The following is a 72089-nucleotide window of genomic DNA, read 5'->3' on the forward strand; positions in this document are numbered from 1 at the left end:
AAAGGCTGATTTTTTGAAATGATAGCCTACAATAAATCAACCCTTTTCCATAGTGCCAGCACTGCAATTAGTTTTGTTTTATGTAGGTCCGTCCTTCATTGCAGTCTCTGTGGGAGGGAAAAGGATCACGGTTACGCCGGCGCCACCCATGATGTAACAACTGTTTAGCACGAAATGTAAAAATGACAAAGTAAAATAATTAATTTCACTTCATTTCAATTTCATTTTTCGCTGATGATACTCAATTGTACATATCCTTTTCACTCTTTGAGTCTTCTCCCTTACCAAAAAAACCAGCAGCTGTTTCACAAATGGGGTACACATTTTGTTCTGACATTGTTCGTAATAAAGTTTTCGTGAATTGGTGCAGTTCTCGCATGTTTTTCTTAATTGTATTTTAAGTGTCAGCAGGAGCCATTATCGGGGTAGGAGGCCGCAAGCGACGGAGTCCACGCAGTTCCATCACAAAAGCCAAATGTACCACTTCTCGAGAACAAATAGGTCAAAGTTCCGAGTTCCCCCAGGCCTCTTTTTCAAAACGAGGGTAGGTGCTCAGCCTTTGATATAGAAATCATTTTTGATTCTCATGCAAATAAAACTCATTTTCACAAGAAAAGTTGTGCACCTAGCCTCATTTTGGAAGTGAGGGTTTTTGGAACTCGGAAGTGGCCTATTGCGCCAATCTTCACGTCAGGCAGGCACACGTGCGACTTAACTTGAGTGCCGCTCTTTGACCTTTTCAAGTGCTTCATATCTCGATATACAATGCACAGCGGAAGAATGAGAAAATGAACTTCATAACAGCCTGCGTCGCAGATTTTCTAACACTGGTTAGTAAAACGTCTGGGAAGCAGCGATGATATCCTTGTTCTGGGCACCAGCGGACTCAATGAATTCAGTACAGGAGATGCGTTTCGAATTTCCCTCCAACCTAATTGGCCATGGCAAATCTACAATGGTTGTTGTTGTTGTTGTTGTTTTTTTTTAAAAAAAAAAAAAAACCGGCTCACGATAGCCCACGTGCAGATGTCTCTTATTTCCTTTGCTTTCCTTTTCCGCGGGTGCCAGAAAGGAAATAGCAGACGTCAGGTTATGGGCTCCTGGAGACGTCTACACGCAGGCTAGCCAATCATTTCAAGTATCCAAATCCTAGCCTGTGTAGCAAGCGTTTCCTCGCGAGTTCGTCGAGAAAGTTGGGACGAGAGCAAAAAAAAGGAATGACCTTTTTTTTTTTTTGCTCCCGCTCTATCTTTCGCGCAAAAACTCGATTGGAAACGCTTGCTAAACAGGCTATCCAAATCCTTGTACACAGGTAGGGTCCTACAACAAGGATTTTGGTGCTGTTTCGCAGGCGGACTTAAAAAGAAGTTTAATTCCGCCTGTGGCGCAGGCTACATTATAGACATAGCATTCAATTTTATGTAACAGTTTCAATGCGCCCCTTGATTTTGTTCGAGAAAACGGAATACTGATTCTATACGATTCAAATAGCCTGCGAGAGCATCCGTTTTTTTCGGCGACCGGAAATCTGTATGCGGTTCGCAGGCTACTATTCAACAATCTCCTCCCAGATTGGTCAAATAACTGACAGGTGAACTCGTGCGTAAAAAGCGACTTTTATTTTCTGATTAAATACAAAACTCTCTTATCTGCAAGAGAAAATGAGCTGTTTGTTTAGTTTATTTACAACCGGCCTCACTCTCGCTATTCTGGGGAGCTTGGGGACGAGATTGACCACCCGTCAGCGGTTCAAGAAAAGCCATCCTCCTTAATATTTCCTTTTCAGTTCAGATGTTTCTTGACGGTGCCACGCTGGATGACGCTGGATTGCTTTGAAAGGTCAAGAATGACCCTGCTTCTATGCTGACCAAAGGATCTGGGGCTCCTGACACGAGATTGGTACCCAGTACTCCCCAGAATACTGTTGCGAATGGGTGGAAAAACGAGACTGCAGCTACTGCCCCTTTGAGCACGGGCTCAAAGTTCACTGGTGATTTGAGCAGAGCTGAAAGACTATGGGTTTTCCACGAAAAACCTTCAAACACTTAACAGTATTTTCTCCGGAAACAGTAAACATTAAAAAATTGGCCGATTTAACAGAAAAAAAATGGGGGCGAATAACACTTAACCCCATTCAGACCCTCCAATCTGCATTTGTCCTAACTTTAGATTTTTGTCCACTGGCAGATACCCCCTTTCTTTAATTTATCAGTACTTCAGCGAATTGCTTCTTCTAGTTTGCACCTCTATTCTTTGTGCTTTTGTTGTTGTTGTTTATATTTATGAACTATCAGGGAGCTGCTGCGTTTTTCCTCAGTAGTTCTTCCTATGCTATGCTATACTTGTCTAGTTATTCATTTTATCTATATTTCAGTTATTTGGTTATTTCTTCCCTTATATTACCAGGGTAAATCTGAATATTCAGTTAGAATATCTCTAGACAGCAGAATCAAATATTGCATTCGCTTACTGTAAAGGCAAGTTAGATTTATTTAAAAAACGTCCAATTTGGAGTACCTTAATCTACAAAAATTCTTCCAAGCAAATCAAGACAGTAGAAAATCGCTTTCAGTTTCTAAAATTGGGATGATGAAGAGGAAGGCATACGCCTCCAGGCAGAGGTTCATCTGTGGAGAGTAATCTTCCCTTAAGCTTCAATTCTTTCACCACACTTGAGGACCATCCAAATAACATCGTGCTTCGCTCTCAAGTGTTTCCTTGGGCCCTTAATAAGTTCGTCTTCTACCACATCTAGCGCGACAACAATTGGACAGCAAAAACAGCCTCGATCATATTGTAGAATGATTTTAAATCCGAATAATCAGTAAATTCCAAATTGTAGACACGTCTCCTTGTAATAACAGAAGCGATTTGCCTCAGGTTTCCACTGCGATATGCTCCAACTCTTCTCTTTCGGCCGGCATACTTCCTAGCATTGGCCACTAACATCCCTGGTTGGACCATAAGGAGATCTTAAAAGAGAGGATCTTTGTAAGAGTTGGTGATCACAAATATAAGCTGAAAAACTTACTCGCTTAGTTTAAAAGTGCAATCGAACCAGCCATTCAATTGTCCAATTAATGGCACCGTCCCAAATACGCGCCGCTGGTCTAACGAGCGCGTAAGGCTTTCTCGGCTATAAAAAAGATTCCTGAAACGTGACAGACGACGGCAATGCCGATTAGAAACTCCCAAATCTTTAAATTACGTGTGTTTTTTGTAAATGTAGGTTACATTTGAATAGAAGCGCAGAAAAGACTACAAAAACTCCTTAAAAGGTTTTGTAACAATTTAAGAACATGAATCCACGCATTCTTCATTCAACGTTTGTCAAGTGTTTTATGTGAAGGATTCTGTACCATTCGATCTCCGTTCTGGCGTTGACAAATATAGGACAACGTACAAGCTGATATAAAAACCCTGATTTTGCCATGAGAGGACAATAACTCATAGCCTATGCTCTTTGGGTGCATCAATCTTGAATGGTGTCAATAACAGTTAGCTTGGCTTAACTAAGGTATCAAAAGGCCATATTGGTTCGCACAAAATTGAAAAAATAGTTATCTATAACGCTGATACCTTTCAAGTCAATGATCTTTTTGGTTTTATTTGTCTCCCGAGTCTCTCCTTCATCGGCTTGTGATGTTAATTCAAGTTTGTGAACATCCTCCTTGAAATGTAGTTCTCCAAAATGAGGCTTTTTGTGTCCTATATTTGAATAAAAGGTAGGTGAAATGTAAATTACTTAGTGAGATCCTGACGGCAATTACTCGAAAAGAACAGAACCAAGACGTATAATTATCATATAACACAAATGCTGGACCGGATTGACCATTGACAAAAAGTGTGATACCTACGTTTACTCCACTTCCCCCCAACACGCAAGTGAAGTAAAGTTAACACAAGGAGAAAGAACGATAGTGATTCTTGATCCTTGATTTTTTCTTATTTTCTTTTTCTTTCTTTTTATATATAGTCAGATAGAGTATGCCTTTGGCAAACCTGGGTTGCAGGGAAAATGGGGCCTTAACTGCTACAATGAGTTCTTTTCTTATCTATGAGGATTTTTAAAATCTTAATCTATAAATGCTCATCAAATGGACTTACATTAAATTCTTTCAACCGAGTTAATGACTTTTCAGTGCTGTTCCTTCGCCAGAATGCCGACACGCTCGACCTCGTTCCCGATCTCGCTCCGTAGGACGCGTAGGAGAGGACCCTGGGAACGAGGTACCGACACGCTCTGAGGCATATACGCCGATTTCACCTCCATTTGAATAACAAATTATACTGTGCTGGCATTGGACTAAAATTTGGTTACCTTTCTTTGAGTGGAGGAATACAACTACTCCACCTGAGAGTTTTTCTACAGCTCGCCTCTGACTGAACGTTCTCGTGGGCCTAGGGAATTCTGGAAACAGCAAACGGTACTTAAATGCTAGGGCCGTTGCTAAGATACTACCGGTAACAATGGCGTTAGGCGATTCACTCATGGAATAATGATTCCCAGGGCAAACTAACAGATTAATTCCATCATCAACCAACTGGCCCCAAATCTCTTCCACGTTATCTGATGATCTGGGCGAGAAGCAGGTATCTTGACATTTGAGGAATGCGAGTGGACCTCGGTAGCGGACCTATTTACAAATGAAACGGGAGAGAAATCATTAAAATGGTTGGAATTTTAACGTACAAGATCTTTGCGTAAATTACAGTAGACGGGCTGCACACTTTCAAAAAAGGCCTCTCTTACAGCGGGCGCTTTCCATTCAACAATCTTTCAAGTTCGTAATTTCCGAAATTTGCCACGTGCCCAAGGAACGGTATATTCCGGTTGCACAGACCAGACCCAAAGTCACCGCACGTTTAGTATTGCACTTGCAAACTACGAAACAGGATACAGATGAGCTGTACAGCTGGGGACAAAAATTTTTGGAAATGGAAAGGGACATTTCGGACCGACTAAAATGACAGGTCAAAGTGGATCACCTTCAAATGTGGTCCCAAATGTTTTGGTCGGACCTAACCGAAATGGTTTTTTCCAGGGTTGTCGTCTGAAGCACTTCTTGAAAACGAGAAATATTTAAAACTCTCCGCGACCAACCTTTCAACTGTTGCAGCAACTACTTTTGCTATTGGTTCAGTGTTTTAAGCATAATAAACGGAAAACAAACCCTTACCTCTGCGGGCTGCCACTCCAGATGTGTCCTACTGGCGATTATTTGATCCTTCAGGAGAGATTCTCTCAGTGTTCTCAAGTCGTAGATTGCTAGACCTCTTTCAAGTCCCCTTTTTTCAAGTTCATCAACGATCCATTCTTTAGTGTTCTCCTCTCTCATGTTTTGATATTCATCTGATGTCATCTTCAGTGAGTCTACTGCCAGTTTTCTCAGATAATTTTCAAATTGGAACTAAAAGATTACAAATTTTCTTTAGACTTTGTCATCAAGTAGTTTTAAAATTCTGCTGTTTTGACAGTAACATTAAAAAACAAGCAAGCCGGTAGACACAGTCTCATCGCATCGAACGATAAAAGACGGAGTTATATGCGCATCCCTAAAAGCAGCCGGTTCAAGAAAGCCTGAAAAATGCAGAAACCAAAAACAGTTTTATCACAACAGATAAATAGTTTTTAGCGCAGCTCCAAATTAACCAAGCAGGCCTCTAAAGCACAACGAAAAACATTGGAGACACCTCTGACTAGTTATTTAGAAACATCCCTTGCTTGACCTTGATAACTGCGGGCATCTCTCACTTGTAACACCTTTCTTCCCAATTAAAATGCCGTAATGATTCGATCTATAGCCCTCTTTCCAATAACTGCTGCAGTCCCCAGACTTTTTCTTTGTTAATAAGCGTCCCTCTTTACGAAAATGGCCCAAATCTTTGATATTGGTGAAAGCGATACTGAGGCCGAATCACCGTTGAATAGGCTTTTCTTAATAAAGAAAAAACGCCTTGTTTCGAATAAGCACTCTTCCCTGAGGTTCCATTGGCGCCTCGGTGGCTAAATCAAATCATGCAGGATATGAAATTTTTTATATATTCAAATTCAAAGAGAAGAGAATTAAGAAAACGAGGCATAGCAGAGAATTTTTTCAAACATTGTCATTTGCGATTAAAAACTGTATCCATTATCTACAATTAGCTCTCAAGCAAAACAGTATTATTTAAGGAAACGTTTTCTATTAGACATCAGGACACGCAATAACCGGAAAGATTTGTTTAGGCCTTTGAATTTTTAGTCAGTTTTTGAAGAGTCTGTCAAATACACTAGCGTTTATTTTTATATCACCAAGAAACATTAATTTTCGATGTAATAACAACTTTTAAATAGACTCTATCGACCGTAAGAAATTGACTAACCTCGACATGCCGACGCTGCAAATTTTCATACTCTTGCATTGAAGGTAGTCTACTGCTGACAGTCCGTGAGTGCAGAACCCAAGGAAAGGTATCAATCATCACCACAAACTCCACCCTCTGATTATGTTCTGTCAACAAGGAAGCCATTTCATAGGCGAGAAGACCTCCGTATGAATATCCACCCAAAAAGTAAGGGCCATGACGCTGTTCCTTGCTTATTAACTGAACGTAATGTGCTGCAAGTTCACGCACTCCACCCCAATTCTCACTCACTGCTGCTGGATCTGTGTAACCCAGTGCGTAGAAGGAAACTAAGTCCTAGCAATGAAGATGAGGCCGTGAAAATGAATAAACTCGGCTGAAGTATAAAGTGTCCTATCGAGCTGAGAACTTTTTCACAAAGGTAATATAATAGGTCTGTTAATGCTAATATAGCTTTGTTTGGACTTACGATTTATTTGAATTCTATACTTTGTCCAAATATTTATCAGCATCTTAGTTTACCTGTCCTTGAAATCCTGTTGCTATCGGCACCAAACTCATCGCGTAACGGTGCGACGGATGGACACAAAAAAACTTTATGGCTGAGCCCTCTGGAGTGTACAGCGGTACAACTTGTATTTGGCTTTTAGATACGTCATTTACAGTAGATGCTTCAACGTCATTTATAGGTGATACTTCATCATGTTCAGCGTCTTGTCCGTTACTATTTTGAGGCTGTTTCTTGGATGGAAGGGTTCCTTGACTTCGTTCATTCATCTTTTCAGTTATGTCCCTTGCCAATTTTAGGGGGGTTGTGTCTGGCTGCATGAAGTAGAAGACCTGCAACGGAAGTTCTCTTTTTTGAACTTTTCAAATAAAACGGCAAAGACTACCCTTAGCTGTAGGGTTCCCATCCACATTACATTGTACTTTCAGACCAAAACACCATGCATTATCACACCCTTCCAACGCTCTGCAAACCAGACCAGGAGGAATGACTCACAGTTGTATGCTGGTTTGCAGAGCTCAACTAATAAATTATCTTAAAAACGAAGAGTAAAAGTGTACCTCAAACGAAACGTGCAGATTTATTTCAAGCTGCATCTTCAAAGTCAAGGCTGCGGTGGAGTCAACTCCATAGCTATACAAGCTGGTATTGAGATCAGTCTCTGAGGTCGAAGAATTTCCAGTCCATTCAGCCATTGAAACGCTGATGTATTCTTTGATAAGCTCTGCCCTCTTCTCGCCATCCTTTTCTAAAACAATCCTTTGTGCCAAAGACTCAGCTGAGTTCGTTCCACTGTTGGATGCATTTACTGATGATCTGATAATGGAAAGTCGCGGAGTTTTCCTCAGCCCTTCATTGCTCTTTAAGAATCGAGGCCAGTCTACATCAAGTAATGTGATCTGACAGCGACCTGGCTCCTCAGTTAACACTTTGAACATGTGTTTAACACCTTGGAAAATAATACATCCAAAAATTAAAGCTACAGTATAAAGAAGTATAATAAACACTTTGCCTCTAATGTTTTTAAAGAAGTAACTCCAAATACTGGTATTTTATTTATTCAATTTTCTTTTCGTACAGCAAATTCGGCCTTAACATCTGTCTTCTGATCAAACAGTCAACCTATGCCGAGGAGTCAGTTGACCATTCCTGAATGAAGCCCTACTGTAATTAAGAAGACATGCAATTATGACTGATTATGAATGCCAGGTCATGATAATTTAAAACGTTTGCAGTAGTTAATCATTGCGCTTTTTCAATAACACGCGAACTCTGAAGTTTAGAAACTAAGTTAAAAATTGCGTTTTATACTGTCTTCAAAGATAATTACGGTCACAAGCAATAAACTTTAAGACACACAAAACTGATCAAAATCCAAGTGAAAATTATTTAAAACCGTAGTTATGTTTTTTTATTCAAAAACCTTAACAATGTTTTTGCTGAAAGACTATATACACTTCCAGAAAGTTTCAACCTACCTTCCTTGGCGTCAACAAAGCCCAAGCCTGCCAACGTAAGCAATCTAGCGACCCCTGCTTCTCTTTCCATTACACCAGCTCCACTGATTGGTCCCCAGTTTATTGCTAGCCCGGGAAGACCGAGAAAATGTCTGCGGTATTGAGCAAGAGAATCTTGGAAAGCATTGCAGGCCGAGTATGAGGATTGTCCCATGTTACCCACAATCGACGCCATGGACGAAAACATCACGAAAAAATCCAGATCCATCTCAAGGCTCATTTGGTGTAGCAAGAAAGAACCTAAAAATCAAATTCTCACATTAAGTAAGTAAAAACTGCACCGAACTGAAAAAATGTCGTTTGTGCCCGAAGAACCTTTCTAACATCCAAAACGATTTAAAATTTTGAAGAGCTGCTTCTGTTGTCTTGGACATATCCTAACTGAAACTAAACATCTTGCTGTAGTCGACAATTACTCAATCAATCAACGTTTATTTACTATTATATGAATATAATATACATTACAATTATTAAAGAAAAAAAAAAAAGGTAAATCTAAGAGTAACTCATCAGAACCATGAGGCTAACGGAAACGCGAGGTTTTCTTGTTGGCCCCTTTTTTTAGTTTGAAAGGTCCTGGAAAATTAATATGTAGTTCAGTACGTTGTAGTTAATAACAAAACTTCTGTTTAGATTTCTTGAAATTTTGTTCTGAAAGCAAATAACATTTTTGCGAATAATTCGGTGAAAGGTAAGACCTATAGGCCGATTTAGTTTGAAGTCTTACCTTTGATCTTTGGGCCCATAACTTCATTAAAACTCTGTGATGTCAAGTCTTTGAGGAATTCGTCTCTAAGAACCATAGCAGTGTGTACAATGCCTGCGACATCTGGAAGAGACTGAAGGCGGTCTTTCAAAGACGACATTTGTGTTTGATTGGATATATCCACCTGCAAAAAGGTCATCGTCATAGTAAACATGAAATGCGGAGTGATAGCAGAAACCTAAACAACAAACCCTGGGGATACTCAATGTAATGGCCTATACGGAGAAGCTCCGCCCGAAAGAGGTATCATTTTCAGCCTTCAGGAATATGAAAGGGTAGAGATTTTTCTTGTTGAAGTATATGGAACGTTAAGGGAATTTGTCATTTAGGCCCATCAGGAGAGGATTACGGGACTGTAAAAGGACCCAAAATGCATTTTATCGCTTAAAGAAAGTCAATAAACTTTGAATTTAATAATTCCTAGTCAGGTGATTTGTTAATATTAAAAGGACAGTGGATTTACAGCGGTTAAAAGGGATAGTTAGGTTTAAGGCACGAGGTTAAACGGAAGGAGTAACGTTTCTGTCCAAAATGGTGTGTAAAAGAGTAAGGGGTCGGACCTCGGGGCAGAACCTCCCCGAATAAAACTCAGTCGAGTGCCTCCGCACCCGGGCTTGTGGGTGGCAGTACGTGACCGTTGTAAGGAGGTGGCCTTTGTAGATCGGTTTTTTAGGGTGAATGTAGCCACCAGAATGAAAAAAAAAAATGAAAATGGACTAGAAAGTTTACATTCCTTAATTGAAATAATGCCTAACATCAGAGTATGTGATGAATTCTAACAATCACCTCAATCGAAGCCAAAAAAATTCATTTGTTTATCTCAAACTTGTTTAGCTACGATTACAACCAAACGGAAGTATTTGTCTCTGGGGGTTATGTTACCACAAGCAAGGAGGGTTAATTTGGCAATAGACGTTCTTAAGTTGAAAGTATCACATTGTTATTTTTTTTTTCTTAAGTCTGAGAGAAATTTACGGAAATACGGAAATTTTCTTTAAAACGTTTCTGAACAAAAGGTTAGGATGCTGCATGTACAAACACAATGTAAAACAAAAACCAAAAAACGTCCGATATGAATGGATTTCTATTTTGCAGGAAAATTATTGTACAGGCTGGGAGATTAAGAATACCTACCTGAACTATATGGATCGTCGAACCGGTGCTCCTTTCAATCTGACGCACCTCTTGAATTTTGGAATCCGAAGGCATGGAGCGGCCGAGAAGTACTATAGACTTTGCACCGTTTTCTGTCATCCATCGAGCCACTTCAAAACCAAATCCTCGCACTCCCCCAGCAACCAGATAGGATTTATTTTCTTTCAAACCACACTCATCTAAGCCTTGTGGTAGCACTGGGATGCCCTGAAGGTGTTCCCTATCAAATGTTGCAAGTGAATGTATAAGACACGAAATGTCCGAGGATGGTGTTACTATATCTTTCAAAGATGATGTTCTGTCGATGAGTTCATTGGTAGCTTTAAGTGTAGCTGCAAAATCTAAACACTCAACTGGCATTTCCAGAAGCTGTTGTGATACTCCATTGCTTTCCAGAATTTGCAAGCTTTGCCTGCTTAAGTTCTCAAATGCCGTCGACGATCGTAAAACGTCTAATACATTGTCTCTCTCGTAATTGAAAATCTTCTTTGCTGGAAAGACAACATCGCCTTCAAAATCAGCACTCAAGATAATTACTTTTCCTCCGCTCTTTAGATTGAGACCACTCCTCTGTAGGACATTTGGAAGCGGTGGGTTAAAGAACACAACAGCGTCAAACTGATCAATCGTATTATCATTGTAAGCCGGATAACTCTGTCGCTTTACACTCTCTGCGCCCAAATTGGTTAGAAAACATTTGGTGGATTGGCTGCAAGTGTCAGAGATTGTGCAGTACACTCTGTGACCCAGTGTTTTTCCCAGAAGTACTGCTGCTGGTCCGGCCCCACGATTGGCTTCATTTATTAAAATTTTTTTCCTTTCGGTGCCGGACGCCGCTTTTTGTAGAGCATGATATGCTAACGCCAAGCATGCTGGAAGGTAAGTAGTTTGCTTTATTGTCAGGTTGGAAGGTTTCAAAAACACGTTACTGACGTGTATTGAAATGAAACGTGTAACACGACCAGAGGGAATGACACCACACACATTGTCTCCAATTTGCAAAGTACTCTCGCCATTTACAGGGAGATCAGAGACTTTTCCACTCACGAAGACACATCCATTTGGTTTAGATACATCAAAGAGTGATTCTGAGGGCGTCCAACAATAGCAAACTTCTACAATGACTTCAGATTGCGTTGTGTTTGGGATACATTTCTCGCGAAGGCAAAGCGATTTTGACAAAGGAACTTTTGAAAGATATAGTAGTCCCTCATTCTTCCTCTCTTTTCTTTTAACTATTTTAGAGGTGTCCTGTTGTAATTCTGACCTGACAAGGCGATTTATAAATCGTCGTCTATCTCGAAAGGCCACCTCGTCCTCCACGCTGTCACCTAAAACTTCATCTACTAAGGAGTCCAGTTCCCGTTTATCTTCTTTATCACAAAGGTCAATGGTGGTAACCCTTATGTTAAATTCTTCAAGGTTCGCTGTTCGCCTTAGTCCCCAGACTGTAGCACCCCATGGAATGGACATACCGTTACTAGAATTGTCACAGATGTCCAAAAGCTGTGTTAACTCGGTGACGAGAAACAGCCGAGAATCCATGAACTCTTTTTCAATCAACAACTTAAGTAGGAAAGCAGAGCTGCTAAAGGTTAGTTGTTGAGCTTGCTCAATGACTTCAAAATGGTCAGGCAGAAGGGATGTATCTAAAGGCCAGAGATTGATAACCCTCAACAGAGAAGAATTAATCGTCTGTATTTCTGCGAAGGCGGTTTTTACAATGTCTTGAACTTCGGATTCAAAACATCGACCAACTGGAGAACTAATGGAGATAACTTTGACTTCCCGAGCTTTAAGTAAAGAGACCAAATGATCTGAAAAATCAGAGGAGTCTTTGAGCACCATACAAGTTAGAGGTGGGGCACTCTCTTCCTGTCTTGTTAACTCAGCTTCACTCCACCTGACGTCGTAGGCAAGATCTACAAAAGGAGCTTGACGCGGTGAACTTGTTAACTCTGCAACTCGGAAATCAGTCATGGAGAGAAAAACATAGCCACTTGGACTCATGAGTGTCACATCAAATCGTCCGAACTCGGAAAGATCCGCAGTCACGTGGCAATATAACTGGCTGGTTGATGGTAAGTCATTGAGTGCAATACGCCTGAAACCAACTGGCACAATAGATTTATCATCCATCGACGAGGTTCCCAGGGTAACAAAGCAGGACTGAAGGCAAGCATCTAAAATAGACGGATGAACAACATAACTTTCACTTTGATCTTGGATGGTGTGTGTCTCTGCGATGTCTATCAGGCATAGCGCCTCGCTATCACATTTCCATATCTCTTTGATGATGGAGAACGAAGGGCCGTAGTTGAATCCAAACTTCTCCGTTATTCTTCGGAACCGTTCATTCGGCATTCGCTCCATTCTTGTCAGAATCTCATTAATTACTGGACCAGCCATGTTAGATGCTGATAATATATATCATAAACAATTATTATTATTACGCAGTAAGTCTAGATAGCAGCAACAATATAGATAGTCGTATAAACATAACAACTTTCTTTTATTTTCCAGACATGTTTCGACGGTACAGAGGAGTATACGCAAACTTGCTAACCGGTTATGTAAACCTATTGATTTAAGCTTAGTCTTTACTACTTTCAAAGTCAGTAATCTTTTTAATGTGAAAGATGCTGTCCCTGAGGGGCTATGCACGCGTGTGGTCTATAAATTTTCGTGTGCAAGTTGTAATGCTTGTTATGTTGGTGAAACCAGCCGACACTTCTCCACACGAGTGCGCGAGCACTTACTTTCAGACAGGTCTTGGAACGTTTTTAAACATCTGCAGAGTTCAGAGTTTTGCAGAGCATCCTGCACACCGGATTGCTTCGAGATCCAAGTGAAGCTTAAGGAATCCATATTTATAGAATGGGAGAAGCCCGATCTCAACCAGCAGGTGAAACACATTAACCTGACTCTCTCCCTGTAAAGAACTAAGCGTCACTCATTTAATTTTTTTTTTGTTTTAGTACAAAATATTGACAACGCAATGTCATGCACTTTGTAAGATCGCGCGCGCTTTAAATTCAACGGCGACTTCAAAAGACGGTACCGTCGAAACACGTCTGGAAATTAAAGAAAGTTGTTATGTTTATACGACTATCTATATTATGCAGTAATAACAATAATAATTAAAAACTATATAATAACACCCGGGCGTAGCCAGCCCATGGACCTGTCGGCCCGAGCCTAAAATTTTTTTGATCCCTCTACTGCTTGTATTAAATTATGCGTTGTTGGGGTGAGCTAAAAAGCTTTAGGATCTCAAAGTGTTGGTGAGGTCAGTACGTACTAGTAATGCGTGCAATTTTCGGGATATGTGGAAGTGAAAGTAACGCCGGCCTACAACTAGCCGAAACGCTAGCTACGCCTCTGTAACAGACAAGTTACAGAATGAATGGCTAATACCAATATAAAATTCATTAAAACGTACCAATCGCGCGAGAGAATTATAGAAGACACGTTTCTGCTTAGGTTCTGCGCAAAACTCTTGTGTGACTGTTTCTTATCTTCAGTTTAAGGAGCTTTTTACAACATTGAATTGATGTAAAAGAAAGTCCAACAAATGTATCAAGATTACCTTTGTGGCTACCTGTCTTTTGTGTCTGCAGAAGATCAAGACAGATTTGTCCACTGCTTAGGACGATCTCTGAGTGATCATCCTGTACGTTTGTTATGTTGAAATCGGCCTCGCAAATCCTTTTAGTCTTCTGGAGGCGCAGTCGTAACAATCGAACCTACAACAGTTAAAGTGAAGTTTAACCACTAATGAAGATGGATGGAGCTGCGGCTTCTGTTTAACACTTCCCTAAATTACTTCAAAAGGCTATATATGGAAGAAATTACACCAAAAATCTTATAGTAAAGTTACCTGTGATTCAGGTAGTGTCAGGAGGTTGGAGAGTTTTACATCGTTCAGTTCAAGGCCAGCAACATGGAAAAATTGGTCCATTGCCATGGCAAAGACCATTTCCAGGTACGTAGCACCTGGCATCACGGTCGCCCCCTGAATAATAGCGTGATCTTTAAGAAAAGGAAAGCGATGGAGGTCGATTTCAGTTTCCCAGCACTGGAGGCCTGAACACAGACTTGTTTGCTTCACTTTTTCCAAAAATGGGTGACCTTTCTTTTCTGATCTTGATGCCGCATCAATTGGTTTAATTACGGTTTGGGGTGGACTTTCTCTGTACCAAAAGGTGTTTTTATGCCATGGATAGGTTAACGAGCGCACAAACTTTGCTGAAGGAATTGTCTGCACACAATTCCAATCTATAGGAAAACCAAGTGTATACAGTTTGCACACTGTGTTTAGAAAAAAATACTTGCACTGCTCGTTTACAGGTACTCTCTTACGAGGAAGGGTCTCCAGAACGATTGGCCTTGCTTGGTCTTCCAAGTTTTCTTGCAGGGCAATCTTTTTCACATAATGTGATAAAATGGGCTGGGTGCTTATTTCGATGATCTGTCTGTAACCATCTTTGAGCAGATGTTTTATTGCTGAGTAAAACTGAACTGGACATCGAATGTTACGCCACCAGTACTCGTTGTTAAACTCTTGACCACAAAGGACTTCTCCCACAACTGTAGAATACATTGGAATCTTGGACAGCTTGGGATGTAACGAAATACGCTTTAGTGCTGCTTGGAATGGTCTTTTAATGAATTCCATGTGTGAGCTGTGGAATGCACGTTTTGTTCCAAGAACACGCCAGAAAGTGGCCTTTTCGTGTATCGCAATGTGTTGACCCAAGGTTTCAACTGATTGACGATCTCCGGATACTGTCACGCTATCTGAACCGTTGATTGCGGCAATGCAAAGAGTAGGAGTTAGCTTCAGCTCATCTAGTAGTGCACTGGCGCATTCTTCGGACAAACCTAAAGCCGCCATGCTACCATTTCTGGGACACTGATCTTGTAGAGAGGAGCGAGCTAACACCAGGTTAATGGCTTCCTTTAGCGTTAGGATCCCAGCGACGCATGCTGCAGCAATCTCTCCAAGACTGTGACCAAGTACAGCGGAAGGAAAGATTCTCCAAGATATCAGAAGCTTTGCAGTGGCATACTGTATTGCAAACGTAGCCGGCTGGGCGATAGAATTTTCTGCGATCCTTGATTCTTCCTCTGATGCCATGATCTCATCTATAATTGATAATGATATTCCCAGATCTTTCATTACATTGTTGACAATCAAAATAGCATCTTTGAAGACGGGTTCCATCTCAATTAGCTGTCTTCCCATAGCATACCATTGGGAGCCTTGCCCTCCAAATAAGAAGACGATCCTTGAATCAGTTCTCTTTATCTCTCCATAGACAACTTTCTGTTCCAATCCCAGTGATTCATTGGCGTAGTCCTTTAAAACCTTAGATGCCTCGGGTAAAGCTTCAAAGGGAAATGCTAAGCGGTGGGAAAACTGAGCGCGACGTTCCTTCAATGAGTAGCACAAGTTTTCCAAAAATGTTGCATTATCCTCCCCTTCATCTTCCAACCACTGAGAGTAGAATCTTGACATTCGCTTGAGAGCCTCTTGAGAACGTGCAGAAAGGGTGAGGATATGATGTGACCGCCTACTTTTTCCATCATTATCTTTGAAGCTTGGCTGTCGTGTAACTTCTCGAAGGATAACGTGCACGTTTGATCCACCATAACCAAAAGAGTTTACGGCACCTATTCGTGGTTTTCCGCCTTGTGTGTTCCAAGACTCATATTTTTGCTGCACGACAATTCCTTTATCTTTCAATTTCAATTTTGGATTCAATACTTGCACATTAACAGTTGGCACTAATTTGTTGTTTTTGATCATCAACGCAACTTTTATGAGTCCAGCCAGACCCGACGTAGATTCTGTATGATTGAGGTTTGACTTGACAGATCCGATTTTAAGCTGTCGAGAGGTTCCTCTTGAATAGACGTCGGCGATTGACGTGACTTCTATAACATCACCGATGGCAGTACCTGTGCCATGAGCCTCTAGGTAATCTACGTCTTCTGGATTTAAACATGATTGCTCAAGAACCATCCTGAATAGTTCAGCCTGGGTCTTTGAACTTGGCGCTGTCATTGGTACAGCATTTTGACCATCATTGTTCATACCACATGCAATAATTGCGCAATATTCATCATCCTTATCATTCAAAGCTGCATCTGAGAGCTTGAGAACGACTGCTGCAAAGCCTTCTCCTCTTCCATAACCGTCGCCAGATGCATCAAAGCTCTTACAGCGCCCGTCAGGCGCTAAAAGACCAGCCATGCTGGATAACATTTGCATGGTATGGCTAAGGACAATGTTAGGTGCACAAACTATTGCTATGTCACAATCGCCATTATGCAGGTTATCACAAGCAAGTTTGAGTGCTGTCAACGAAGACGAACATGCGGTATCAACAGCAAAACTTGGACCTGTGAGGTTGAGGCAAAATGAGATTCTGTTTGCTAATATTGATGCTGTTATACCTGTTGATGAAAACTGGTCGATATTGTTATAATTTGATGCATCTGTTATCAAAGTTCCATATTCCAGGTTCATTACACCCAGAAAGACCCCTGTCTTACATCTTTGAAGATCCTCAAGCCGCATTCCGGCGTCTTCAATGGCCTCATACACCACTTCCAAAAGAATGCGTTGTTGGGGATCCATTGCACGAGCCTCTTGATTGGAGATACCGAAGAACGTGTTGTCAAAAGATAGAATGTCTTCCAAGTAAGAGCCCCTGATAGCACAGTGACGTCCACTGACAAAGCGCTTGTGATGGTAAAGTCGGAAAAACGTTTGATGTTGCTCTTTTCTTTGTGGTGGAAAGTCTCGTATGGAACTTTTTCCTGTCTCAAGTAAATTCCAAAACATCTCTTTACTGTTTGCTCCAGGAAATCTGCAGCTGATACCGACAATGGATATTGCAGGGCGCTTAGATATCGCCTGTGGCGCATAACGATGTAGAATTTGCATAGACATTTTCCTCCTTTCCTGGTTCGTTTGGTTAGGTAGCATATTTTGGAAGTTAAAGCTGTCCATCAACTCGAAAAATAATGTGACTGTTGGTGGCAGGATTACCAGAGCATGGATCAGTCCCAAAGCAAACACGACAGGAATGAGTCGAAAGAAGATGTCCTGCAGACTGGGGTAAATAAATCCCAACGAAACGGAACCTGAGACCTCTAGAAAGCCTGCCATTACCACAGGCAAACCAACCGATTCCAAAGCCTTATTCATGCGCTCCCTAACCATTTGTTTGTCTGAGAAAATGAATGAATGAGCCACTTGAACGCTGTGGTTGTGTGCTAAGACAACTGTTAAATACAAGGAAATGAAGACCAGCTGATTAAGCTGAATTGACCACATTTCCATAACTGCTGCTGTCTCTAACACAAGTAAGTCAAATGATAGCGTTGAATAGATGCTTAACCTAAGACTTGAACTAGACATCAGACTAGTCCCAAATGCCACCACTGTAGCAATGATGAGAGAAAGAAAAGTTTCTCTTTCCAAAGAGAGAAGGTCTTCAAACGCTAACAGTGTCTTTGACACTGCTTTAGGCTTCAAGGAAAACCGTAAGTCTTCTCTCAGTTTCTCGAACGAACCTGCGTTTTTACTTACGCTCTTCTGTAGCGCCATCTTCACGTGATATCGAGACGCAGAGATTGGAAAACGGACATTTTTCTCGTTAGGACGCACATCTTGTCGATAAGGTAGATTTTCAGATCGATTAAGAAATCTGTAAAGGCACTCGCGAAATTTTGAATTCGTGCAGCTCGAATTTTTATTGTTTAACAAGGCAGCCATCCAACATACTGGTCTTTCTTGACTGTAAGAAGCCTTTCCAAGAGTTCCACAGATCTGGAGCATTTTTTCTTGGTTAATCTTCCTCGAGTAATCAATCTCCTGGGAAAATACGACACTTACATCCGTTTGTTTGCTAAAAAACGTTTGTTGTGCTTGAGTAAACTCGTTGAAGTTAGCATTTTCTCGATAAAGGTTTTCTGTGGCACTAATTCTTTCACTTGAGTGCAGAGCAGAGAAGACACAGAAACTGATGAAGCATATCAAGACAAAGAGAGAAAGAACTTTCCCACCAAGCGAAGTAACCCAACAAGGCAAGTTCTTAATAACGTTTCCAATTGCTTTATTTACTACCTTTCTTTGTTCTTGCAATAAGCGGCTAAACTCGGTACTGGGATTCATGCAAAACGAATTTATCGGTTTTGACTCCCTTTCGAGTAAACTTGTTAAAGTGGGAACCATTATAAATGACGCAACCAAAGCAAGAGCAAAGCCTGCCACTGTCACGAGAAAAAAATTGAATATAACCTCAAAGGAAGATTTGATTGTAATTCCTAGGAGAAGGGTTGCACAAAACGCTGAAAAGAGTTGGACAGTTCCCACTCTTGCAATGCAGCTGGTGACTCTATGTTCAAGCGACGGTACAATATTCTGTCGTCTCCACTCTCCCAAGAAGAGAGCGACGTCTGATGTTGATTTTCCCAACAGAAGAAATGGAATGAAGATGGTTGTTGGGAGTAAGGAAATGCCTGCCATGGAAACAATGCCCGCTGTACATATATAGGGTAACAAGGCAGTTGAGAAAATGAATAAAGCAGTTGTTAAACAGCTCAAGTTGCTGAAAACAAAGTAAATGACAACAAGTGAAAGAAAAAGAACTGCTAATATTGACAAAGAAAGCGCCAATATATCTACTTTCAAGATTTGTTGCAAAGCATCATCGGTTGCTCTTCCACTCTTGTAAAAGAACGATGAGCACTTCAATCTATCTCTTAATGACGAGATGTGGCTCTCAAAGGTGGCTTCAAAGCTTTTTACTTTCTGTTTCTCATCCTCACTTGTTGGATTTTTAATGAAGTAGGTAATTCGAAGAGCTTCAGCCTGGGAAGTTGGCGGATCTGCTTTATTATTGACTCTAAAATTACCAAGTATCTGGACGTGAGAGGTTTTCAATGACTGACCATCTGAAAGTATCGTCCTGGGATTATTCCACTCACGAGCCAGAATTGAAGAAAAGTTTCTTAAATGTTCGAAGTTAGGACCAGCTAACTCCAAAGGACTGCTGACGATGCAGTCTTGTGCGTCGGTTGCTCTAGTTTCGCCATTTGACGGAGGCCGTCTGACGCACAAACTTCGGTAATCACTAATGATCAATATACCCTGGTGCACAAGAAAAGCTTCTTTCAAGCATTCCTCGTTTAGAACGTTTCTATTACGTTTAGAAGTCACTATAACCTGTTCCTGACGTGAATCAAGAAGAGGAAAGAATTGTGCTGCATCTTTTAAGTCCACTCTAGATTGGCCGTCAGTCACAATAAATTGTTTCGTGGACGGCGGCTTAACGTTTATCCGAATGAAACCTAAGCAGCTTGCAGCACAAATTACTAGTAAAACGAAGAAGATGTGCAGGGGCCTTTGCCTAGCTAGAAAAAAACCGAATTTCTCGAAAGCTTTCTCGTAGGCTGTGAGTATGTGATACGAGACATCACGTCGTCTTCTAGCGATACTCCTTGGTCCAAGGCGATGTTCATTTGATGTCTTGTCAAAGTCAAAAGACCTGAAACTGAAAACGCGACAATTTTAATTGATAAGCGTTAATAAAGGTAATAAATGGAGGTATTCGTGCTTGTATCGCAAGCGAATTTTAGCGAGAGAGAACGTTGTCACGTTTATATATTATGAAAACATCTCCAAAAATTGTACTGACCCACAGGTAACAAAGCTAATCGAGGCAGGTCAGTCGCAGAAGTTCAAGTATTTTAAAGAGTTTTAAAAAGAGGGTTTACAAAGTGAGAGATAATTATTGTCCATATTCGAGCAACTAAAAAAATAAGGACACAAAATAAAATAATTTTGATATTGTAGATACCTGTGTACAGTATTCTGGCTTTTGAGATTGTATGTTTTTCTTCACAATGAAAGCCCCATACGAATTTTCCCTTGTCTTTTCGTAAATTATGTGCAAAAGAATAACACAAAATTTGAAAGACGCGGTTCTCTAGAATATCATCACATGCCCTACACCGGAAAAACCAATCCGGGTTGAGCTATCACGTTATATTCACCGCACAATAAGGAAAGCGTGAAGTAAAGACAAAGCGGCACCTGGATATCAACTCGTTTTTTGACAAAGTGTTAGAGTAAGAACTCTGAAAATACAAGAAAACCTTAGCGTTGATGTTTGGTGTGTACATGTTTAGGGCCTGGGACCCGTTTCTCGAAAGTCCCGATAATGAACGGACCCGCAAAGCTGTTGTTGCTTCTAGCAAGATAATGGTTTCAATAGTTTTGCATCTAACAAGATGCGGCCTATACGTATCAGCAACGTAAACATACAAATACACTTTGGCGAAATGGCTCGACGTTAAACTAAGCCTCTGTCTTTGAATCGTTACACAGGAACTGACATTTTTGAATTTGCGAACGAACTTCATGAATTGGAAATTGCAAACGGTGAAATTCTGGTTTCCTACGATGTGTCTTCCCTGTTTACTAACGTACCCTTAGATGATATTTTTTTAGACGATAGAGATACTCGAGGACAGAGCTTTCACCAACAATTGGTTTAATTCAACGCACGACTTGAACCTGACCAAAACGGACCTTCTCAGTGTAGCTACAAAAGGACAACTGTTCCAGTTCAATGGAGTTCTGTACGAACAAACTTATGGCGTGGCTATGGGTCTTCCACTTGGTCCCTTTCTAGCTAACGTGTTCATGTCTTCAATCGAAGACAACCTTGAGCGAGAGGGTAAACTACTTTCCTTCTATCGAAGGTATGTTGATGAATCGCTCACCATCGTGCCGAATATAGAAACAGCTTCTATTTGGTAACTTCCTGGACACGCTTAACAAGGCACATTCCTCCGTAAAATTCAAGATGGAAACCGTATGCAGTTTCTGGGCATCCAGTTACTGAATCGATTGCCTCAAATAGAGACAAAGTTTACGTAAAACTTCCGAATTCAAGTCTACTCTTACACTATTAGAGTCATGTTGACAATCGGTACAAACAGGGTTTACTGAGAACTATGCTGGATCGAGCATATCGTTTATCTTCTTGTTGGTCACACTTCTCAGACGAATGTAACCGATTAAAGTACCCCAAACACCTCGTTAACTCTACCATCAAAAGTTTCGTTGACTCAAAGGTTTCTGACCAGCAGCGACCTTTATCACCAGCTAAAGAGACGGATGACACGGTTCGAGTGGTTTTACCATTTAAAAACCAAATCTCAGCAGATATTGTGAAAGAACAACTCAAGGATCTGAGCCTAAAAGTAAACACCACCATCCACCCCGTGTTCGCCGAAAAATTGGACAAGAACTGAATGTGAAAGAGGAAAAGCCACCGATCGTCAATGAACAGTGTGTAGTTTATAACTTCCAATGTGACCTGTGTGATGCAGGCCATGTAGGTTACACACGTAGACATCTACACAATCGTGTACAGGGACATAAACAACAGTCCTCCGCCATTGCCAAACATTGCAACCACGTGCATGGGACGATCCCTCAGGACCTGCTGAAACGTTTCGAAGTGCTTAAAAAAGGAACAAATTTGACTGTTTAGTGTACAAAATGTTTTTCATAAGAACATTAAAGCCAAATCTCAACGTGCAATCAGACTCTATTCGTGCAAAAGTATTTTCATAATCTTCGCACCTCGTTACGTTAATTTACGCGCCACATCGCTTTAAATGCGTAATTTGCATGATCAGAAACATTATTCCTTGATAATGGAGTCATGACTACTCCGAAACATGTATTATGTATTATTGAAGGTCGATCTATCGGGAATGAGGAGTTAAAACAAACACTTGGCTGGCCTAGCCTACAAGCACGCAGAAATTATCTCAAATGCGTCTTAGTCCATAAGTGTCTTCACGGAATAGCGCCTTCGTACTTACTTTCAGAGTTTAGACACGCGCACCTTTTCCATGGCTATAACACCAGAAGTCGTGATTTGCTACGCCCTCCCTTTGCAAAAACTAGCAAATACCAAGGTAGCTTCAGAATAAACGGTGCTCGGACCTACAACACCCTACTGAGAATCATTAGACAAGTAGAGACCCTCAGTGAATTCAAAATCAAGCTAAAGCGCCACTTTAAACAGTAACACCTGCGTTACATGTTGTCTTAACTTAATTAATTGTCTAATTTTAATGTTTTAATGTCTTTGTTTTTGTGTTTTGTCAGGGCTCCATTTAAACTAGCTCTGCTAAATTGGATGCCCCTGGATAAATATTGAAATAAATAAATAAATAAATAAACGTCGGATTTTATCGTTCGTTTTTCCGTTTTGTGAAACAAGATAAAACCATCAATTAATGAAACAAAATGAAGTAGCTTGCTAGCCAGGACCCGTGCTCTTATCTTTTTTTTAATTTCGATTTGAATAATTGATTTTGGACACGAAAAGTTACCGAGGCTTTTGAGAAATGGGCCCCTGTTTACATGGAGGTGGGGAACCCCAGGTGAGTGCGATAGCCCACTCAGGTTAGGTAACCCAACTGCATATAAAATCTCTCATTTTAAGTTAATAACGTTTAGAATGATGACAGGTGGGATGACCTTTCGGGGCGGGTTGCCCAGTCTGTCAGACCGGGCAATTGTCTCAGCCCGGCTGACATTTTGCGATGTAAACGATTGGGGTAACGTGCCTAACCGGGATCGGATTTGTGTTACATTAAATTCGTGGACAACCATGACTAACTGCCTTTGGCGGAGGCTTGGCATCATTTGAAGTCAGTGGACAATATGTAGAAAGCCACGGTACTAAAATGGTGCTGCAAGAGCAACAAGTGAGAGCATCATTATCTTATCGGTTAATTGCCGATAGCATACGGTAATCGTGACAATCGGTAGCATAATTAGGTAGTAAGTGTTAACAGATAGGTTTTGGCTGTGGACTTAAACACTGGCAAAGAGGGAGCGATAACAGCGGTAAATGAAGCCTGTTCCACACAGGTATATATCGGGCAAAAAATAGAAGAGCATTAACAGCCAAAACATGTCGTTTTGCCCATACTTTTTTGTGCTTAACGACGAGTCAGTAATCTTGAGAAATTTCACTCCGGGATGGCGGGGCTGCAAGATGTAAGCGTACGGTGTTTTTTGTACCCCTCCCGAGAGGGCTACTTCGCCAACCGGGAGTCCTCCACTTTCATATACCGACACGTCCTTATAGTAGAAGAGACCGTTTGGGAATTTGGGATTTACTCTAAAGAGAAATTTTGTGCAGAAATTGAACTTAGTTTATGAAAAAAAGCAACTGTTTTCAAAAGACATGCTAGCAGTAACGAGTATGCCTCAGGCTACCTTACACGAATAATCATCCGGACACGTGGCGAGTGCGTTGTGTCCGCCATCTTGTTTGTCTTGTGTTATGGCAGCTGGGAATTAAATCAGATTGCAGGGGAATCTAGTATGTTCTCTACTTGTTTCACCAATAAGAAACAATACAAAGGCCACTACAGAAAAAAAAAACGACCCACTTGCGAGAAGGGACAATAGGAAACTTTTTCACTGAATTGTCAAGTTGATAGAGGCGAACAACATTCTACAATTCTTCTCAGATGGGGAGTGGCTAAGATCTTTCGATCTTGGAAGCAAGGACCAAGTTACAAAAAGGAAGGACCGGATCGTAATAAAGGATCTAATCACCGGCTATAATTGGAAATATAGAAACACAAGAAGCAAGGCTGATTTTACAGTCGGGAATATACATTTCTTTTACCAAATAAACATTTCTTCCTTCTTCAGGGTCTTACATACAATGATAAGATAATTAAAAGCAAAGACGTTACAATTTGAAAAAAGGAATAGCGTGCAATATGATACTATAAATTTGGCACACATAAAAAAACTCATTGTCCTTAACATTTTAAAGTATAAATATTGTGCTAATAGGTCACTTGGCATGTTACGTGACCATTTTACTAAAAATCGTATATTTATTGAGCAATTGGTGGCCTGTTTAAGAAAAGAAATCGAGCAAAATCATTTCGGTAATTTGTATTAAATATTTCTAACACTTCACATTTGCAATGACCGTCCATTGCACTTCTAAAAAATTATGAGGAAAAATATCATTTTAAGTGCCTAAATATAATCGTGAATTATTTACAACTTTAATTTTAAACTTCTTGTACATTCATTCCAAACGTAGAAAGTTAGGTATGTTTATCCTCTTTCAGAAATGCGAATTAGTTTATCCAAACAAAGTAAATTCGCCCCCATTTCGCAAATTTCCTCCATTTTTAATTTTTGGTCTCGTAACATCTCACGTTCCCGTAACCAAAAAATATCCACCAAAACCAAAGTAGGAACAAGTCTTGACTGTATTAGTTTCCAAATAAGCTTTACAATCGTATACAGGCGACCATCCAAAATTGTACGGGCGAACAAAAACTAAAGACAAAACCATGTGCCCACATCCGGGTTTTTACACTTAATCATTTCATTAAAGCGTCACTAAAAATGTCTCATTTGAAAATTGAATAAACAGTGTCACGTCCATTCCCGCCTGTAATATCTCACGTGACCATAATTAAACGTTGAGGCACAACAAAAACCTCAAGATATACTTTTTGGGAAAAATCTATTTGGTTCTAGGTCTCCTGGCGAGAGATATTGCCAATCTTATGCTCAGAACACGCCTTTGACCAAGGCCTCAAACACCTTGAGAAAGCCTTCAGACATTTTCTGAACGCAAATAGAAAGAAAACGTTCTTTGGCTGTAAAAAGAAAGCTTTGAGCGATTTTCTTGCCTCGAGTTCATCTCGAAAAATAGCAAACAATGCAAAGCCGGCTTATAACATAAATCAACCTCGTCCCCAGGTCTTTTCCCTTAGAAAATGAGGTTGAACATATTAAAATCTGCAGGGTTGCTTATAATATGCTGAAGCTTACATGACTCAGGATTTTCAGAGACACTTTAATCTCAATACTTGTTCTCGTGAATGAAAATTTCTGTCTCTGTAAATGTTTTACCGAATTTTATTTCTTTTATTGATTGTTAGTAGTGTTTCTTGCAATTTTTTTTAAATCGTTTTGCTGGTTGTTCAGTCGAACATGAACATCGCTTGCAGGGGTACTCAAAATGCCGCGCGTATTAAAAACTTTTAAAGATTACACTCGATTACACATAAAAAAAACATTAAATGACGAATTAAGATTATAAATTGTTTATTATGTTGTTCAAACAAGCAATAGTTGGCACTGCAAATTTGGCACTTCTCAAAAGTAAGAACCGAATGGCTGTATTGTTCTGACTGAACAGTCCAGACATTATGAAATTCTCTTTATAAAAAAATTTTGTAATATGGTCAATTCTGTAATGTGTTTTGCAAAAAAAGCAAGTGCTTCGATCGTCCTGATTATTGAATAAGCACAATTTGTCCTGCAAAATCGGAGAAAAACCGCATTATGTCCGAGGTATGTAAGTTTACTAAAAACACTGCCTCACTAGTACTGTTTACCTCAGATGCGATGTATAAAAAGTATAAATGGCTGCCTTACACGTCGTCAGATTTGTTGGCAAGATTTTGTAAAGTAAACTTGTCAAACACAAAAAATTCAGTTTGATTTTTTATTTTGGCCTCCCTTTTAGACAAGGGGATGCAACCTATAAATTACAAATGTGTTAATTGGCTAATCTACGGTGATCGAGAGCCATTTATTGCTCTTGACTCATCAAAGATAATTGCTATTTTTTGGGTGTCCATATGAGGCTATTAACTCGATGTAAGATTTGTTTCACTCTTGGACTGTTTGCAAATTATTTTTCTATAAAATCATTTAGCCTTTCCCTCAAACGTCACATGAATGTGCCCTAATGTGTTTGATTTAAATTATAAATTTATTAATAGGAGCTTCGCTTTTAGCCCTGGCTAAATCTATACAGTAGTATCGTATTGTGCGCTATTCCTTATGCACGCGTCGAACCATAGTCCGGCTTTTTTTTACTTCGCAAAACTCGTAAAATTTTCCGTTATTTTTCTCCCGCTCTACCAAAAAGGCCTAAAACAACCTTGAGTTTCATAGCTTCTTGCATCGTTGCCGTACCATCATTTTTCTGTCGATATCTTGCTCTATTGACATTATTTTCCAGGATCGCAAACTTCTTCCGGTCCTGAGTCAACGCTCGCTGGTTACAAAGCCGGGGGAATGAGCCTATTTTATAATGCGTTGTATAAACGGAATAAACTTAATATTTTTTTTCCAAGAATCAAAACAGACCCGGATTCGAGGAAATGTTTAATATTGTTCAGATAAATTATTGATTTCATTGTATTATTACTTTGTTTAGAGATTACCTTCCTTATTCACCTTCTTATGTTTGCTGAAATTAGAGAAAATTATCATTAATTTACAGAGGTTTTGTATAAAGATGCGAAGTCTGTTTGCACTAAATGTATATTTACATGTCTTTGTTACTGACTATTCCGAGGTTTGTCAACAAAGTACACTCACTACACAGGAAAGATTTCAAACCACATACTCTAAACGATTGAGATGAATTACAGAATAGAGCCTATAGAGTTTCTCAGTTTAACTCATCACAATTGGCCCTTCAATAAGGGATTGCATGTTTTTAAACGGCTCTTCGAAGTTTCTTGTTTTAACTAAATTTATTGATGCTTCGAACTTCCGAGGATTAAAATTAAAAACCATGAAAAAAGAACAGCATAAATAGGCAAATAAAGTTTTGTAAAGCTGAACAAAGCTTAAGTCTTTTCCACACTAAAAACGAGTTACAGGTAACAATGCCAGCAAACTCTACTGAAATGAGCAAAAGAGGAGATTTGATTTCGTACGAATAATTAGCTTCAGTATGTGATCAGCTTGGCGACAACATTAAACAAACTTAATTCACCTCGAGAGTAAAACGGAATTAGGATTAGGTGCCCACCCTAGCAACATGAAGCAAATAGTTTGATGTTTCGATATCACGCCATGCAAAACAGGAACGAATAAGGAACAGTCAGCAAGCACATTAAGAGACAGAAATGTATCTTAAGGTCTCCGGCAAAAGGCCAAACACGTCTTTTTGCTCTGTTTGTCTTTCCGTCACTGTATATTGTTCATTTTGTCAACGCGTTCCGAGCTACCAACATAGCTTCAAGATATATTTACTCTTTTCCACACTCTTGTTTGATTCACTAAAACGATATCTCTTAACTAACTCTGTTCTCTAGAAGGACTGCCATGCCTAAAATAGAGTAAATAATACATTTCGGTAGCCGAGAGCACTAGTGTGTGTGCATGTTCATCACATCGTTTTCCTTACGTAACTACGTAATATTCTACTAGACACACACGGTTCCAACTAAGACTTGATATCACTTTACCTTTGTAGATCACATCAACAGGTGTACTGACGTGAAAGGGGTCATTTCAAAGTACGACGAACAAATCAAAAAGTAGTAATAACACTGTGTAAAGCGTCATCGTATGAGTACACGTACCTTGTCGAAGAGCAACTTTCACAACTTTCTAGGCTCTCACTTGAGACCATAATGTTCAACTTAGCTCCACTTAATTGCGATGGACCAAACTTTTAGCTTTCTTATAACCCCGTACCGCACTCAGTGATGCATCAAGAGCCAATATTTCAAAACTCCATGAGGAAAGACAGAACGATTAAAGAAGCCGAGCACTTTTTCACTACTGACCATCCTTAGTTTCTTGTAGAAAGTAAATAGCATTTGGTATTGACCGTATTACGTCATTCTGGTATATACCTTTCTTTCTCCCTTTTCCTTTTTTTCTCTTTCATCCTTAAGTGCTCACCTCTAAAATTACAGTTCGCAACCCAACCCCCCCCCCAAAAAAAAAGTAAAACCCTAGATGAGTAAAATCCTTAGAATTCCTTAAAAAGTCTGACATGAAATAAAATCTTTACGTTAAATTGCCAAACTTTATATTTAAAGCAGAGTCTATTGACAAAACTATGCTTACAAACTCTGGGGCAGCTGGCTACAAAGAACTCTAGGGCGTCAAGATATATATTTAATTTTAGGCAAAGAAGAATTCAGAGGATGCTTAACCTGCGGACACAGACGTATTTCCGGTTGGAGAGTAGCGACGACCACAAATACTTCCATGTTTGCAAGGAACGAGGTGTACAACAGCTTCCGAGATCTGCCTAACTCTTCATATCACACGAAAAGGAATTTAATAATTGTTATATGATTTATTCAAATTATTTCTTTTAAAGCAACCTTAACTCGATCCTGGGATCCTAACCACCTGTTGAAAGTGTTCAAGGACGAGATCCTTTTCCATTCTTTTTGGATTGGTCTAACAAGAGCTATCTGTTCATTCACTCTAGGGAAACTAAATATGTGCTCTTTGGAAATACTATGAAATTTAATCAGTTTGACTATTGTATTCTATTTCTTTTTACCTAGGAATTCAAGTCTTTTGCCTTTTTGATAAGTATTTAGGTATATACTGAGGCCAGTTCCTGTCTTTTGGTCTATTTTTCCTGTTTATATGAGGTTATATAGCCAGCCAGACTAGCTCCGCTTTAATGCCTTGTTTCCTCATAAAATTTTCGTCGAGTTCATGTGAGAAGCCGAGCTGGTCCGGCGTCCCGTCTGAGATCCCGGTTGCAACACATTATGACATAAAGGCACTTACTGGCTTTCTGCAACTTACTATCCTTGCGATACACGTATTTCTAGTTAACTTTGATAAGCTCGTTAAGGCTGTGATTACTTTGTAAGGTAGCCTGAGAAAACAGCCAATATTTCAAGACGCCACCACTGGTTCGTCGGGAAGTGACGTCTGAGCAACGACTCCATAAATTCCATTCCGTGATGACGTTCACTACCCAGATGTGAGTAGCGCTTTTGATTGGTTGAAGCAAATTTCTCTCGCGACACGACCAATCAGACGCGCTACCCAGATCTGGGTAGTAGTGAATGTCATTAGTATGGAATTTATGCAGTCTTAACTCGGATGTCATTTCGCTGTGTTGGTTAGGTTGGCAACTTCGTCTCACGTAGAAAACACCCATAAAGCCGTCGATATTTTACTGCCGGAAAAAGCGCTATTAAGCTATTAAGGAGTCACTAATTAAAGTCCCGGCGAAATAATTCAAGAAAACAATCGTCAATTTAAACTCTGTTAACCCTATACGCCCTAGGAGTGATCAGCATCGAGTTTCTCCTTCTAATATAAACGCTTTGTAAAACAGAGTGGTCATGAAAATTACGGACATGATCACACAAGATGGTTTTGCTTGATATTTTATCAACTTCTCCCCATTACTTCTGGAAATGAATAGGGGCAACAAATGAGAATTCAAATTTTCATATCAGGGTTTAAAGGGTTAAGCAGCCACCTTTATCATTCAAGCCAACTAAGTTTGGCCAGTCCCAACGAGATTGTGATCGGACCAGTTTCATCGCTCCCTGTAGCCCCTTAGAAATATATTTTTACCGTTTTGTTTATTTTTTCTGGTATTTTATACCCTCTTTTATTGTTGTTAAAGTATTTTAATGAAATTCGTGCGGAAGAAAGAAAAAATGATTATTTGAATAATACTTTTTCGTTGTTTTTAGTTATAAGCTGTGCAGCTGCATCACATCTATTAAGACTCGTCTCTTTCTGTAGTACTAACCCGACATTTGCTTTAAGAAACTGTCGCTTTATTTTAATCACGCTACTAATGTTAATCTAAGGAATAAACAACACCATCATCTCATCCAATAGAGAGCTAGTCTGCGTAAACAACATTGTTTTTCTTGAACAGAAATTTGCATAAAGAACGATATAGGCTTTCCAATGTTTCAAGGACGATGTGTGTTTAGCAATTGCTTCAGCCTGCTTCAAAGGTCGATGAAAATGGTCAAATATCATGAGCGAAGCACTTCGTTGCCGTGCCATTTTCTGTCGGTATCTATTCTTGCTCTGTTGGCATTATTTTACTGGATATCGCAAACTTCTTCTGGTTTAGTCAACGCTTGCTGGTTATGAAGCCGGGGGACTGAGCCTAGTTTATAACGCAGTGCATAAAGAATAAACTTAATTTGTTTTTTCAGGAATCAAGACAGACCCGGATTCGAGGAAATGTTTAATACTATTTATTCTCTCATATCTAAATATTTCTTTAAAAAAAAATTGATGTCATTGTAGACGGCGTAATTCCGTCTCCTACTGAGATTTAGAGATTTAGAGATGACCTTTTTTATTCACATTCTTGTGTTTTTTGAAACCAGAGAAGTGTCATAAACAGGCCATTTCCATGTTGACGTATTTTTACTGTACTAAGACCAGAATTTATTTCGTTTTCTCTTCCATATTTAAACTTGTTAATCCCACTAAGGCTTTTAAAAATAAGAAAGGCCCTAATTTGCACAAGAAAGCAAACCCCTGAGGGATTCACGTTGTAGTAGAAGTAAAATGATGTCATAATACAAATGGCCTACTAACAAACGTTTTGTATAAAGATGCGAAGTCTGTTTGCACTAAATGTATATTTACGTGCCTTTGTGACTGACTATTCCGAGTTTTTTCAACCAAGTACACTCACTACACATGAAAGATTTCTTTGAAGCAAATACTCTAAACGATTGAGATGGATTACAGAATAGAGTCCACTGAACAGACTGAATTTCTTTTAACTCATTACAAGTGGCCTCGCGATGCGGATCAGGGGAACCCAACGAGAATATAGTTGAAAACCACTTAAACATAGCATTGTTAAATGTATTGATAGTATTTAAAAGGTAGATATAGGCCATTTTTATCCCCTAAAAAGTTTTTATCTGTTCGGATTTCCTGGCTGAAAGTCTAGTGATCCGAAAATTCTAGGTGACCGTTTTAGAGTAAAAATTCGTTAAAATGGGCAATTATATCATTTTTTAGATGTTCGAAAATCCTAAGAGAGGCAGGCAAGCAAGAAATTTTACAACAAATGTTCCGAAAATTCTAGATCTCAAATCGTCTTCCGAACAGACTCTTTCCGAAAATTGACGTTGGGTGCCCCTTGGGGGATTGCTTGCTTTTAAACGGCTCTTCGAAGTTTCTTGTTTCAAGAGAATTAACATTAAAAACCAAGACAAAAGAACTAGCATTAGGCAAAATTAAGTTTTGTAAAGCACTAACGCTAAAGTCTTTTCCACACTTAAAACGAGTCATACAGGTAACAGTGTAAGCAAACTCTACTGAAATGAGCCGAAGGGAAGTTTGATTTTGTACGCTAATTAGCTTCTGAATCAGTATGTGATCAGTTTGGCGACAACATTAAACAAACTTAATTCACCTGGAGAGTAAGACGGTATTAGGATTAGGCGCCCACCCTTACGACATGAAACAAATAGTTTGATGTTTCGATATCACGCTATACAAAACACGAACGAATAAGAAACAGTCAGCAAGCAAAACAAGAGACAGAAATGTATCTTAAGGTCTCCGGCAAAGGCCAAACACGCCTTTGTTTGTCTTTCCGTCACTGTATATTGTTGATTTTGTCAACGCGTTCCGAGCTACCGACATAGCTTCAACTTATATTTACTCTTTTCCGCATTCTTGTTTGATTCAATTATACGATATTTCTTAACTAACACCGTTCTCTAGAAAGGCTGCCATTCCTTAATATAGTGAAAATAATACATTTCAGTAGCCGAGAGCACTGGTGTGTGTGCATGTTCATCACATCGTTTTCTTTACGCAACTACGTAATATTCTACTAGACACACACGGTTCCAACTAAGACTAGATATCACTTTACCTTTGCAGATCACATCAACAGGTGTACTGACGTGAAAGGGGTCATTTCAAAGTACGACGAACAAATCAAAAAGTAGTAATAATACTGTGTAAAGCGTTATCGTATAGTGTACACGTACCTTGTCGAAGAGCAACTTTCACAACTTTCTAGGCTCTCACTTGAGACCATAATGTTCAACTTAGCTCCACTTAATTGTGATGGACCAAACTTTTAGCTTTCTTATAACCCCGTACCGCACTCAGTGATGCATCAAGAGCCAATATTTCAAAACCGTGAGGAAAGACAGAATCATTAAAGAAGCAGAGCACTTTCATTACTGACCATCTTTTGGTTTCTTATAGAAAGTAAATAGCATTTGGTATTGACCGTATTACGTCATTCTGGTATATATCTTTTTTTCCCCCTTTTCCTTTTTTTCTCTTTCATCCTTAAGTGCTCTCCTCTAAACTTACAGTTCGCAACCCCACCTCCCCTCCCCCCAAAAAAGTAAAACCCTAGATGAGTAAAATCCTTAGAATTCCTTAAACAGTCTGACATGAAATAAAATCTTTACGTTAAATTCCCAAACTTTATATTTAAAGTAGAGTCTATTGACAAAACTATGCTTACAAACTCTGGGGCAGCTGGCTACAAAGAACTCTAGGGCGTCAAGATCTTTAATTTTAGGCAAAGAAGAATTCAGAGGATGCTTAGCCTGCGGACACAGGCGTATTTCCGATTGGAGAGTAGCGACCACAAATACTTCCGTGTTTGCAAGGAACGAGGTGTATAACAGCTTCCGAGATCTGCCTAACATATTCAAAGGAATTTAATAATCGTTATATGATTTATTCAAATTATTTCTAATTTCTTTTAAAGCAACCTTAACTCGATCCTGGGATCCTAACCACCTATTGAAAGTGTTCAAGGACGAGGTTCTTTTTGGATTCTTTTTGGATTGGTCTAACAAGAGCTATCTATTCATTCACTCTACGGAAACTAAATATGTGCTCTTTGGAAATACTATGAAATTTAATCAGTTTGACTATTGTATTCTATTTCTTTTTACCTAGGAATTCAAGTCTTTTGCCTTTTTGATAAGTATTTAGGTATATACTGAGGCCAGTTCCTGTCTTTTGGTCTATTTTTCCTGTTTATATGAGGTTATATAGCCAGCCAGACTAGCTCCGCTTTAATGCCTTGTTTCCTCATAAAATTTTCGTCGAGTTCATGTGAGAAGCCGAGCTGGTCCGGCGTCCTGTCTGAGATCCCGGTTGCAACACATTATGACATAAAGGCACTTATTGGCTTTCTGCAACTTACTATCCTTGCGATACACGTATTTCTAGTTAACTTTGATAAGCTCGTTAAGGCTGTGACTACTTTGTAAGGTAGCCTGAGAAAACAGCCAATATTTCAAGACGCCACCACTGGTTCGCCGGGAAGTGACGTCTGAGCAACTACTCCACAAATTCCATTCCGTGATGACGTTCACTACCCAGATGTGAGTAGCGCTTTTGATTGGTTGAAGCAAATTTCTCTCGCGACACAACCAATCAGACGCGCTACCCAGATCTGGGTAGCAGTGAATGTCATTAGTATGGAATTTATGCAGTCTTAACTCGGATGTCATTTCGCTCTGTTGGTTAGGTTAGTAACTTCCTCTCACGTAGAAAACACCCATAAAGCCGTCGATATTTTACTGCCGGAAAAAGCGCTATGTAAGTAGCACAGAAAGTCACTTTTGCTGTGTGTCATTTACAATAATTTTCACCTTCAATCATTACTCAATTCTATTATTCCCTATTGTAGACGGGAATAACGAGGTTCTTAATTTAGTATGCGAAAAAACGACTTAGTGAAGAAATTAGGGAAGTATATTTTTTTCATTTCGCAAAAAAACGGGGGGGAGCCCCCAGTCCCCTCTCGCTTCGCGGGCCCTGTTACAACACTATTAAATTGAGTGAAAACTACAGTTGAACCTCCATTGAGCCACCCTCTATTAAGGAGTCACTAATTAAAGTCCCGGCGAAATAATTCAAGAAAACAATCGTCAATTTAAACTCTGTTAACCCTATACGCCCTAGGAGTGATCAGCATCGAGTTTCTCCTTCTAATATAAACGCTTTGTAAAACAGAGTGGTCATGAAAATTACGGACATGATCACACAAGATGGTTTTGCTTGATATTTTATCAACTTCTCCCCATTACTTCTGGAAATGAATAGGGGCAACAAATGAGAATTCAAATTTTCATATCAGGGTTTAAAGGGTTAAGCAGCCACCTTTATCATTCAAGCCAACTAAGTTTGGCCAGTCCCAACGAGATTGTGATCGGACCAGTTTCATCGCTCCCTGTAGCCCCTTAGAAATATATTTTTACCGTTTTGTTTATTTTTTCTGGTATTTTATACCCTCTTTTATTGTTGTTAAAGTATTTTAATGAAATTCGTGCGGAAGAAAGAAAAAATGATTATTTGAATAATACTTTTTCGTTGTTTTTAGTTATAAGCTGTGCAGCTGCATCACATCTATTAAGACTCGTCTCTTTCTGTAGTACTAACCCGACATTTGCTTTAAGAAACTGTCGCTTTATTTTAATCACGCTACTAATGTTAATCTAAGGAATAAACAACACTATCATCTCATCCAATAGAGAGCTAGTCTGCGTAAACAACATTGTTTTTCTTGAACAGAAATTTGCATAAAGAACGATATAGGCTTTCCAATGTTTCAAGGACGATGTGTGTTAATTGTGATGGACCAAACTTTTAGCTTTCTTATAACCCCGTACCGCACTCAGTGATGCATCAAGAGCCAATATTTCAAAACCATGAGGAAAGACAGAATCATTAAAGAAGCAGAGCACTTTCATTACTGACCATCTTTTGGTTTCTTATAGAAAGTAAATAGCATTTGGTATTGACCGTATTACGTCATTCTGGTATATATATATATATATATATATATTCCCCTTTCTCTTTTTGTTTTCCTTTCATCCTTGACCGTGGGGTTAAATAAAGGTGAACTCGGTGTGGATAATGTTTTGGTTTTGGTGTTACTGAACCTAACAAAACCATTGAAGTTCCTGTTTGGTTAACAAAACCAAACAGGAACTTCAGTGAGACTAATGACTCAAGGTCAGCTCTAACATCACAAACACGACAACCTATGAAAAACTAACATCTGACAATGGCAAGCCAAGAATATTTCTGAAATGGTATTAATCAAATTTGCGAGCTAAGCATAAAGTTCAAGAAAAAGTAAAACCCACTTAATAAAACAAAAACGAAACTTAAAATATGAGACAAATTCGTCTTAAAAATTAACTTTCAAAATACTTTACTACACTTCGCAAAACTCGTGTAATTTTCCGCCGCTATTTTCTCCAGCTCTACCAAAAAAGCCTAAAAAAACCTTGAGTTTCAGAGCCTCTTGCATGGTTGCCGTGCCATCAGTTTTCTGTCGATATCTTCCTCCATTGGCATTATTTTACTGGATATCGCAAACTTCTTCCGGTTTAGTCAACCCTCGCTGGTTATGAAGCCAGGGGACTGACCCTATTTTATAATGTTTATAAAGAATAAACTTAATATGTTTTTCCAAGAATCAAAACAGACCCGGATTCGAGGAAATATTTAATATTATTCAGATATGTTATTGATTTCACTATCACTTTCTTTAGAAATTACCTTTCTTATTCACCTTCTTATGTTTGCTAAGACCGGAGAAAATTATCATTAATTTACAGAGGTTTCGTATAAAGATGCGAAGTCTGTTTACACTAAATGTATATTTACATGTCTTTGTTACTGACTATTCCGAGTTTTGTCAACAAAGTACACTCACTACACAGGAAAGATTTCAAACCACATACTCTAAACGATTGAGATGAATTACAGAATAGAGCTCATTGAGTTTCTCAGTTTAACCCATAACAATTGGCCCTTCAATGGGGATTGCATGATTTTAAACGGCTCTACGAAGTTTCTTGTTTTAACTAAATTTATTGATGCTTCGAACTTCCGAGGATTAAAATTAAAAACCATGACAAAAGAACAGCATAAATAGGCAAAATAAAGTTTTGCTGTTTTGTAAAGCAATAACGCTAAAGTCTTTTCCAACGTTAAAACGAGTTACAGGTAACAATGTAAGCAAACTCCACTGAAATGAGCCAAATGGGAGGTTTGATTACGTACGATAATTAGCTTCAGTATGTGATCAGTTTGGCCACAACATTAAACAAACTTAATTCATATCGAGAGTAAAACGGTATTAGGATTAGGCGCCCACCCTAGCGACATAAAGCAAATAGTTTGATGTTTCGATATCACGCCATGCAAAACACAAACGAATAAGAAACAGTCAGCAAGCACATTAAGAGCCAGAAATGTATCTTAAGGTCTCCGGCAAAGGCTAAACACGTCTTTGTGCTCTGTTTGTCTTTTCGTCGCTGTATATTGTTCATTTTGTCAACGGGTTCCGAGCTACCAACATAGCTTCAACTTATATTTACTCTTTTCCACACTCTTGTTTGATTCACTTAAACGACATCTCTTAACTAACTCTGTTCTCTAGAGGGGCTACCATTACTGAAAATAGAGTAAATAATACATTTCAGTAGCCGGGAGCACTAGTGTGTGTGCATGTTCATCACATCGTTTTCTTTACGCAACTACGTAATATTCTACCAGACACATACGGTTCCAACTAAGACTAGATATCACTTTACCTTTGCAGATCACATCAACAGCTGTACTGACGTGAAAGGGATCATTTCAAAGTACGACGAAGAAATCAAAAAGTAATAATAATACTGTGTAAAGTGTTATCGTATAGATTACGTACCTTGTCGAAGAGCAACTTTCACAACTTTCTAGGCTCTCACTTGAGACCATAATGTTCAACTTAGCTCCACTTAATTGAGATGGACCAAACTTTTAGCTTTCTTATAACCCCGTAGCGCACTCAGTGATGCATCAAGAGCCAATATTTCAAAACTCCATGAGGAAAGACAGAACGATTAAAGAAGCCGAGCACTTTTTCATTACTGACCATCTTTAGTTTCTTGTAGAAAGTAAATAGCATTTGGTATTGACCGTATTACGTCATTCTGGTATATACCTTTTTTTCTCCCTTCTCCTTTTTTTTCTCTTTCATCCTTAAGTGCTCACCTCTAAAATTACAGTTCGCAACCCCACCTCCCCTCCCCCCAAAAAAGTAAAACCCTAGATGAGTAAAATCCTTAGAATTCCTTAAACAGTCTGACATTAAATAAAATCTTTACTATAAATTGCCAAACGTTATATTTAAAGCAGAGTTTATTGACAAAACTATGCTTACAAACTCTGGGGCAGCTGGCTACAAAGAACTCTAGGGCTTCAAGATCTTTAATTTTAGGCAAAGGAGAATTCAGAGGATACTTAGCTTGCGGACACAGACGTATTTCCCGTTCGAGAGTAGCGACGACCACAAATACTTCCATGTTTGCAAGGAACGAGGTGTACAACAGCTTCCGAGATCTGCCTAACTCTTCATATCACACGAAAAGGAATTTGATAATCGTTATATGATTTATTCAAATTACTTCTAATTTCTTTTAAAGTAAGCTGAACTCGATCCTGGGATCCTAACCACCTATTGAAAGTGGATTCTTTTTGGATTGGTCTAACAAGAGCTATCTATTCATTCACTCTAGGGAAACTAAATATCTGCTCTTTGGAACTACTATGAAATTTAATCAGTTTGACTATTTTATTCTATTTCTGTTTACCTAGGAATTCAAGTCTTTTGCCTTTTTGATAAGTATTTAGGTACATACTGAGGCCAGTCCCTGTCTTTTGGTCTATTTTTCCTGTTTATATGAGGTTATATAGCCAGCCAGACTAGCTCCGCTTTAATGCCTTGTTTCCTCATAAAATTTTCGTCGAGTTCATGTGAGAGGACGAGCTGGTCCGGCGTCCTGTCTGAGATCCCGGTTGCAACACAATATCAAATAAAGGCACTTATTGGCTTTCTGCAACTTACTATTCTTGCGATACACGTATTTCTAGTTAACTTTGATATGCTCGTTAAGGCTGTGGTTACTTTGTAAAGTAGCCTGAGAAAACAGCCAATATTTCAAGACGCCACCACTGGTTCCCGGGAAGTGACGTCTGAGCAGCGACTCCATAAATTCCATTCCGTGATGACGTTCACTACCCAGATGTGAGTAGCGCTTTTGATTGGTTGAAGCAAATTTCTCTCGCGACACAACCAATCAGACGCGCTACCCAGATCTGGGTAGTGAATGTCATCAGTATGGAATTTATGCAGTCTTAACTCGGATGTCATTTCGCTCTGTTGGTTAGGTTGGCAACGTCCTCTCACGTAGAAAACACCCATAAAGCCGTTGATATTTTACTGCCCGAAAAAGCGCTATATAAGTAGCACAGAAAGTCACTTTTGCTGTGTGTCATTTACAATAATTTTCACCTTCAATCATCACTCAATTCTATTATTCCCTATTGTAGACGGGAATAACGAGGTTCTTAATTTAGTATGCGAAAAAACGACTTAGTGAAGAAATTAGGGAAGTATATTTTTTTCATTTCGCAAAAAAACGGGGGGGAGCCCCCAGTCCCCTCTCGCTTCGCGGGCCCTGTTACAACACTATTAAATTGAGTGAAAACTACAGTTGAACCTCCATTAAGCCACCCTCTATTAAGGAGTCACTAATTAAAGTCCCGGCGAAATAATTCAAGAAAACAATCGTCAATTTAAACTCTGTTAACCCTATACGCCCTAGGAGTGATCAGCATCGAGTTTCTCCTTGTAATATAAACGCTTTGTAAAACACTGAGTGGTCATGAAAATTACGGACATGATCACACAAGATGGTTTTGCTTGATATTTTATCAACTTCTCCCCATTACTTCTGGAAATGAATAGGGGCAACAAATGAGAATTCAAATTTTCATATCAGGGTTTAAAGGGTTAAGCAGCCACCTTTATCATTCAAGCCAACTAAGTTTGGCCAGTCCCAACGAGATTGTGATCGGACCAGTTTCATCGCTCCCTGTAGCCTCTTAGAAATATATTTTTACCGTTTTTTTTATCTTTTCTGGTATTTTATACCCTCTTTTATTGTTGTTAAAGTGTTTTAATGAAATTCGTGCGAAAGAAAGAAAAAATGATTATTTGAATAATACTTTTTCGTTGTTTTTAGTTATAAGCTGTGCAGCTGCATCACATCTATTAAGACTTGTCTCTTTCTGTAGTACTAACCCGACATTTGCTTTAAGAAACTGTCGCTTTATTTTAATCACGCTACTAATGTTAATCTAAGAAATAAACAACGCCATGATCTTATCCAATAGAGAGCTAGTCTGCGTAAACAACATTGTTTTTCTTGAACAGAAATTTGCATGAAGAACGACATAGGCTTTCCAATGTTTCAAGGACGATGTGTGTTTAGCATCTTCAGCCTGCTTCAAAGGTCGATGAAAATGGTCAAATATCATGAGCGAAACACTTTGTTGCCGTGCCATTTTCTGTCGGTATCTATTCTTGCTCTGTTGGCATTATTTTACTGGATATCGCAAACTTCTTCCGGTTTAGTCAACGCTTGCTGGTTATGAAGCCGGGGGACTGAGCCTAGTTTATAACGCAGTGCATAAAGAATAAACTTAATTTGTTTTTTCAGGAATCAAGACAGACCCGGATTCGAGGAATTGTTTAATATTATTTATTCTCTCATATCTAAATAATTCTTTTAAAAAAAATTGATGTCATTGTAGACGGCGTAATTCCGTCTCCTACTGAGATTTAGAGATTTAGAGATTACCTTTTTTATTCACATTCTCGTGTTTTTTGAAACCAGAGAAGTGTCATAAACAGGCCATTTCCATGTTGACATATTTTTACTGTACTAAGACCAGAATTTATTTCGTTTTCTCTTTCATATTTAAACTTGTTAATCCCACTGAGGCTTAAGAGCCGATGTCTGTAATTTTCGAGAATCGGTCGACCGTCGTGAATTTTTGAATTTCTTCATATTTCGCCCAAATAATCTCTATAGTACACTAATTCCAAAAATCACGTTAAAACTTGTAACTGCTTTTTATTTTTTCAGGAATCACTGCAGAATCAAAGTTAAGTTTGTATGTGTTTTCAAATCTGTCAACACGAGGCAAGATTACATTCCGGAAGTGCGTGACGCGTAACGCGCCGGAAAAGAAATTCCTGGTATAAGTGTTTTACGGTGCAAGTCTTTGTTGTATGTTCGTATAGCATCTCGCACATATTCAAACTCGGTTTGTGGCGCCTGTGGCCCCACAGAATGCTGAATTTATTGCGATCATAGAAAAGATGTCGTGAGTCACTTGGTATGCCCCTGACTTGTTAGTCACGTGAGTATGTAGAGCAATAACCAAACATCGACCCTACCATGCTAATGAGTAATGATACAAGTAAGGTTTTCTTCATTTATGTTAGGTGATCTTTGTTTGATCCACAAAAATTGGCGCATGACTGAAATAAGAGTTTTTCCACATCACCGCTAAATGTTTGGTTCCGGGTGGCGGTGCAACAAATCACGTGGTACCGTTCTAGATCAGCCTACTGGCTGCTCATAGAGGGGTCCATAAAGGCACATCGATTGATGACTCTGTATGGCCTGAAGAAAATAATATACGCAGACGTTTCGGCTGAGCGACGAAGGTGCAGCTTTTACACTCTTTTTTCGTTTCGAAAATAGACGAGCACGCGAAAGGTCTCAGGTGACTATGCTAACCGTCATGAAAAGTCTACTTAGCTTGTTTAAGTTAAGGGCAGGAGGAAGAGATGGGTGGGTTGGTTGGCATTGGGTTCTCCATTAGGATCAACCCTACACATTCAAAAATTCTTGTCTTTATCACTACATTTAGAGCTAGCAGACTTTAGTTGATCCACAAAATTGGCGCATGAAAATAAAAGTTTTTTCCTCACCACCGCTAAATGTTTGGTTCCGGGTGGCGGAGCACAAATCACGTTGTAGCGTTCCAGAACAGCCTACTGGCTGCTCCTTTAAAAGGGGTCCGTAAATGCACATTAATTGATGACTCTGTGCGGCCTGAAGAAAATTATATACGCAGACGTTTTCTGAGCGACGAAGTTGCTGCCTTTACACTTTTTTGTCTTTTCGAAAATGGCCACTAACTTCTCTCCTCGCTCCTCTCCGCTAGGAGGTCGTTTTTGCCTGAGAGATACCACTACGAAGGAGTTTTAGCACGCAAGTCACTGCTGGTGCAGACCTAGGAAAAGGGCATTTTCCATCTGAAATTTAAATAGAAATGAAAGGCTATTTTGAGCCTTTTCTCTCTTTTCTCCACAACGTATTTGGTTAAAAGATAGTAAGTAAAATGGCTGAGGCATTTTAAAGCATTTTTTCATTTACGCGACGGATTTTGGCGTTATGAAAGAAAACTTGTCAGTGAATTGGTTTATTTGCTAGCGCGCGAACAAGTGCTGGGGGGTGGTGGCGGACAGAGCCAGGTGACTGTTCCTTTTTTTTTAGGCGGGAGCTAGCAGTACGAGCTTTCTGGCCTAAGGCCATACTGTGTAGACTGGCCTTTAAGAGCCTCTGTTCGGGGGCGTGGGATCAGATAAAGTACAATTCGTCAACAGCAGGTTGAGGTCTCACCAGAAGATGCCCTTGCTGCAGAGGAGCAAAGCAATACCTTTCAGTAATTTAAACATGTTAAATACTTGTATTTCGCTTATCAAATGTGTCCATTGTCCACTGTCGATTTGTGGTTTTTCAGGAACGTTCTTTTGCGGAGCATTGGCCAATTTTCTTTAAACAGTTTCACTCGTTTCCATTTCCCTGCTCTACCTTCATGTGGCATATGGCGTACGTGTGTACCTAAACCACTCAATTCATACAGAGGTGATCGATAGAGAAGTCTATACGCCAAGCGGTGTTAAGATTAGTTAATCACAAGCAAAGGCTCAGAAGGCTAAGTGCAAATAAAAGAAAACTAGTGTGAAAAGTTTTGCAGACTCGGCTTAGTAACTCTATTTGTTTTCTTTCTCTATTTGAGTTTCGGCTGGTACATCCTAAAATCAAGTTTAGTTCCACATGTTTTGGAGAATATAAAATATAAAACTGAAAAAAAAAAACAGTGTTAGTTGTCATTTTATTTTTTCTTGTACACTCGTGCGATGATTCATCCTTTTCTGTACGGTTGCGTGACCAGACTCAGATCACACACGGGCTTTCATCACGCAACACAGCATTTAGTACGAAGCTAAACGACGGAAGATTTCAGTAAACTGCGGCCACTTGCAGTTGAAACGACTGTGGTAAGTAAATCCTTAGAGATATCGAATCCCATTTAGAGCTAACACGCCGTTTCTAGCGGCTTTATTTTAGGTGCAGAAACTCAAGGTCAATATTTACACTCAATGAGGACTTAATCTGAGCGTCGTCTTTTTCAGCTACTTGCGTGCAATCAAATGCAGCGTTAATCTACTTAGTTTTTTTTTATAACCATCAAATTGAAAAGCGTTTTTCAAAGATTATAAGAGCTTTCCGTAATGTGCCCCTTGTAAAAGAAGATAAGTTTGCAAAAACTTTTGTGTGCCTACAGTCGCGGCTAGCTTGTTTGAGCGTTCCAACGTGCGAAACTACCCTGCACGTTTCGGTGTCTCAGCGACGCACTTTTGTAATGCCGCCAAAATTTTTTGACAGAAGAAACGGCAAAGGATGTGCTTTAAAGTAGTGTTTGTTTCATGTGGAAATTCCATGTATCAATTGTTTTTTTCAATGGTGAAGTTAGGTCAAATTTGTCATTTTTGAAAAGAGCCGAAATCGTGTTTTTTCTTGCGGCCGACACAGCCACATTTAAGCAGCTTATCTAAAGATAATTGCTGAATTATAAAGCACAAGTCTATGTTTGCTTTGTGACTTGATTTCATTTAGAGATATCATCACGTTTTTATGTACGAGCGCGAAGAAAATGCTTAATTTTCGCTAATTTCATACTCGAAAGAGCGCCGATTTAGCGTTTTTCAAACTTTGTCCGATTCAGGAAAAAATAAAAAGCCGTTACAAGTTTTAATGTGATTTTTGAAATAAGTGTACTATAGAGATTATGTGGGCAAAATAGGAAGAAATTCAAAAATTCACAAACTGTCAACCGATTCTCGAAAATTACAGACATTGGCTCTTAAATAAGAAAGGCCCTAATTTGCACAAGAAAGCAAACCCCTGGGGGATTCAGGTTGTAGTAGAAGTAAAATGATGTCATAATACAAATGGCCAACTAACAAAGGTTTTTTATAAAGATGCGAAGTCTGTTTGCACTAAATGTATATTTACGTGCCTTTGTGACTGACTATTCCGAGTTTTTTCAACCAAGTACACTCACTACACATGAAAGATTTCAAAGCACATACTCTAAACGATTGAGATGGATTACAGAATAGAGTCCACTGAACAGACTGAATTTCTTTTAACTCATTACAAGTGGCCTCGCGATGCGGATCAGGGGCACCCAACGAGAATATAGTTGAAAACCACTTAAACATAGCATTGTTAAACGTATTGATAGTATTTAAAAGGTAGATGTAGGCTATTTTTATCCCCTAAAAAGTTTTCATCTGTTCGGATTTCCTGGCTGAAAGTCTAGTGATCCGAAAATAAGAGCGATCAAAACTTACCTTTTCGAAAATTTCAGCCAGATAAAAGGCTCCCGAAAATTCTAAGTGACCGTTTTGGAGTAAAATCCGTTAAAATGGGCAATTATATCATTTTTTAGATGTTCGAAAATCCTAAGAGAGGCAGGCAAGCAAGAAATTTTACAACAAATGTTCCGAAAATTCTAGATCTCAAATCGTCTTCCGAACAGACTCTTTCCGAAAATTGACGTTGGGTGCCCCTTGGGAGATTGCTTGCTTTTAAACGGCTCTTCGAAGTTTCTTGTTTTAACTAAATTTATTAATACTTCGAACTTGCGAGAATTAACATTAAAAACCAAGACAAAAGAATTACTATTAGGCAAAATTAAGTTTTGTAAAGCACTAACGCTAAAGTCTTTTTCACACTTGAAACGAGTCATACAGGTAACCGTGTACGCAAACTCTACTGAAATGAGCCGAAGGGAAGTTTGATTTTGTACGCTAATTAGCTTCTGAATCAGTATGTGATCAGTTTGGCCACAACATTAAACAAACTTAATTCACCTGGAAAGTAAGACGGTATTAGGATTTGGCGCCCACCCATACGACATGAAACAAATAGTTTGATGTTTCGATATCACGCTATACAAAACACGAACGAATAAGAAACAGTCAGCAAGCAAAACAAGAAGCAGAAAAGTATTTTGAGGTCTCTGGCAAAGGCCAAACAAGTCTTTGTGCTCTGTTTGTCTTTCCGTCACTGTTTATTGTTGATTTTGTCAACGCGTTCCGAGCTACCGACATAGCTTCAACTTATATTTACTCTTTTCTGCATTCTTGTTTGATTCAATTATACGATATTTCTTAACTAACACTGTTCTCTAGAAAGGCTGCCAATCCTTAATATAGTGAAAATAATACATTTCAGTAGCCGGGAGCACCAGTCTGTGTGCATGTTCGTCACATCGTTTTCTCTACGTAACTACGTAATTTTCTACCAGACACACACGGTTCCAACTAAGACTAGATATCACTTTACCTTTGCAGATCACATCAACAGCTGTACTGACGTGAAAGGGATCATTTCAAAGTACGACGAAGAAATCAAAAAGTAATAATAATACTGTGTAAAGTGTTATCGTATAGATTACGTACCTTGTCGAAGAGCAACCTTCACAACTTTCTAGGCCCGCCGCCATAACGAGCCGCACGATCTTAGCAACCAAAAATATCCCTCAGTATCCAGCTGAGATAGCTGAGTAAAGGTCAGCTATCTCAGCTGTCTAAAGAGGAACATATTAAAGTCTGCGGTCGATCTCATTGTCAACACAAGCAAAAACGATTAAATATCTATAGTTCAATATTACGTGAGTTCGTTAGTGCTCCCCTTGTTGTAGTTCGGCGCTGTGTAGTACACTCTCACTTGAGACCATAATGTTCAACTTAGCTCCACTTAATTGTGATGGACCAAACTTTTAGCTTTCTTATAACCCCGTACCGCACTCAGTGATGCATCAAGAGCCAATATTTCAAAACCATGAGGAAAGACAGAATCATTAAAGAAGCAGAGCACTTTCATTACTGACCATCTTTTAGTTTCTTATAGAAAGTAAATAGCATTTGGTATTGACCGTATTACGTCATTCTGGTATATATATATATAGTTTGTACGAAGGAGAATGGACTACATATGTTCATTTGAATCCTTTATTGACCCAATATATATATATATATATATATATATATATATATATATATATATATATATATATATATATATATATATATTTTTTTTCCCTTTTCCTTTTTTTTTTCCTTTCATCCTTAAGTGCTCACCTCTTTAAGGAACTTTTGTAGTCTTTTCATTTTCAGCTTAACTTCTAAAATTACAGTTCTCAACCCCCGGTCCAAGTACTACAGAAGCCTTAGTTAGCACGGAACAGTGCCACTGACGGTAATGGAGCTACTGTGAGGGTGGTTCTCTCTTTTCTTTGACCGTGGGGTTAAATAAAGGTGAACTCGGTGTGGGTAATGTTTTGGTTTTGGTGTTACTGAACCTAACAAAACCATTGAAGTTCCTGTTTGGTTAACAAAACCAAACAGGAACTTCAGTGAGACTAATGACTCAAGGTCAGCTCTAACATCACAAACACGACAACCTATGAAAAACTAACATCTGACAATGGCAAGCCAAGAATATTTCTGAAATGGTATTAATCAAATTTGCGAGCTAAGCATAAAGTTCAAGAAAAAGTAAAACCCACTTAATAAAACAAAAACGAAACTTAAAATATGAGACAAATTCGTCTTAAAAATTAACTTTCAAAATACTTTACTACACTTCGCAAAACTCGTGTAATTTTCCGCCGCTATTTTCTCCAGCTCTACCAAAAAAGCCTAAAACAACCTTGAGTTTCAGAGCCTATTGCATGGTTGCCGTGCAATCAGTTTTCTGTCGAAATCTTGTTCCATTGGCATTATTTTACCAGATATCGCAAACTTCTTCCGGTTTAGTCAACGCTCGCTGGTTATGAAGCCAGGGGACTGACCCTATTTTATAATGTTTATAAAGAATAAACTTAATATGTTTTTTCCAAGAATCAAAACAGACCCGGATTCGAGGAAATATTTAATATTATTCAGATATGTTATTGATTTCACTATCACTTTCTTTAGAAATTACCTTTCTTATTCACCTTCTTATGTTTGCTAAGACCGGAGAAAATTATCATTAATTTACAGAGGTTTCGTATAAAGATGCGAAGTCTGTTTACACTAAATGTATATTTACATGTCTTTGTTACTGACTATTCCGAGTTTTGTCAACAAAGTACACTCACTACACAGGAAAGATTTCAAACCACATACTCTAAACGATTGAGATGGATTACAGAATAGAGCCCATTGAGTTTCTCAGTTTAACTCATTACAATTGGCCCTTCAATGGGGATTGCATGTTTTTAAAAGGCTCTTCGAAGTTTCTTGTTTTAACTAAATTTATTGATGCTTCGAACTTCCGAGGATTAAAAAAAAACCATGAAAAAAGAACAGCATAAATAGGCAAATAAAGTTTTGTAAAGCTGAATAAAGATTAAGTCTTTTACAGGTAACAATGCCAGCAAATTCTACTGAAATGAGCAAAAGAGGAGATTTGATTTCGTACGAATAATTAGCTTCAGTATGTGATCAGTTTGGCCACAACATTAAACAAACTTAATTCACCTCGAGAGTAAGACGGTATTAGGATTAGGCGCCCACCCTTACGACATGAAACAAATAGTTTGATGTTTCGATATCACGCCATGCAAAACACGAACGAATAAGAAACAGTCAGCAAGCAAAACAAGAGACAGAAATGTATCTTAAGGTCTCCGGCAAAGGCCAAACACGTCTTTGTGTTCTGTTTGTCTTTCCGTCACTATATATTGTTGATTTTGTCAACGCCTTCCGAGCTAGCCACATAGCTTCAACTTATATTTACTCTTTTCCGCATTCTTGTTTGATTCAATTATACGATATTTCTTAACTAACACTGTTCTCTAGAAGGGCTGCCATTCCTTAATATAGTGAAAATAATACATTTCAGTACCCGGGAGCACCAGTCTGTGTGCATGTTCATCACATCGTTTTCTCTACGTAACTACGTAATTTTCTACGGGACACACACGGTTCCAACTAAGACTAGATATCACTTTACCTTTGCAGATCACATCAACAGTGTACTGACGTGAAAGGGGTCATTTCAAAGTAAGACGAACAAATCAAAAAGTAGTAATAATACTGTGTAGAGCGTTATCGTGTACAGTACACGTACCTTGTCGAAGAGCAGCTTTCACAACTTTCTAGGCTCTCACTTGGGACCATAATGTTCAACTTAGCTCCACTTAAATGTGATGGACCAAACTTTTAGCTTTCTTATAACACCGTACCGCACTCAGTGATGCATCAAGAGCCAATATTTCAAAACTCCATGAGGAAAGACAGGACCATTAAAGAAGCCGAGCACGTTTTCATTACTGACCATCTTTAGTTTCTTGTAGAAAGTAAATAGTATTTGGTATTGACAGTATTACGTCATTCTGGTATATATCTTTTTTTCCCCCTTTTCCTTTTTTTCTCTTTCATCCTTAAGTGCTCTCCTCTAAACTTACAGTTCGCAACCCCACCTCCCCTCCCCCCAAAAAAGTAAAACCCTAGATGAGTAAAATCCTTAGAATTCCTTAAACAGTCTGACATGAAATAAAATCTTTACGTTAAATTCCCAAACTTTATATTTAAAGCAGAGTCTATTGACAAAACTATGCTTACAAACTCTGGGGCAGCTGGCTACAAAGAACTCTAGGGCTTCAAGATCTTTAATTTTAGGCAAAGAAGAATTCAGAGGATGCTTAGCCTGCGGACACAGACGTATTTCCGATTGGAGAGTAGCGACCACAAATACTTCCGTGTTTGCAAGGAACGAGGTGTATAACAGCTTCCGAGATCTGCCTAACATATTCAAAGGAATTTAATAATCGTTATATGATTTATTCAAATTATTTCTAATTTCTTTTAAAGCAACCTTAACTCGATCCTGGGATCCTAACCACCTATTGAAAGTGTTCAAGGACGAGGTCCTTTTGGATTCTTTTTGGATTGGTCTAACAAGAGCTATCTATTCATTCACTCTAAGGAAACTAAATATGTGCTCTTTGACATTTTTGACTCTTTTGACTCTTCTCAAGTCTTTTGCCTTTTTGATAAGTATTTAGGTATATACTGAGGCCACTTCCTGTCTTTTGGTCTATTTTTCCTGTTTATATGAGGTTATATAGCCAGCCAGACTAGCTCCGCTTTAATGCCTTGTTTCCTCATAAAATTTTCGTCGAGTTCATGTGAGAAGCCGAGCTGGTCCGGCGTCCTGTCTAAGATCCCGGTTGCAACACATTATGACATAAAGGCACTTATTGGCTTTCTGCAACTTACTATCCTTGCGATACACGTATTTCTAGTTAACTTTGATAAGCTCGTTAAGGCTGTGACTACTTTGTAAGGTAGCCTGAGAAAACAGCCAATATTTCAAGACGCCACCACTGGTTCGCCGGGAAGTGACGTCTGAGCAACGACTCCACAAATTCCATTCCGTGATGACGTTCACTACCCAGATGTGAGTAGCGCTTTTGATTGGTTGAAGCAAATTTCTCTCGCGACACGACCAATCAGACGCGCTACCCAGATCTGGGTAGCAGTGAATGTCATTAGTATGGAATTTATGCAGTCTTAACTCGGATGTCATTTCGCTGTGTTGGTTAGGTTAGCAACTTCCTCTCACGTAGAAAACACCCATAAAGCCGTCGATATTTTACTGCCGGAAAAAGCGCTATGTAAGTAGCACAGAAAGTCACTTTTGCTGTGTGTCATTTACAATAATTTTCACCTTCAATCATTACTCAATTCCATTATTCCCTATTGTAGACGGGAATAACGAGGTTCTTAATTTAGTATGCGAAAAAACGACTTAGTGAAGAAATTAGGGAAGTATATTTTTTTCATTTCGCAAAAAAACGGGGGGGAGCCCCCAGTCCCCTCTCGCTTCGCGGGCCCTGTTACAACACTATTAAATTGAGTGAAAACTACAGTTGAACCTCCATTAAGCCACCCTCTATTAAGGAGTCACTAATTAAAGTCCCGGCGAAATAATTCAAGAAAACAATCGTCAATTTAAACTCTGTTAACCCTATACGCCCTAGGAGTGATCAGCATCGAGTTTCTCCTTGTAATATAAACGCTTTGTAAAACACTGAGTGGTCATGAAAATTACGGACATGATCACACAAGATGGTTTTGCTTGATATTCTATCAACTTCTCCCCATTACTTCTGGAAATGAATAGGGGCAACAAATGAGAATTCAAATTTTCATATCAGGGTTTAAAGGGTTAAGCAGCCACCTTTATCATTTAAGCCAACTAAGTTTGGCCAGTCCCAACGAGATTGTGATCGGACCAGTTTCATCGCTCCCTGTAGCCTCTTAGAAATATATTTTTACCGTTTTTTTACTTTTTTTCTTGTATTTTATACCCTCTTTTATTGTTGTTAAAGTATTTTAATGAAATTCGTGCGAAAGAAAGAAAAAATGATTATTTGAATAATACTTTTTCGTTGTTTTTAGTTATAAGCTGTGCAGCTGCATCATATCTATTAAGACTCGTCTCTTTCTGTAGTACTAACCCGACATTTGCTTTAAGAAACTGTCGCTTTATTTTAATCACGCTACGAATGTTAATCTCAGGAATAAACAACGCCATCATCTTATCCAATAGAGAGCTAGTCTGCGTAAACAACATTGGTTTTTCTTGAACAGAAATTTGCATAAAGAACGATATAGGCTTTCCAGTGTTTCAAGGACGATGTGTGTTTAGCAATTGCTTCAGCCTGCTTCAAAGGTCGATGGAAATGGTCAAATATCATGAGCGAAACACTTCGTTGCCGTGCCATTTTCTGTCGGTATCTATTCTTGCTCTATCGGCATTATTTTACTGGATATCGCAAACTTCTTCCGGTTTAGTCAACGCTTGCTGGTTATGAAGCCGGGGGACTGAGCCTAGTTTATAACGCAGTGCATAAAAAATAAACTTAATTTGTTTTTTCAGGAATCAAGACAGACCCGGATTCGAGGAAATGTTTAATATTATTTATTCTCTCATATCTAAATAATTCTTTTAAAAAAAATTGATGTCATTGTAGACGGCGTAATTCCGTCTCCTACTGAGATTTAGAGATTTAGAGATTACCTTTTTTATTCACATTTCGACACATTCTTGTGTTTTTTGAAACCAGAGAAGTGTCATAAACAGGCCATTTCCATGTTGACGTATTTTTACTGTACTAAGACCAGAATTTATTTCGTTTTCTCTTTTATATTTAAACTTGTTAATCCCACTGAGGCTTAAGAGCCAATGTCTGTAATTTTCGAGAATCGGTTGACAGTCGTGAATTTTTGAATTTCTTCATATTTCGCCCAAATAATCTCTATAGTACTCTAATTCCAAAAATCACGTTAAAACTTGTAACTGCTTTTTATTTTTTGAGGAATCAGGTAAAGTTTGATAAACTCTAAATGGACGCTCTTTCGAGTATGAAATTAGCGAAAATTGCGCATTTTCTTCGCGCTCGTACATAAAAACGGAATGATATCTCTAGATGAAATCAAGTCACAAAACAGACACACATTTTTACTTTATAATTCAGCAATTAACTTTAAGTAAAACGTTTAAATGTGACTGTACCGGCCGTAAGAAGAAACACGGTTTCAGCACTTTTCAAAAATGGCAAATTTCACCTAACTTCACCATCGTAAAAACGCAGTTGGTACATAGAATTTCAATATGAAACAAGAACTGTATTGAAGGATATCCTTTTCTTTTGTTTGTGTTAAAATATTTCTGGCGGCATTCCAAATGCGCTTCTTCGAGAGACCAAAACCTGAACGGTATTTTGACACCAGGAAAGCACGTGCAACAAGCAAGTTTCGACGCTTAGAATATTAACCCTTTGCAAACATAAGTTACTTCGACATTTAAACCCTAGTCAGAGTTGTAACGGCTTCAGACTACATTTCGGCGTTTCTCTTCTGTTTAACATGATTCCTTTCAACTGATTTTTGCGATAAACCATAATGAAGAGACAAGAATACGCAGTTCAAATCACAGTTAGTAGGGGGGAATATTGTCGAAATACTCGCTTGCTATAGTTTTAATCGTATTGAAACCTTAAAATCAGAAAAGTTATTTACTTACCTAAACTTAGATGCTAGATTGGTTCACAGTACCGCTGACTAAATTCTGCATCACGGCAGAATCAAAGTTAGTTTGTATATGTTTTCAATCTGTCAACACGAGGCAAGATTACATTCCGGAAGTGCGTGACGCGTAACGCGCCGGAAAAGAAATTCCTGGTAAAATGTTTTACGGTGCAAGTCTTTGTTCTATGTTCGTATAGCATCTCGCACATATTCAAACTTGGTTTGAGGCGCCTGTGGCCCCACAGAATGCTAAATTTATTGCGATCATAGAAAAGATGTCGTGAGTCACTTGGTATGCCCCTGACTTGTTAGTCACGTGAGTATGTAGAGCAATAACCAAACATCGACCCTACCATGCTAATGAGTAATGATACAAGTAAGGTTTTCTTCATTTATGTTAGGTGATCTTTGTTTGATCCAAAAAAATTGGCGCATGACTGAAATAAGAGTTTTTCCACATCACCGCTAAATGTTTGGTTCCGGTCGGGTGGCGGTGCAACAAATCACGTGGTACCGTTCTAGATCAGCCTACTGGCTGCTCATAGAGGGGTCCATAAAGGCACATCGATTGATGACTCTGTATGGCCTGAAGAAAATAATATACGCAGACGTTTCGGCTGAGCGACGAAGGTGCAGCTTTTACACTCTTTCTTCGTTTCGAAAATAGACGAGCACGCGAAAGGTCTCAGGTGACTATGCTAACCGTCATGAAAAGTCTACTTAGCTTGTTTAAGTTAAGGGCAGGAGGAAGAGATGGGTGGGTTGGTTGGCATTGGGTTCTCCATTAGGATCAACCCTACACATACAAAAATTCTTGTCTTTATCACTACATTTAGAGCTAGTAGACTTTAGTTGATCCACAAAATTGGCGCATGAAAATAAAAGTTTTTTCCTCTTCACCGCTAAATGTTTGGTTCCGGGTGGCGGAGCACAAATCACGTTGTAGCGTTCCAGAACAGCCTACTGGCTGCTCATTTAAAAGGGGTCCGTAAAGGCACATTAATTGATGACTCTGTGCGGCCTGAAGAAAATTATATACGCAGACGTTTTCTGAGCGACGAAGTTGCTGCCTTTACATTTTTTTGTCTTTTCGAAAATGGCCACTAACTTCTCTCCTTGCTCCTCGCCGCTAGGAGGTCGTTTTTGCCTGAGAGATACCACTATGAAGGAGTTTTAGCACGCAAGTCACTGCTGGCGCAGACCTAGGAAAAGGGCATTTTCCATCTGAAATTTAAATAGAAATGAAAGGCTATTTTGAGCCTTTTCTCTCTTTTCTCCGCAACGTATTTGGTTAAAAGATAGTAAGTAAAATGGCTGAGGCATTTTAAAGCATTTTTTCATTTACGCGACGGATTTTGGCGTTATGAAAAAAAACTTGTCAGTGAATTGGTTTATTTTCTAGCGTGCGAACAAGTGCTGGGGATGATGGCGGACAGAGCCAGGTGACTGTTCCTTTTTTTTAGGCGGGAGCTAGCAGTACGAGCTTTCTGGCCTAAGGCCATACTATGTAGACTGGCCTTTAAGGGCCTCTGTTCGGGGGTATGGGATCAGATAAAGTACAATTCGTCAACAGCAGGTCGGGTCTCACCAGAAGATGCCCTTGCTGCAGAGGAGCAAAGCAATACCTTTCAGTAATTTAAACATGTTAAATACTTGTATTTCGCTTATCAAATGTGTCCATTGTCCACTGTCGATTTGTGGTTTTTCAGGAACGTTCTTTTGCAGAGCATTGGCCAATTTTCTTTAAACAGTTTCACTCGTTTCCATTTCCCTGCTCTACCTTCATGTGGCATATGGCGTACGTGTCAGGGGCGGATCTAGGGGGAGGGTGCAGGGGGTGCCCCCTCCCCCCACTCAGATGACCTGCGGTTTTCTAATACAACTGGTATTCTGCCCCCCCCCAAAAAAAAACTATGTGATTTATCGGTGTTCAAGTAGAGCAAGAGACGGGTGCACCCCCTCCTAAAAAAAATCCTGGATCCGCCCCTGCGTGTGTACCTAAACCACTCAATTCATACAAAGGGGGTCGATAGAGAAGTCTATACGCCAAGCGGTGTTAAGATTAGTTAATCACAAGCAAAGGCTCAGAAGGCTAAGTGCAAATAAAAGAAAACTGGTGTGAAAAGTTTTGCAGACTCGGCTTAGTAACTCTATTTGTTTTCTTTCTCTATTTGAGTTTCGGCTGGTACATCCTAAAATCAAGTTTAGTTCCACATGTTTTGGAGAATATAAAATATAAAACTGAAAAAAAAAACAGTGTTAGTTGTCATTTTATTTTTTCTTGTACACTCGTGCGATGATTCATCCTTTTCTGTACGGTTGCGTGACCAGACTCAGATCACACACGGGCTTTCATCACGCAACACAGCATTTAGTACGAAGCTAAACGACGGAAGATTTCAGTAAACTGCGGCCACTTGCAGTTGAAACGACTGTGGTAAGTAAATTCTTAGAGATCTCGAATCCCATTTAGAGCTAACACGCCGTTTCTAGCGGCTTTATTTTAGGTGCAGAAACTCAAGGTCAATATTTACACTCAATGAGGACTTAATCTGAGCGTCGTCTTTTTCAGCTACTTGCGTGCAATCAAATGCAGTGTTAATCTACTTAGTTTTTTTTTTATCACCATCAAATTGAAAAGCGTTTTTCAAAAGATTTTAAGAGCTTTCCGTAATGTGCCCCTTGTAAAAGAAGATAAGTTTGCAAAAACTTTTGTGTGCCTACAGTCGCGGCTAGCTTGTTTGAGCGTTCCAACGTGCGAAACTACCCTGCACGTTTCGGTGTCTCAGCGACGCACTTTTGTAATGCCGCCAAAATTTTTTGACAGAAGAAACGGCAAAGGATGTGCTTTAAAGTAGTGTTTGTTTCATGTGGAAATTCCATGTATCAATTGTTTTTTTCAATGGTGAAGTTAGGTCAAATTTGTCATTTTTGAAAAGAGCCGAAATCGTGTTTTTTCTTGCGGCCGACACAGCCACATTTAAGCAGCTTATCTAAAGATAATTGCTGAATTATAAAGCACAAGTCTATGTTTGCTTTGTGACTTGATTTCATTTAGAGATATCATCACGTTTTTATGTACGAGCGCGAAGAAAATGCTTAATTTTCGCTAATTTCATACTCGAAAGAGCGCCGATTTAGCGTTTTTCAAACTTTGCCCGATTCATGAATAAAAAGCCGTTACAAGTTTTAATGTGATTTTTGAAATAAGTGTACTATAGAGATTATGTGGGCAAAATAGGAAGAAATTCAAAAATTCACGACTGTCAATCGATTCTCGAAAATAACAGACATTAGCTCTTAAATGAGAAAGGCCCTAATTTGCACAAGAAAGCCAAACCCCTGAGGGATTCAGGTTGTAGTAGAAGTAAAATGATGTCATAATACAAATGGCCTACTAACAAACGTTTTGTATAAAGATGAGAAGTCTGTTTGCACTAAATGTATATTTACGTGCCTTTGTGACTGACTATTCCGAGTTTTTTCAACAAGGTACACTCACTACACATGAAAGATTTCAAAGCACATACTCTAAACGATTGAGATGGATTACAGAATAGAGTCCACTGAACAGACTGAATTTCTTTTAACTCATTACAAGTGGCCTCGCGATGCGGATCAGGGGCACCCAACGAGAATATAGTTCAAAACCACTTAAACATAGCATTGTTAAACGTATTGATAGTATTTAAAAGGTAGATATAGGCTATTTTTATCCCAAAAAGTTTTCATCTGTTCGGATTTCCTGGCTGAAAGTCTAGTGATCCGAAAATAAGAGCGATCAAAACTTACCTTTTCGAAAATTTCAGCCAGATAAAAGGCTCCCGAAAATTCTAGGTGACCGTTTTAGAGTAAAAATCCGTTAAAATGGGCAATTATATCATTTTTTAGATGTTCGAAAATCCTAAGAGAGGCAGGCAAGCAAGAAATTTTACAACAAATGTTCCGAAAATTCTAGATCTCAAATCGTCTTCCGAACAGACTCTTTCCGAAAATTGACGTTGGGTGCCCCTTGGGGGATTGCTTGCTTTTAAACGGCTCTTCGAAGTTTCTTGTTTTAACTAAATTTATTAATACTTCGAACTTGCGAGAATTAACATTAAAAACCAAGACAAAAGAACTAGCATTAGGCAAAATTAAGTTTTGTAAAGCACTAGCGCTTAAGTCTTTTCCACACTTGAAACGAGTCATACAGGTAACAGTGTAAGCAAACTCTACTGAAATGAGCCGGAGGGAAGTTTGATTTTGTACGCTAATTAGCTTCTGAATCAGTATGTGATCAGTTTGGCGACAACATTAAACAAACTTAATTCACCTCGAGAGTAAGACGGTATTAGGATTTGGTGCCCACCCTTACGACATGAAACAAATAGTTTGATGTTTCGATATCACGCTATACAAAACACGAACGAATAAGAAACAGTCAGCAAGCAAAACAAGAAGCAGAAAAGTATCTTGAGGTCTCCGGCAAAGGCCAAACAAGTCTTTGTGCTCTGTTTGTCTTTCCGTCACTGTTTATTGTTGATTTTGTCAACACGTTCCGAGCTAGCCACATAGCTTCAACTTATATTTACTCTTTTCCGCATTCTTGTTTGATTCAATTATACGATATTTCTTAACTAACACTGTTCTCTAGAAAGGCTGCCATTCCTTAATATAGTGAAAATAATACATTTCAGTAGCCGGGAGCACCAGTCTGTGTGCATGTTCGTCACTTCGTTTTCTCTACGTAACTACGTAATTTTCTACGGGACACACACGGTTCCAACTAAGACTTGAGATCACTTTACCTTTGCAGATCACATCAACAGCTGTACTGACGTGAAAGGGGTCATTTCAAAGTACGACGAAGGAATCAAAAAGTAATAATAATACTGTGTAAAGTGTTATCGTATAGATTACGTACCTTGTCGAAGAGCAACCTTTACAACTTTCTAGGCCCGCCGCCATAACAAGCCGCACGATCTTAGCAACCAAAAAGACCCCTCAGTATCCAGCTGAGATAACTGAGTAAAGGTCAGCTATCTCTGCTGTCTAAAAAGGAACATATTTAGTCTGCGGTCGATCTCATTGTCAACACAAGCAAAAACGATTAAATATCTATAGTTCAATATTACGCGAGTTCGTTAGTGCTCCCCTTGTTGTAGTTCGGCGCTGTGTAGTACATTTACATTGATTTAGTACGACGAAATGATAGGATATCTTTCTCAGTTTCTACGGGTGGAAATGCTAAACGTGTTATACATCCTAGAAGCGCTCTGGCATAATTATATGCCAGGACTTCTACCTGGGTGAACCAGAAAGGAGGGTCTCAATGGGATGGTGGCTTTTACGGTTATCGGCTAAAATTTTGGCTCTTTTACGGCTATCGGTTAATTTTTTTCAGTTACGGTTAACAAAAAAAGTTAAAGATTAATTTCTTTTGTTTCAAAGAGTTAAATGTTAATGAACCTGTATTTTTTGTATCCTTTAAGCAAAATAAAGGTCATAAGATCATCTCGGGATGAAATGCTATCGTTCTGAAAAATTTTAACATTTGATAGATCATACTTTTTATAAAGTATTCCACTTCTAGTATTATTTTACGCAAAGAAATGCCAATAGTCAATTTAAAACGCGAACGCCAACATTCATTTACAACAGAAATGGCCGTTTTCACACTAGAGACGGGTGATTCGCGTGAGCCGGGTTATCCTTTTGATAATTCGCGTCAGATAAGCAATACGTCTTAGTTTCAAAACGGAGTGGTTTTAATTTTGAATGAACAATCCACCTGACTTTATTCGTAAATTTTGAGGGACAGTTTGGATATGGATTATCCGATTCTGATAGCCTGTGTACTTCCGCCTCCTCCAATAAGAAAAAATCGGAGAAGGGGTGTCTGTGGGGGAGGGGGCGACTGTAGACAGGTTAGTCTCAGACGGATGATCCATTTCTAGCTCTAGTGTGAAAACAGCCAATAACAAAATTCCCGTGTCCAGTGTTTTTAATGATAGCGAAAGACTGTACGAACGACTCAGTCTCCTGTTGCCTTGTCCGTAGGCCTCATTGTTCCGCGCGGCTAATCAGTTTCGGGTTACGTGGTCCGAGCGAATTTTTTTTCTCAGATACGCCACCGAAATGCCTTGAACGAGATTGCGTGGGAAGACGCCTTTAATACATGAACTAGACATGGCAATGTCTACCGTGGCGTTAGAGAAAAACAGGGAATTGTTGTTTATCGGCAATGTGTTTTACAAACAGTGACATATCTCTGCGTGTTGTTTCACTAGTATTTCGAGGGCTCGACCTCTTGAAAATAGCAAATATTAATCCCCAGCAAGAAGCCAGATTTTCGCTATGGAAAAAATTAGTTCTACGAGAGAGCGACGAAAATGGCCTAACGTGCGTACGGAGTCAAAGTAGCCGGGAAGTAAAAAACGTAACCATAAAAAAAGTGAGTTTAACACCTTCCTTAAATCAACAAACCTAACTAGGGAACAATTTCTTTTACGGTTAACTGTTTTTACCCTATTCACGGCTAACGGTTAAAATTTTTCAATTTTCACGGCTATCGACTAAATTTTAGGCCGTTTTACGCCTATCGGTTAACCCCATTGAGACCCTCTATTTTATACCCTCTTTTAGTGTTTGCAATTCGTGCGAAAGAAAGAAAAAATGATCATTTCAATAATACGGTTCTATTGTTTTTAGTTATAAGCTGTGCAGTGCGTCACATCTATTAAGACTCGTCTCTTTCTGTCGCTTTATTTTGATCAAGCTACTAATGTTGATTCAAGGAATTACAGTCAAACCAAGTCAAGCGTACCCCCCAAGATTCTATCAGTGAATTGATTATTTGAAAAATGAATCCGTTAGTCGTTCCCGTAACTGGTGTCAAATTCAAAGCGTCATTTCTGCATGCGTAATGAGCAGTGAATATTTTACGAGAACTTCTCTGTATTGGGCAGCACTAAAACACGGAATCCGGAATCCGGAAACGAAAAAAGGAAACAGAATACGGAATCAAATATCGATGATAGAAAATTAAAGAATTTCGCAATACACAATTTAGTACAATCCAAAGAGAATTTGTCTTAGTTTTCTTGGCAGTTCCCTTAAATATATTCTTGTTATTGTGTCTTGATAAGGTTTGCCGTAGTGTGGGTTACTGCACTGCAAGGCCGATGAAAGTAATTTTACGAGTAATTTTTATTCACGAGTTCATGGGTTGAATAATACAGTTAAGTATTACTTTTGTAGCTAATTGTCAAGAATAGTCGAAGTTAGCCTCAGACCACACCACGTGATTGTCCCCAAACTGAATACTCCACACATGACCGACCGGTGACGTGACCACAGTTCCGGTGTTTTAGCAATAAGTTCAACTTTTTCGCCAAGCTGAATACTGGTGGCATACTGGTGTACCGGTAATTAAGTTTACGTGGACGTTCGTATTTTTGTTGAAGAGGCTTATTAAACATGGCGCATTATTTTGATGTAATCGGTTGCGGAATCAAGCAAATGCATGCACAATTCTCTCTTCTCTGTGGACTCCACAATGCCATGGTTCTCTTGAGTAAGTTGTCTTGATAAATAAAACTGAACACTGTTGAAGACAACCCAGAAAAGACACTGAGAAAAACTTGACGGCGACGCCTTTCAGTTATGTAAACGACGCCTCAGACGATTCAAACGAAGTCTGTCTCCATATAACTTACCTTTTTGTTAAGGCACTAGTTTTTGTCAGTCACGTTTTTCTCCTCGCTTTGCTGTCCCATGAGAATTTGCATTCATTGCCGACAGTGGTATCAAGCGTCTTTTCACCGGAATCGACTCCTCTAGTGACACAGCAGTCTCCTCTCCTGTACTCAGCTAATTTACTCATTTGTGCCTTTTTTTTATCTGTTTATTTATTTCATTGTCATTGCTAATATTATTTTTTTCAAATCGATCGCTTGGAACCTTCTTTCACAGATTCCGTATTCCGTTTCCGTTTCCGTTTCCGTGATTCCGTTTCCGTTTCCGGATTCCGGATTCCATGTTTTTAATGGCTTCTTGGGGGGTACGCTTGACCTGGTTTGACTGTAACACCGCCATCATCTTATCCAATGGAAAGCTAGTTTGTGTAAACAACATTGTTTTTCTTTAACAGAAATTTGCATAAAGAACGATATAGGCTCTCCAATGTGTCAAGGACGATGTGTGTTATGGCAACTGCTTCAGCCTACTTCAAAGGTCGATGAAAATGGTCAAATATCATGGGTGAAACGCTTCGTTGCAACTGAGAAATATCTAGAGACCATGATATTAATTTAAGAGATTTAGCTTTCCAAAATGGTAACAAGACGCGAAGAAGCGATTTGCAATCAGTCCGACGGAGCAACAACGAGAAACAACGCCGTACACCAGAGGTATCTGTTAGTATTTTTTTTTTATTTTTTTGATTCACCGAGCATCTCGAAAACATCTTTGAAACATTAATCTGGCTTGTTATTCATTTGAACTACCCTCACTACGAGGTCCAGCAATTTACGAGCACACTGCAGCCTAGTCTCCTGGTCCAGGGTGCATCATTGTGGTTTACCGCGATCTCAGATTTACAAATTGAATATAATCCCACTTGTATTCTCCGATAGACTGCTGGTTTGTGTCTTTTCGCCAACCACTTTTTTCGGCCGGCTGTGGGCGGCTTTTGAGTTGTCTTGAGAGGTTTATTTTGTCCATAATCGTCGAAATTTCGTATTCCGCCGGGCGCCTGCGGCAACGCGAAATGATCAAGAAGGCATAAGTTATACCATCCAGCTTTCCGTCAAACGATATTTACATTTCCTTGTGAAGGAAAATTTGTGGAGGAAAATTTTTAAACGGAGCCTTAGATTTTTGATAAACATTTTTGCAAAACAGGGTTGTGGCCTATATATGTTTGAATATACTTGAAAACTGATCCTTATTTTTTTAAGTAAGATCGCAACAAATGAATTACAAACTGTACGGTATGAAATAGTGCTGAGTTATGGCGCGCCGTTTGTTTCAAAATTATTTTTGTCCGTTGTACCATTTCATTGTCTTTTTCGTTATGATTTTTATTTAGAGTTACTGTGGTATCAACATATTCTTTATCAGTTGTTCGCATCACTCTATCGGTTGTTACTGTACGGGCTACAATTTGTCGGTTATAAACCTTCTTTCTGTCGGTTGTACGTATTCCTCTGTCGCTGTCAGCTGTAAATATTTACAGTGTCGGTTGTACACACTACTCTCTCGGTACTCTGTCAGTTGTTCACAAATCTCTGTCGGCTGTACGCACTACTCTGTCGGTTGCTACCATTTACTCTGTCGGTTGTAGATTACGCCTTGGAAAGTCGAAAGGTTTCTCAGTGGTGACAGAGAGTGGAACCATTGTGGTCAACTAGCCCAAAATAATTCATTGAGGGGAGATAAGATAATGATCGAGTGGAGTGCACGGGTCTGAGTTGATCCCAATTTTGAGAATGATTGATTGCATGCCGCAAAAATATTTCCGTAAATATGGATACAGCGAAAGCGGAAAAAGTCTGCTTTACTTAGTTTAATACGACAGACAAAGGCACTGAACAAAGCTGAGGCGAAAATGGACTGGAGATTTTCTCAAATCCCCAAACCTGATTTGGGGGATTCTTTATGGCTGGCCGCAAACAGAATCAGTCTCGGCTCAACCTAGAATATCCTGTCACTTCATCCACATGGGGTATGCTCAAGTTACACTTAGGTCTTTTCCTATTACTGAAATTCAGTTATCGCAAAATGTGGCTGGCCTCCCGTAGTACATACAACAAGAGGAGTTGCTAACAATCAACACGAACGTCCCAAACGTAGTTTATTCACAGGTCCTCGGTACAACACATTCTTTTTACTCCTTAGTTCTTGGATCCTGAGTCCCGAGATAACAATCTGACATGACAAATACATGATAGGCTAAATACGTGATTCGTAAGTACTAAACTTCAAAATGTCGTGTGAAATACTCTCTTGGGATTTTCCGTAAAATGTTCTTTTAACAGTTCTTACCGTTTAGGCCGTATAATGTCCGATGGATGGCGATAACTATCCAAAAACTTGAACAACACGAGAAAGGGCTAACATGGCGGCCGCTTACTAAAATCTGGTGCGGCTGCTAAGCTTTTACAACATACCGCTGACTGCGCAGCGCTGCAGTCACATGGCTCCCCTAATTGTTGCCTAACAATTACTTAAGTTAATGTCCATACTAGACAGTTAAACAAAACAAATGTTCATAAAGGCGGTCACTTGTGTCTTCTACACCTGTCGGGGCGACTTCACTGAGTAGTTGGCTCCTCGTTGGGGAATTCCTCGGTCTCCCTGCTGCTATCACCAACATCCGCTTCATCTGCAGAGGGTACCAGTAAGACTAATTTGTGGATTGGTCTATCCAGGAACGTAGATGGCTTTCGACGTCTGCCTTGGTTGTCAAGTTCTCCATCAGCTTTCACAATTTTGACTTTTCTGATACATCCGTCTTCGCTAGGGTAGACTTCTACGACTCTAGCGAGTGGCCATTGGTTACGTGGTCCTTCGTCTTCCTTGGATACGACTACATCTCCAACTGATAGATTTCGCTTTGGATACATCCACTTGTTACGAGCCTGCAGGCTATGAAGAAACTCACGGCGCCATCTAAGCCAAAATTCGTTCGCGAGATATTGTACTCGGCGCCACCACTTGCGGGAATATAGATCTGCTCGCTGGAACCTTCCAGGCGGTGGAAGTACAACTTTAGCTTTCAAGGTAAGTAAATGACTGGGCGTAAGTGGTTCTGGTGCCTCTGGGTCATTTAAGTCGTTCGTAGACAAGGGTCTGGAATTAACAATACACTCTGCTTCAGTCATGAAGGTTCTGAACGCCTCGTCGTCCAACTGTGTGCCAGCGCTCAGAAGTAACGTCTCCAGTGCACTACGAACAGTTCGGATTAACCTTTCCCATGTGCCACCCATGTGGCTGGCATGAGGTACATTCATCTGAAATGGTATCCAATCACATCCGTTCTCCACTAAGTACTCTTGCACCCGGTTCTGATCCAGTTCTTCTAAGGCAGCTTTTAGCTCATTCCTCGCTCCTACAAAGTTTGTACCCTGATCACAGCGGAGCTGTCTGACTGGACCGCGTCGGTTGAGGAAGCGACTAAGTGCGTTGATGAAGGAACTGGTACTTAACGAGTTGGCTGTCTCCAAGTGTACACCTCTGCTGGCCATACAGGTAAAAATAACTCCGTAACGTTTAACTTCACTCCTCTTTTCCTTGATCGGGAAAGGTCCAAAGAAATCTACAGCACAATACGAGAAGGGGGCCGAAGGTTCAACTCGATCCACAGGCAAATCGGCCATCTTCTGAATTTGCAGGGGGCCGCGCATTTTTCTGCATGTAACACACTTGGAAATACAATTTGACACTGCTGACGATCCACCAACAACCCAGTAGCCTCTCTGGCGCAACTCATTTTGGGTGATACCTCGTCCCATGTGGTTCACTTTGGCATGCCAGAATCGAATCAGCAAATCTGTAATATGACTTTTACGAGGAAGTATCACAGGATGCTTCGTTGCAAATGGAAGGTTAGCTCGTCTCACGCGGCCACCAACGCGGATAACACCGTTTTCATCGAGAAATGGATCCAAACGATATAAGCAACTAGACTTCTTGACGGCTAGATTTCTTTCTCTTGCGATCTTTCTAGTAGTAAGCTCTCCAACTTCCTTAAGTTCCTTTAAAACTTGCATCTCGTCATGTAAATGTTCACGTTGAACAACCTTAAGAACTTCCCTCTCTGCTGCGTGAAGTTCTGTAAGTGTGACTGATACCTTCGGTAATGGTCTGATGCTCTCACCATCCGTTTGTCTCGTCAACTTCACTTCTCTACTTGCCAGTTTGCTCTTCAGTCGTAGACACAAAGCTATTGCCTTCAGCACATGCTGCCAGCTTGACATGTGGCGCAAACGGCTTGACGTTAACGGTTCAGGGGCTTGAGTAGCTCTGCTCTCTACACGAGATGTGAAAACGGCTGCTTTCCTTACTTCAGGATCACTTTCGGTCACTTGAAATTCTTCTATCTTCTCAGGCTGGAAAGTTCCACTCTTCCAAAGAAATAAGGGTCCAGTTAGCCAGTTGGTTCCTTGTAATAACTGTGACGCTGTAAGGCCTCGCGAGGCATGGTCAGCAGGATTAAGTTCAGTGCTGACATACAACCAAGAACTCGGGTTAGTGACGTCACGAATCTGCTGCACACGATTTGCCACATACACATGAAACCTCTTAGCTTCGTTGTTAACATAACCAAGGACGATTTTGCTGTCTGTCCAGAAATGTTCCTTAATGTCCGTGTAAGACAATTCTCGACGAAGAAATTCACTCACGTTTGCTGAAACAGTAGCTGCAGCCAATTCTAGCCTCGGCACAGTGATTTGCTTTAACGGGGCCACTCTAGATTTCCCAATGACAAGGGAACAGTACGCCTTGTCCTCCACATTGATTAGTCGAAGGTACGAGCACTGTCCATAACCCTCTACACTAGCATCTGAGAAATGATGCAACTCGCTGGCTTTGACCTGCCCAAAGTTCTCCGGCTTAAAACAACGTTGAATTTGCAGCTGATCGAGATTCAGAACATCCTGACGCCATTTCTCCCAATGAGTATACAAACTCTCTGGAATTGGGCTGTCCCAATCAAGCTTGTCTCGGCACATTTGCTGCAAAACTTGTTTTCCTTTCAAGGTAACTGGGGCAACGAAACCACTAGGATCGTAGATTGAACTGATTGTGGAAAGTACGCCACGTCGCGTTAGGGGACGGTCACGCAGCTCGATGCGGAATTGAAAACTGTCATTCTCAATGCACCACACTACTCCTAAGGCACGTTCTAAGGGCAGTGGATCAACCTTCAAGTCTAGCTCCTTTAATCCTTTGGCGCGATCTTCGGCCGGAATCTGTTCAAGAACTTCTCTTTTGTTTGATGAAATTTTGTGCAGTCTCAGGCCGGCCTTGGCGCAAATGCCTTGACTTGCTTTTATCAGTGTAACAGCTCGCTCCACGGTAGGGACTGATTTTAGTCCATCATCCACATAAAAGTCCTGTCGTATAAACTCAGCAGCTTCTTCACCAAACTCTTTCTTCCCATCATCTGCTGCTCTCTTCAGACCAAAATTTGCGCAGCCAGGTGAACTACCAGCACCGAAAAGATGAACCTTCATCCTATACTCAGTCACTTCATTTGCAGGATTCCCACCCTTCCACCACAAAAAGCGCAGGAGATCTCTGTGTTCCTCTGACACCATAAACTGATGAAACATACTCTTAATGTCAGTCATAAACGCAACATTTTCTTGTCTGAATCTGCACAGGATCCCCAGAAGAGTGTTCATGAGGTCGGGTCCTTGTAACAAGTGATCGTTCAGGGACACCCCTTCATACTGGGCCGAACAATCAAAAACAACCCTGATCTGGTCTGGTTTTTTTGGGTGGTAAACACCGGTGTGTGGTACATAGTTAACCATTCCATCCTGAACTCCATGGCGGTCCGGTGGTACCTCTTCTGCACACAAAGCAATCACATCTTTCATGAATAAGCGATAATCTTCCAGAAACTTGGGGTTTCTCTTAAACCTTGCTAAAAGTTGGTGCCATCTCTTGACAGCTAGTTCGCGGTTGAAGGGTAGAGACGGTTTGTCTGTCTTCAAAGGGAGAGGCATCTCGTAGTGCCCATCCGATCTCTTCACAATACCATTCTCAAGGATGTTGAGGAATCTCCTGTCTTCAGCTGAACAGGGCTTGGTATTTGCAGAACTTTCTGTAAAGTCTGACTCAAGAATCTTAATAATCTTCTGTGGGTTGATAATCTCTTTCACCTTTGTCGTAAAGGCAAAGTGTTCATGGGTTTCTTTGACCATCACCTTGTTGCACACTCCTTCCTTATGGTTGGCTTCACCTGTAGATTTGCACACCTTGCCGATTATACCCCACCCCATTAAAGATCTTTGGCCGTAAGGGTCGTCTTCACCTCCCACTAGGACTTCTCTGGGTCTGACGATACTAGGGCAATTATTGCCAATCAGCAAGGAGATTTCCACACTTGGATTGTAGGGCATGAGCTCGTCAGCAATAGGACACAGATGTTCCCATTTCCGGGCAACACTGGCTTTTGGAATCTGCGACCGACTGGCTGGGATGATATCTCGCTTGAACATCATGGGTAGCTTCACAGCATGCTCCCTTCTAAAATCCAACACCTCAACTCCACAAATACGGTTGCTTGGTACATGTACATTTCTCTCTTGCACTGTTGTCAGCAGCAAGTCGGTTGGTGGGCCTTGCAAGTCCAATTTTTCACACAAACTTTGCGACACAAAACTCACATTGGACTGGTCATCAAGCACTGCATATTGTAAGACTTCTTTACTGGGTTGGCTAACTTGTCTAACCCAAACAGGTACAATCATGGCATGATCCGAGCCGCCCTCTTGCTCTGGGATGGTACAAACATTTGTACAGTTCGTAATACTTTCCTTGGGAGTTTTCTGAATATGGAGACATGTAGGGTGATTTCCAGAACACGTGCGACATTTAAGTCTGTTCTTACAGGAGGATACTTGATGTTGACTGCTAGAGGCACATCCAAGACAAAGAAATTTCTTATAGAAGAAGTCCTTCCTTTCCTTGTGCGGCTTCTCTGCAAACTTTTTACACTCGTCTAGCTGATGTTCTTCCTTGCAAAACAGACATACTTCGGTCTTTTTCTTCTCGCTCCTCCCTTGCGAACAGGTTGGGGGTCTCTCCTTTTCACCTTGACCCTGGGCAGTCACGTTCTTGCTTGGATCCAATACATGAGTTTCGAAGGAAAAGGCCTCCTCGCCTTTTGGTGAGCGTCTGAATGGTCCTCTAGGCCTAACAAACTCTTTGGTTTTGGACAGCTCCTCAAGTTCGGGAATGTTCGCTCTCTCTGCACACTCTTTCACAAATGAAGCAAATTCAGAGAAGGTAGGGTAAGTACCATTTCCTTTTGAGACTCTACACTGTTGTACTATTCCTCTCCACTTATTCTGAATTTGAAATGGCAACTTGTTTAGAGTTTTAACGTTCTCCTTCGCAAAGTCTAAGACAGCAAGACTAGGAGTAGTTTCTCTGGCGGCAATTATCTTTTGCAGGAAGTCAGAAAGATCTCTTAGGGCCTCCGCATCTCTTACGCCAATCTTAGGCCAGTTCTCCAGTTTGTTCATAAAGGCTGTCCCTACTACATTGCAGTTACCATACCTTTCCTTTAACAACTTTCTCGCAGACTGATAGGCATCTTCAGTACCAATTAACATATACTGATCAACAACTTGTTTGGGCTTTCCTGAGATGTACTGATGTAGGAAGTTCAATTTTGTCTGCGCGTCCATTGGTTTGGAATCAATAAGGGCACTGAAGGAACTGTTCCATGTAGGATACTCCAAAGGATCTCCACTAAAAACTGGGATTGAAATCTTAGGCAGTTGCCCTGAGATTGCTAGTTGCCTGTTCACTAGGTTCTGCTCCATAGTAGCTGCCACCAACATACTACTTGTTTCCACTAATTTGTCCATACACTTTTCTAAGACGACAGAGTGTGGTTGAAAGGGTGTGGCACTGGGGCTTAACGTACTGTGCACTCCATTTTCTACACGCGGAAGACTGAAAGTGGGTTGGGCTCCACTTAACTGAGTTGAAGAGTAGATAGGTTCTTGCTGACCAGGAGAGAGATCACTCTTACTTGTGACTGGAATTGAATTAAGGAATTTGTCCATGTCCTTGACTTTATCAGCGGGGGGAATCGAGTTTAGATCCTGATCATCAAACAGTTCTACTTTATCTGCTGACATGCATACATTAAGCTTTGCTTGATTCTGAGCAAGTTCACTTTGTAATCTTAGCTCTTCCAACTTTCTTTCTTGTTCTAATTTGGTCAACTCAGTCTTTCTGTGTTCTAATCTCAGTAACCGTTCCTTCTCTATATAGGCCAGTTTAGCCTTTAAGGCAGCTTCCTCCTTTTGTAACTGAAACCTATCTTCTTCAACATTATCATTGGAACTTATTTTTGACCTACTACTTTTCTTGGATGCTCGACTGGACCTTTTGGATGCTTCAGAGATTGAATCATCCACGTGGTGTTCGACAAATTCCAGAAACTTTATCTCTGATCTAATGTCACACTCAAAATTTGACCATTCTCTGCCAACTTGATCAACCATTCTTTCAATATTTTCCACATTCTCATCTGGGTTCGCAAAAACCTTAATCTCTTCAACCATGTCTTGAAATTCGCAATACAAAATCTGAGCTTCGCTGAATTCTTTCTTAAATTCTACTAGTTTAGTTGACTGACCTCGCTTCAGTAGAGTACCTCTCATTCGCTTCACCAGTTCACATTTCTTAGTTTTCAAGTTACTTGTTTTCAAGTTGAGTTGATACGTATACCCTTTCTCCGTCAGGAAACGCTTCCTTGATTCATCAGTTTCTTCTTCCAGCGCCACATTGACCTGGTCTTCGGGTCTTGCTTCTTTGTTGACGGACATGACTGCTACACGAAGATCGTCAAACGATTGTTATTGTGGCTGGCCTCCCGTAGTACATACAACAAGAGGAGTTGCTAACAATCAACACGAACGTCCCAAACGTAGTTTATTCACAGGTCCTCGGTACAACACATTCTTTTTACTCCTTAGTTCTTGGATCCTGAGTCCCGAGATAACAATCTGACATGACAAATACATGATAGGCTAAATACGTGATTCGTAAGTACTAAACTTCAAAATGTCGTGTGAAATACTCTCTTGGGATTTTCCGTAAAATGTTCTTTTAACAGTTCTTACCGTTTAGGCCGTATAATGTCCGATGGATGGCGATAACTATCCAAAAACTTGAACAACACGAGAAAGGGCTAACATGGCGGCCGCTTACTAAAATCTGGTGCGGCTGCTAAGCTTTTACAACATACCGCTGACTGCGCAGCGCTGCAGTCACACAAAATGTTCGAGTTTCTAAGTTTGGGTTTAATATGCAGGACACACTTAAGCGCTGGCTTTGTCCGGCTTTATGTATAAATACATTTAAAAATAAGAAAATACGGTAAGTTGCCGTCCCAGATGGTTGTTGAAATTTTTACTTGCCGACTGGGACTATTCAGGTCTGTTGCTGTATTGCGTGTATTCTTGGTTTGAATCTACCCATCTATCAGTCTATTTTGGTTTTTAAAACGACACATCTTCTCGCCAGATTTTGAAAAAAGAACGAGTTTAGCACACCGCAGAGGGAAATGCTTTCGTTTTTGTCAACCAACATATCTGCCTCTACTGCAAAGTGACAATTGGATACTGAATGTTCATGATTGACTATCGTGTTAACAAATCAAACAAACAAAAGTTTGCTAGCATGTGACAGTGGTTCTAGTGATTTATAATCTAGTCGCCCCGAATTATGATTGTCCTTGGGACCTCTCTTATTCGCTACTTGCACAGCTCCCAAAATACACCTTGTTTGCGTCCCCCTCCCCCACCCCCCTTTCCCAACACCCCCCCCCCCAAAAAAAAAAAATTGCACAACCTTTGTTAATTTCTTTCTAATTTCTCTTGTGTACTACAGTCGTCCCAAGAGAAATTGATGGTAATGCTTATGCAAAATTTTTGGGAGCGAACAAAGTGTATTATGGGAGATGTGCAAATTGCGAATCCGCATCAATCCGGCGGTTACCTTGTTCGACTTTTCTCAGCGGATTCTCCTCACAAGAAACTTACCACTTTTGGGAATCTGCAGACGGAGAACACCTTCATTTCGTCTCTCATGAAAAGCGCACTGCTAACACTTCTTACACTTTCCCGAATAAAATGTAAGATTCTTTTGGGCATAAATTTCCTAATCAGTTTTGTAAGACAACTGCATTTTTATGCTAGTACGCTTTCAGAATTTTTATCGTCTTATTCTTTTCAGCGGTAGAACGTTTTATAACTTTTTTATGATCGATTCGTGGCGTCTCAAAGCACCGTTGTTACAACATAAGGATCAAAAGAACCAGCACCACCGTTAGCGGTTATATTAAGGTTACTCTTCGTAAAGATTTGAGAAAGTTTAATTTTCCTTATTTTGTAGACTTTTTAAACAGAAAAATTTTAATATGAGAACACATTTGATGTAAAACATTTCCCAATTTATTTTCTTTTTCCTTCGTAGTTGTTGCTGTCAATCCAAGTTCAGCCCATGTTACTGGTGGTCAAGTTTCTGCAGGTGGTATATGCGTCTATTGGAAAGATTTTTTGGTTGGTTCGGCGAAGGAATCGCTAAACATCCGCTAATTACCATCTCAATATGTCTCGTGTTCGTCAGTATCTGTTCCGTGGGTTTTGTCTGGTTCAAGGCAGAAAACAGAACAGTAAAGCTATTTGTTCCTCAAAGCAGCCGTTCTATTAATGATTTAGATAAAGCCGAGGAATACTTTCGAGTAAAAATTCGCGAAGAAATCGTCCTTTTAACAGCATCTTCTGCTGATCGCAATGTTCTGGTTCCTGACTGTCTGCGGCAGGCCTTCAAGGCACATCATGCTGTTATGGAGTTAGAATCATACTCTGAATTCTGTGTCACACTATCAGGGGACAAGGCGAAGACGCAGGACGACTGCATGATAATTAACCCGCTCGAATTTTTGAAGTTTAATGAGAGCAAAATCGATAGTAAAATGACCCTGGAACAAGTTCAAGAGGAAATATCGAAAGCATACAACAGCTCACGCCCTTTGGCGAGGAATGGCCGGACTTTCTCCTACAATTTTAATCGTACTTTTGGTGGCGCAACTAAAAACAAAGATGGAACTTTCTCAAAAGCCACAGCACTGCAAATGGTGTATCTAATGAGTGACTTAAGCGATGAAAAAGAAAACGACAAAGTTCTGGAGTGGGAAAAAACGTTTATTGACAAACTGGAGTCGTTAGACGGTACCCTCTCATGTTTTAAAGTTCATTACTCAAGCGGGAGAAGTTTAGACGACGCTATCGCCGAAAGCAGTGGCTCTGACGTCACACTGGTGTCAATCACTTTCACTCTCATGATCACATTTGCCTGCGTCATGCTTGGCAAATTTCTGAATCCGCTGACCGGTCACTCCTTGCTCGCTAATGCAGGGGTGTTCGCAGTGGCCCTTGGGATACTATCTGGGTTCGGCCTTGCCATGTGGTGTCGGGTTCCTTTCATCAGTATCGTGGGCGTGTTACCGTTTTTAGTTCTTGGAATTGGAATCGATGACATGTTTATTCTAGTGGATGAACTTGATCGGCAGCCACGGGACATGTCATTGACCGAAATAATCAGAGCTGTTATGGCGCATTCAGGTGCCACCGTTACCATGACAACTGTGACTGACCTGGTGGCGTTTGCAGTTAGTACTTCCACTTCTTTTCCTGCAATAAGGTTAGGGCCTTACAAATATAAATTTCAAGCCTTAAGACAAGAGACTTTCTGTGTGAATGTTTACTGTTTTGACGAAATAATGAAAACAAAGTTTCTGGTCACCTGTCCACAGACGTTCTTCTCCCTCGATTTTTATCTTAGTTCATACGCGCGCTCGAAAATCTCTTAAGAGAAAATAGGGGGTCTGTCGACAGGCTAAGTTGTTGCATTGTTAACGCCCATACAGATCGGAAAGGAATCCTTTTTCTAACCCTTCACAGCCCATGTTGAGATTTGCTTGTCATGTCTCATGAATGTAATGTACGTACAAGTGAATTGCGCATACGGTTCCGTTTTGTTTAAAAGAACACTAACTCTAGTCATTTATTTATCAGGTATTTTTGTATCTATGCGGCTCTAACGGTGACATTCTCCTACATAATGATCATCACCTATTTCGTGGCCATCATGACATACGACGTAAAGAGAATAAAATCAGGTCGTCGAGACTGCTTACCATTCTGCCAAGCACCTCAGCCAAAGGAGGGCGCACCAGCCTGGGACGAGCCTAGCCCACAGTTTTCGAATCGCGCTATGGGGACCTGGGGCAGGTTTCTTACCTATCCGGTGACAAAGGTGGTCGTTATCGTTTTATCTCTGGGTTTGCTTGGGGCTGGAATATATGGAGTCTTGCAAGTAGACGAGAAATTCGACAGAAGGATCCTAGCGAAAGATGATTCGTACTTGAAACGATTTCTGACCGCTGAAGCAGAGCACTTTGAACTTTCCATCGAAGTCAGCATTGTGATAACTGGAAACGCAGGTTATGAGAAACCCTCTGCACAGGAAGCTATCAAAAACCTAACAAACATTGTGAACAACAATGAACATTACCTAGCCAGATCTTTGTCGTGGATGGACCATTTCGCAAAGTTTGCTAAAATGGCTAACATCAGCGCTATGGGTCCAGCATTTTTGCCTAATCTGGAAGCCTTTCTCAATCAAACAGAGTTTTTATTCTTCGCTCAGGATCTGAAGTTTTCTACTGATGGCTCCGAGCTAGAAGCTTCGCGCATTATCGGTTTCATGAAAAGCAACGGCGAGTCTACATTCCAAAAAAATGCTATGCAATCACTTCGCAAAGATCTTGAAACTAAGTCCAACCTCAAGGCCTTCCCCATTACAAGTGCATTTGTTTTCTTTGAACAGTATGTTATCAC

General features: G+C 39.8%; 4 protein-coding genes and 1 pseudogene across 4 annotated transcripts in view; 2 read left to right on the forward strand and 3 right to left on the reverse strand.

Annotated features, from left to right (window-relative positions):
• Positions 1-1597: 1597 nt before the first annotated feature.
• On the reverse strand, positions 1598-27960 carry LOC140923117 (mycocerosic acid synthase-like polyketide synthase). The gene is made up of 13 exons (XM_073373190.1): positions 27773-27960; positions 14175-19863; positions 13884-14040; positions 10274-12711; positions 9101-9263; positions 8335-8613; positions 7417-7805; positions 6871-7188; positions 6367-6684; positions 5181-5411; positions 4322-4637; positions 3580-3708; positions 1598-2972 (listed from the first exon to the last, which is right to left on the reverse strand). The coding sequence occupies exons 1-13, from the start codon at positions 27820-27822 to the stop codon at positions 2752-2754; spliced, it is 10698 nt and encodes a 3565-aa protein (XP_073229291.1). The 5' UTR covers positions 27823-27960; the 3' UTR covers positions 1598-2751.
• LOC140925068 (uncharacterized) lies at positions 20979-21956 on the forward strand (annotated as a pseudogene).
• A 31686-nt stretch (positions 27961-59646) lies between the features above and the next one.
• Positions 59647-72089, forward strand: part of LOC140923136 (patched domain-containing protein 3-like) — a 15271-nt gene continuing 2828 nt past the window's right edge. Inside the window, exons 1-3 of the mRNA XM_073373211.1 lie at positions 59647-59840; positions 69661-70890; positions 71265-72089. The exon at positions 71265-72089 is cut by the window's right edge and continues 320 nt beyond it. Coding sequence (XP_073229312.1) covers positions 59764-59840; positions 69661-70890; positions 71265-72089 — 2132 coding nt within the window. The 5' untranslated portion in view covers positions 59647-59763. The remainder of the gene's footprint in view (positions 59841-69660; positions 70891-71264) is intronic.
• Positions 61275-63204, reverse strand: LOC140923127 (uncharacterized). Its single transcript, XM_073373200.1, has 2 exons — positions 61477-63204; positions 61275-61359 (listed from the first exon to the last, which is right to left on the reverse strand). The coding sequence occupies exon 1, from the start codon at positions 63201-63203 to the stop codon at positions 61746-61748; it is 1458 nt and encodes a 485-aa protein (XP_073229301.1). The 5' UTR covers position 63204; the 3' UTR covers positions 61275-61359; positions 61477-61745.
• On the reverse strand, positions 63340-68452 carry LOC140925567 (uncharacterized). The gene is made up of 3 exons (XM_073375515.1): positions 68307-68452; positions 63498-68189; positions 63340-63402 (listed from the first exon to the last, which is right to left on the reverse strand). The coding sequence occupies exons 2-3, from the start codon at positions 68007-68009 to the stop codon at positions 63340-63342; spliced, it is 4575 nt and encodes a 1524-aa protein (XP_073231616.1). The 5' UTR covers positions 68010-68189; positions 68307-68452.

Source organism: Porites lutea, chromosome 1 (assembly GCF_958299795.1).
Source record: "Porites lutea chromosome 1, jaPorLute2.1, whole genome shotgun sequence".
In the NCBI taxonomy this organism is placed as follows: domain Eukaryota; kingdom Metazoa; phylum Cnidaria; class Anthozoa; order Scleractinia; family Poritidae; genus Porites; species Porites lutea.

Excerpts from the sequence above, each read along its gene's own strand:
- LOC140925567 (XM_073375515.1), bottom strand. The coding sequence starts at position 68,009 with ATGTCCGTCAACAAAGAAGCAAGACCCGAAGACCAGGTCAATGTGGCG. Across the intron at positions 63,403-63,497 it reads TGACCGAAAGTGATCCTGAA|CTGGCAGCATGTGCTGAAGG; the intron begins GTAAGGAAAGCA and ends CCACATGTCAAG.
- LOC140923127 (XM_073373200.1), bottom strand. The coding sequence starts at position 63,203 with ATGCAAGTTTTAAAGGAACTTAAGGAAGTTGGAGAGCTTACTACTAGA.
- LOC140923117 (XM_073373190.1), bottom strand. The coding sequence starts at position 27,822 with ATGGTCTCAAGTGAGAGCCTAGAAAGTTGTGAAAGTTGCTCTTCGACA. Across the intron at positions 12,712-13,883 it reads AAAGACAGGTAGCCACAAAG|CATCTAACATGGCTGGTCCA; the intron begins GTAATCTTGATA and ends ATATATTATCAG. Across the intron at positions 2,973-3,579 it reads AAAGATCATTGACTTGAAAG|ATCTCCTTATGGTCCAACCA; the intron begins GTATCAGCGTTA and ends CTCTCTTTTAAG.